This window comes from Leptodactylus fuscus, chromosome 2 (assembly GCF_031893055.1).
Source record: "Leptodactylus fuscus isolate aLepFus1 chromosome 2, aLepFus1.hap2, whole genome shotgun sequence".
NCBI lineage: Eukaryota > Metazoa > Chordata > Amphibia > Anura > Leptodactylidae > Leptodactylus > Leptodactylus fuscus.
The window spans coordinates 112,441,651-112,513,739 of record NC_134266.1 but is presented as its reverse complement, the minus strand read 5'-3'; the positions used below and the strand labels follow the sequence as shown (position 1 = coordinate 112,513,739).

At 42.6% G+C, this 72,089-nt stretch overlaps 1 protein-coding gene across 1 annotated transcript; it reads right to left on the bottom strand.

The window, feature by feature from the left end:
* Positions 1-40,913: 40,913 nt before the first annotated feature.
* On the bottom strand, positions 40,914-62,574 carry LOC142196180 (uncharacterized). The gene is made up of 6 exons (XM_075266401.1): positions 62,496-62,574; positions 62,357-62,368; positions 50,509-51,213; positions 42,228-42,431; positions 41,801-41,816; positions 40,914-41,623 (listed from the first exon to the last, which is right to left on the bottom strand). The coding sequence occupies exons 1-6, from the start codon at positions 62,572-62,574 to the stop codon at positions 40,915-40,917; spliced, it is 1,725 nt and encodes a 574-aa protein (XP_075122502.1). The 3' UTR covers position 40,914.
* Positions 62,575-72,089: the final 9,515 nt, after the last annotated feature.

The following is a 72,089-nucleotide window of genomic DNA, read 5'->3' as shown; positions in this document are numbered from 1 at the left end:
ATTCTTTGAATTCCCAGTCAGACAATGGCACTGTATACCAGTAGTAAAAATTGTGGGTGCACGTAACCCCAATATATTCTTTGAATTACCAGTCAGAAACTGGCACTATATGGCAGTAGCAAGAAATGAGGGTATTTGTAACCCCAATATATTCTTTGAATTCCCAGTCAGAAACTGGCACTGTATACCAGTAGTAAAAATTGTGGGTGCACGTAACCCCAATATATTCTTTGAATTCCCAGTCAGACAATGGCACTATATACCAGTAGCAAGAAATGAGGGTATTTATAACCCCAATATATTCTTTGAATTCCCAGTCAGACAATGGCACTGTATACCAGTAGTAAAAATTGTGGGTGCACGTAACCCCAATATATTCTTTGAATTCCCAGTCAGACAATGGCACTATATACCAGTAGCAAGAAATGAGGGTATTTATAACCCCAATATATTCTTTGAATTCCCAGTCAGACAATGGCACTGTATACCAGTAGTAAAAATTGTGGGTGCACGTAACCCCAATATATTCTTTGAATTACCAGTCAGAAACTGGCACTATATGGCAGTAGCAAGAAATGAGGGTATTTATAACCCCAATATATTCTTTGAATTCCCAGTCAGACAATGGCACTGTATACCAGTAGTAAAAATTGTGGGTGCACGTAACCCCAATATATTCTTTGAATTACCAGTCAGAAACTGGCACTATATGGCAGTAGCAAGAAATGAGGGTATTTGTAACCCCAATATATTCTTTGAATTCCCAGTCAGAAACTGGCACTGTATACCAGTAGCAAAAATTGTGGGTGCACGTAACCCCAATATATTCTTTGAATTCCCAGTCAGAAACTGGCACTATATGGCAGTAGCAAGAAATGAGGGTATTTATAACCCCAATATATTCTTTGAATTCCCAGTCAGACAATGGCACTGTATACCAGTAGTAAAAATTGTGGGTGCACGTAACCCCAATATATTCTTTGAATTACCAGTCAGAAACTGGCACTATATGGCAGTAGCAAGAAATGAGGGTATTTGTAACCCCAATATATTCTTTGAATTCCCAGTCAGAAACTGGCACTGTATACCAGTAGTAAAAATTGTGGGTGCACGTAACCCCAATATATTCTTTGAATTACCAGTCAGAAACTGGCACTATATGGCAGTAGGAAGAAATGAGGGTATTTGTAACCCCAATATATTCTTTGAATTCCCAGTCAGAAACTGGCACTGTATACCAGTAGTAAAAATTGTGGGTGCACGTAACCCCAATATATTCTTTGAATTCCCAGTCAGACAATGGCACTATATACCAGTAGCAAGAAATGAGGGTATTTATAACCCCAATATATTCTTTGAATTCCCAGTCAGACAATGGCACTGTATACCAGTAGTAAAAATTGTGGGTGCACGTAACCCCAATATATTCTTTGAATTACCAGTCAGAAACTGGCACTATATGGCAGTAGCAAGAAATGAGGGTATTTATAACCCCAATATATTCTTTGAATTCCCAGTCAGAAACTGGCACTGTATACCAGTAGTAAAAATTGTGGGTGCACGTAACCCCAATATATTCTTTGAATTCCCAGTCAGACAATGGCACTATATGGCAGTAGCAAAAATAGTGGGTGTATATAGCCCCAATTCTATTGCTAGGGGACTTGCAGGGTATTTCTGGGGTAAAGGTGGGGGGGCACACCGTTGGAACCGGTATCGGGGGTATATATCGGGTATACGGGAATACAGTGACAGTGTATTCCATTCAGGATCCTGGGAAAGCTGGGTTGCGCGATTGAGCCCGTCAGTGCCACGTTACACTGACAAGCTTCTCCCTGGAATTTAGTTCTTACAAGAGCTGTTGTGGTTGTCTTCTCCTTCCTATCTAGCCTGTCCCTGCCTACCCAGAATCTAAGCCCTAGCTAGCTGGACGGAAACCTCCGTCCTCGGTGAATTGCAAGCTCAGAATGACGCGAACCTGGGCGGCGCTGTTCTTTTAAATTAGAGGTCACATGTTTTCGGCAGCCAATGGGTTTTGCCTACTTTTCTCAACGTCACCGGTGTCGTAGTTCCTGTCCCACCTACCCTGCGCTGTTATTGGAGCAAAAAAGGCGCCAGGGAAGGTGGGAGGGGAATCGAGTAATGGCGCACTTTACCACACGGTGTTCGATTCGAACATGCCGAACAGCCTAATATCCGATCGAACATGAGTTCGATAGAACACTGTTCGCTCATCTCTAGTTATGTTATATATCTTTCTTATCCCATATATCTTTACCATGCATTATGTACTGTATATTAACTTGAGAAGGGTTACCCACTTGTGTGCTGACCCCTTGTGGGAACATTCCTGTACTACACTTGTCTATCTTTTTACTTATTTATATATGTACATTTTATCTTAATAAAAATTGATTATATATTTTTTCAAATGGTTATGTTGTGTTTTTGTTTTACCTCATTTTGTGTCTTTCTTTGTGAGTATTTCTAGAGGTAATGGCACGTTTTTTGAGGGGTATTACATACATTAGGGAGATCCCCCACAAGGATTCATGTAAGTTTTTTTTTATCTCTCTCATTTTGCTATGCTTTTGATTTTCATGTCAGAAGGCGCAAGGGATGTTATGGTGGACTTAAAGTAGCAGGGAGTTGACAACCTCAAAGAAACATGGACCTCAGGAGGAGGCATATGTCAAATTAGGTGGCGTTAAACAATTGGAGATGAATTAGTATGCAATTCCTAATATGTCCACCAGGTGGCAGAACATGATTGAGTTTTGAATACTCTGAGAATTTCAGATAGAAAGCTATGGAAGTTAAAGTACTTGTCCAGGATAAACTGAGAACTAACCCATAAACTAAACTCCCTCCCACCGCCTAACTTCTAATTTACTTCAATTAAAAAAAAAAAAATCTATAATTACTCATCTCTGGAGTGGTCATGTGACCACCCCAGGGACACTTTCTGATAATCTGGTCATGTTCCGTTTCACTGCTTCCAAAATGGAACATTACCATTACTCTTCTCCCTCCCCTACCCCCATCAATACTTACCAAGCCTTCCTTTGTCTGGGGAATGGCTCCTTCCCTCTTCCTGTCTTGTAGTAGTGCATACCTCCCAACTGTCCCGATTTCAGCGGGACATTCACGATTTGGGTGACATGTCCCGCGGTCCCGGTTGGAGGGAGGTATGTCCCGATTTCAACTCAGATCTGCGTCCAGAGGATGCAGATCTGAGTTGAACACATATGCGGCTGAAGCAAGGAGCTGACACAGGTCAGCTCCTCGCTTCGCCGCTGCGCGTCTCTCTCGCTGACACATATGTGGCTGAAGCGAGGAGCTGACCTGTGTCAACTCCTCACTTCGCCGCTGCCGCCGGCTACTGGCTTGTAGACGCGATGTGATTAGGCGGCGGCAGCGGCGAAGCGAGGAGCTGACACAGGTCAGCTCCTCGCTTCAGCCGCATATGTGTCAGCGAGAGAGGCGCGCAGCGGCGAAGCGAGGAGCTGACCTGTGTCAGCTCCTTGCTTCAGCCGCATATGTGTCAGCGAGAGAGCGGCGAGGGAGCGGAGGAGAAGGTAAGTGTAATGTGGAGGTGGAACGTGAAACTGGGGGCAGATGAAGGAGAGGACGGCATGACACTGGGGGCAGAGATGGAGAGGACGGCATGACACTGGGGGCAGAGATGGAGAGGACGGCATGACACTGGGGGCAGAGATGTGGGGACATGAATCTGGGGGCAGAGATGTGGGGACATGAATCTGGGGGCAGAGATGGAGGGGACATGAATCTGGGGGCAGAGATGGAAGGGGGACATGAAACTGGGGGCAGATGAAGGGTGTATATGAAACTGGGGTAGAGATAGAGGGGGGACATATAATTTACGGGTGACTGTAGGAGGATTATACTGTGTGCGGGCACATAAAAAAATTAACGAGTGGGCGGAGTCAACACAAAACAGGGCGGGGCTAAATTTGCCGCACATTTTGCCCCTCTTTCAGTTCTTCAAAAGTTGGGAGGTATGGTAGTGGGCGGAATAAGGAGATGAAGGATAGGGTGGGAGGGGCTACTAATAGGCGGTATAGCTAGGCTTACTGAGACATGGAGGTTTTTTTTTTTAACAGAGTGAGTGGGGGGCTGAGTGAAAGGGAACTAGTATAGCAGCTACACAGGAAGCTGCACAGCAGGAAGCTAACACAAGTAAACAAAGACAGAGGATGCAGCAGCAACTAGAGACACCCAGAAATTACTCCAAACCCTGCTAAAGGTATATGGGTATACTTATTAACCCATTAGTAGCAGTAACAGACCTTTCTTAAAAAAACTCCTTTAATGAAAACTGGTAATGTATGGAAAAGCAACTGTTCCTCATGGTTTGCATGGCAAAGTTACCAGAATTTGGTGTTCATAGTAACAGACAATGGCAAAAAGAGTGAAGTGTGTGTGCACGGTAGCAGTGTTTAGGCATATGACAGGCAGTGTGACCCTTCCCTTCATACTAACTTGGCAGAACAGCATCCTGGCACCTCTCTACTGCATCTGATGACCACAGGGAAGAGAGACAGTGCATGAGTCTCCAAAATGGCGGGCATCATGTGCCAATAGCCTACCATCTTGCCTTCTGCAAATTCTTCTCCACTCTGCTGGTAGAGTCCTCAGTCCAGGAGCCCTCAGGGTGTTTTGGGAATAGAAATAAGCCCTTAGGTACAGGAGTTCGATGTAGCTATAGAGACATCTTGATTTTGGATATTGACATCGGGAATGGATCTGCCACTGTCAGGGCAAAAGTGTAAAAGATACAGGCCCTCGCATAGTAATGTTGAGAGTCAGTTACCTCTTTTTGGTAGTCCAAGTGGTATTTAGGATGCAATTAAAGGTCTGTTTGTGAAGACCTATCTATAATTTGGCTATTCTTAATGCTCCACCTTGGGAAGTCCATCATTTTGCTTTTTTCAGTACAGTCCCTTGGCTGAGCTAAGCTGGCATTGCCTGGTAAAGCAGCCTGGATCTCCTGTCTTTCCTTGGTTAAGGGAAGAGCTACCATGACAGCCTTGATGACTTCCCTGGTTGATGGGAATGAGTGTTCACAATGCAGAGAGCATGACTTTTGGATATGGGATGTCCCTCACTCCTTCCTAAAACCACCCAAACTACAGTAAGTATTGACTTTGGAATAAATGCACAAAACACTTTATTTTGGGTGTCAAAATGGCCACAGCTTTATTAAACTCACAGAAGTAAAATAATGACAGAAGGAGTCAGGTGAAGTGCTAGACCATTGGGATTCACGAATACTGTGAGATTCCCAGCTGTCTGACATACAGCACCCGGCCAGACAGCAATAAATAAATAAAGGGGGCGGCACGCTCCGGCTTGCAATTCTAGCAGAGCCAGTACACTTTAAGGGCACCAACGACCCTGTGCTTAACCACTGTGCCCGCCCCTGGATGACGTTCCTATTCCGACATCCTTCAGGCTGGCCATTTCCAAAGCTCAGCCTGTTCACCACCATGAGGTTTAACCTCCTCTATTAGTTAAAATAAGTCCACAATAACTTGCCTGCAACTTCCACCTGACTCCTCAACCGCCACAGAAGAGGCCATTTGACACCTTAAATGGACTCGACCGCCACCAAACTGATTAGGAATGCTCTAGCCTCTAGAAACCTTATATACCACAAGTCTCCATACCATCTTCCCTATAGTACAATACAAGCTATGAATGTGGCTAAAAAAATGCAGTTAGAAACTACTAAAAAGAAATAGGACTACAATACTGAAATTTCCATAAACCAGTATACACGGGGAATACCGCCATACCACAAAAATGTAATTGCCAACCATTTCTGCACTTAAGTATATACTTCCCCCTTATGAGGTGTGAGGTCCCACTTATGGTGGCAACTATATACATATGATATAGATGTATATACCACGTACGAAATAACACCTCTGCAAGGAACTGCCACTAAAACTAGAACTGTCGATTTAGCTCCATTGGCAACCCTATACACTGCCGGGAAAGACATGGAGAGTTCAAAGAAGGGTAGAGAAAATTACTTGCTGTGCGTCAGCTTCACCAGATACTACAGCAACTCCAGGGGACTTACTGTATTGAAATAACTCACCATCGTTGTTTGATGGGTGCCAAGCACATCAACAATAAGACAAGCCATTAAATGATGCTTAGCATGATGAGAATAAGCCCATGATCAGCTCGAGATACAGAAGTCTGTGAAGGCAGCGTGAGACCCTTTCCCGTCATCTCTCATTCATTGTCAGAGTACTTGATGACCTTTACCCTTAGCCGCATGCACCGACCCAAGGGCACCCAAACCGAAATGCGAGGCTGAAATTCTCTTCTTTGCTGGACATGAGCCAGCACCATCCTGATGCTGCCCGTTCCGCAAGGGGGGGGGGGGGGGGGGTTGCAGGCCTATATAGCTCCTGCTCGCAGAGCATGTGGTCATCATAGTAAGCAGTGCTGGGTTCCATTCGCTAACTGGCTGCGATAGACACTCTACTGCAACAATGGCGGTATCAAACTGTTGGCAACCTTAAGAGAATATAAGTTGGTCAATATAAGCGGTCAAATATCTTCACTAAGATAAGTACAAATCAACAGAAAGGGTCCTTGAAGCTATAGATTGTTATCAAAAACATGCCCCCCCCTTTTTTTTTTTTTAAATAAATATTTTTCTCTCACTCTCCAGCCGCAACCAGCACCAGCTCGGAGGGCTCAATTTAGTGCACAGGCATGTGAAAACTGATAGCCATGACCCTAGGGACGTACCCTAACAGGGTCTTCTTAAAATTAATTGGTTTGCCATAACCAGGGGTCCATACCTTTGATGGTTACCCCTCCACACCAGGGGGCCATACTTCCGATGGCTACCCCTCCACACCCAGGGGGCCATACCTCCGATGGTTACCCCTCCTCACCCAGGGGGCCATACCTCCGATGGTTACCCCTCCACACCCAGGGGGCCATACCTCCGATGGTTACCCCTCCACACCCAGGGGGCCATACCACCGATGGTTACCCCTCCACACCAGGGGGCCATATCTCCGATGGTCACCTCTCCACACCAGGGGGCCATACCTCTAATGGTCATCCCTGCACTGGGCTACACCCGAGGTGGTTGCCCATTATTGGCCAAATTATAAGTAACTTCAAGGACCCAGTAAAAAAAAAAACATATTAATGTCAATGGTGCAAATTATATTGCACAACAATAGCTATAGTTTAGGATTATATTTAAGAAAATAAATTAATAAATAACTATATTACATTCTGTTAAACACGCATGATCAAGCTTGTTAGTGTATCGCAAACAACCTGTTACACAGTGGCTTGGAAGCACTTGTGTGTGTCTCAGTCCTAAGCCACCAGGCCCTTTAGGGTTACATAATAAGGCAAGGCCAGTGATAATAACAAAGTAAAACACCGGTCTAAAAATTGGAGATCCAGACACACATGGTCATCTCTTCTACCTGTACTAGATCACTCAGCTAGTTAGACATGTATGTACAGTATTGTACTTATGTTGGGACTATGCATGCAAATCCCTTTACATATATATTCATACAGCACCATGAAATTAAAGGCTCTAAAAGAAATATAACTATAAGAACTTAACTTAAAAGAAAGAATAACTTAAGGCTCACCCCACTGTTTAAGCAATAATATTAAGTAATACCAGCTCCAGAATAATTCTGACCCATGTAGGTAATACGGAAAAACTTAGCAGCTGTCAGTGGGTACATTATACTGTTATAGGACACCACTGAGAAATAACCCATTACATAGTATACAACATGGGACCGGCTGCATTATATGATGTAACATATAATAATGGTAATCTATATACTTATTTGGATACAGACTGTAAATGCTCCTAAATGAAGGGCTACACGGGAAGACTAAGAAATACAATAATCCGATGCATTATTTGTCTGATATCCATTGTCTAAATGTGTTGGGCCCTAATACGGAGGTCATAAATAGAGCATTAGATGCCATATAAGGAGGAGGAAATAATAACACAAGCACTTAACTATTCCGGATACAAACCCCTTCCTGTTGAGGGGGAGGTCCTTGGAGCTACAAAAGTCTGGCTGCCAATCTGTTCCACCACACCAAATTACCCCCAGCCGCAAGCACTGGCCCAGGAGCACCATAACACCCAGAATAGCAAATACCACATATAATAACCCACTCCCCTGGACTCCACCCAGCAGGAGCCCATAGACCAGCTAGACCAAGGTAAATTAATATTAGGGGAAACTAACCATGTTTCCCCACCTCCGAAAATTTCAACCAACTCCAAGGACCCCCTCACCCCCCCAATTAAAATTAACCTTTATACAGTACCTTCTATAGGAAGGGTTAATAGTAACACAAGCACTAAACTTCTCTGAATACAAACCCCTTCTCATGAGGGGGAGGTTCTTGGAGCTACAAAGTCCTGGCCGCCAATTTGTTCCACCACCAATTTACCCCCAGCCGCAAGCACTGGCTCAGGGGCACCATAACACACAGAATGGCAGTTTTCCATATATAATAACCCACTCCCCGGGACACCACCCAGCAGGAGCCCAAAGACCAGTCAGACCAAGAGAAATAATCCCAGGGGAAACCAACCACCATGTTTCCCCACCGCTTACAATTTCAAACAACTCCAAGAACCCCTCACCAACGGTATAGCCAGTATACACAGTATGACCTGTATACAGCCCTGAGAAATTACATAAAAATGATTAACTTTAACTTATCCCCAGCATGATAAGTATTAGCACAGAAATGGAGGATATACAGTACAGGGATTACAGTGCAGCCTCCATTACCCTCACCACACTGTACCAGGCTGTCCCTCTCTCACCACAGTGACCTCTCAGCTCCACCATAGAGAGCCCCTCAGTCCCCTGGACTTATGTACAATCTGCATTAATTGACTGTATATATCTTGAGGTAATACTGAAGTATACATTATATATCAGCAGTGTGTGACATGAGGGGACACTGTGACTATATATAACCTGAGGTAATACTGCAGTATATATGATATATCTGCCATGTCTACAGTGTGAGGTAAATACATGAGGGGACACTGTGACTGTACATATCTTGAGGTAATACTGCAGTATATATGATACATCAGCCATGTCTGCAGTGTCTGTGGTAAATACATGAGGAGACTCAGCCATGTCTGCAGTATGTAGGGTAAATCCATGAGAGGACATAACTGCATACATCTTGTGGTAATACTGCCTCATATACAGTATAGTTGGTGATACTACACTAGTAGTTCTGTGTAATGTGAATGTGGTGACACCAGTCCTGTGTGAGGTGATAAACCCCAGTCTTATACCCCCTGATACAGCAGACATGCTTCATCCAGGTCTTGTGATGAGAAAGAGGATGAAGGCGGATGAGACAGGAAGTTACATCTATTCCTAAACTCCTCCCTCCCTACAGTGACACACTAAGCACTACATACTCCTAAAGCTGAATATACACAGATATACCGTTAAAGCTGAACCATTCTGTATAAATCTACACAACTACTGCACAAAGAAGAAACTGCAGGAGTTATTGGTTCCCCCATCCCAAAGTCATGTCCCCCTTTGCCGATGGCTCCGGGGGTGTCTTTATGGATAGTCTGGCTGTGGGTGACAGCTGATATGTAAATTGGCACCTTGCCCTTTAGGTTTGGTGGGTCACACTGGACATATTTCCATCTGCATTATCAGAACATATTACTTTAACATCACCAGGAAATTTTATATTAAGATAGGCTGAGTATAATCAGTTGGAGGATACAACAACTTATTACCAAGTTCCACCGAGGGAGAAGATTCTTCAGTCACATATTGGTGCACTAAATATTCAAGATCAACCCCCTTAGAGGACACTAGTAGGAATATTCTCTGTCATTGGCACTTCTTTTAACCTCTTCAACGTGCCCCAATTAAGAAATACCCAGGCCATGGGCAACGCAGGATTGACTATCCCAAACTCGGTGACGGTCAGGGATTTTCCTGGGATTATGCCGTTCAGAATACACAAGTTCAGGATGGAACTAGGTAATTTTATTTCTTTTGCTTACTTATATAGCGCCATCATATTCCACAGGACTTTGCAGACGTTGTCAATCTCAGCAACAGTATCTCCAGGCCCCAAAATGACAGTATTGCCCACCATAACAGACTGTACAGTAAATTGCCATTGAGTTTCTCTTTTAGCTCACCGACATACAAAACTGGTATAAAAACAGAGCACTTGGGCATGAGGGGAGGTTGATTCTTTTCGCCAGAGAAAATGGAGCTGAGCTGTCCTGATTTGTTACAACTTGGAGACAAAACACCTATGGGAATCCTGGGTAGGCCTGGAGGCTAGAAAAAAGGCAGATACCTCAATGGGGACATTTTCAGGGGAACCTGTGTTGATAGTTTCCTTACTCCATTTCCAGCTGGCCACAGCAGTCTTTCTCACTGCTGGTTTGCTTAATAGGCATCTACAATTTGTGTTGCTTGGGTCATATCCTTTATTTCCCAGTCCATTACAAAACTGATCCTTGACCATCAGGTCCTCCAGATCATCAAAGGTAGAAATAGATCAACTACTGTAGGTAGATCCTCAGGCCATCTACCCATCTACCACATCTGAGTAGCTTTCAATAGGTCTATGTTGTAGAGTTTGGAATCATTTGTATACCTCTGGGATGGTTATATTTCCAAATGAATGCTTGTGTAATGGCATCAGAATTTCCACCCTGTTCCAAAGGAAGAGCCACAAACTCTTGCAGGCCCTTGCCTCTTAACCCTAGTGTCAAATACTGAAACTATTACTCCATAGGAAGCTAGTATTGCTGCAAATCTTTCAAATTTCCTTTAGAGAGTGACCAGGTCACCATCCTTTTCCATAACAGGAAAGTGTTCTGGATGTTGTTTAAACGTTGTTTAGCTGGACTCCTGCTTCTGGCATGGCTCTTAACTCCTGCTTTGCTTTCAGTCACATTTAGGGGTCACAGTGCAGAATCCCAGAGTACTCCTGCTTTTATTGTTTGTCTTTTGTGCCTCTCAATTACTTACTGCTTTCCACACAGCTCCAAGGAGGAAGACTCAGCCCAAGGCTACAAATTGGACTTTGTGCCAGGAGGAGCAGTGGAATCCGTTGACAGGAGGAGTTGGCTTGGTACCTCATACAAAGTAATGAGATTCCTGACAGTACTACCCTGCATTACAGTCCCCAGTATGTGTTGCTGGAAGAGGCAGAGTTTGGGTGGAGTTTAACACTAGAACCTTAACATCCCTGGGCACCCTCCTAAGGCTAGGGAGTTCAACACTGGAAGCTGCTTGTTGTATTACTGTTCAATTGCTGAGTAAAATAACACCCTGTTTTAACTGTACAACTGCCTGCCTGAGTTGTTCCTGCCTTACCATCAGGGCCCTTTCTGATTTCCATCACACTGGCTCAGAGAGGTCCCCTATCCAACTGGAAGCACCCTGGGAAAAAATACTACCCCCGTCATTGGTGTCTTCCTTGCCAGCACAGATTCATCAGAGTGGTTTTGTCATGCTTCTTGTAAGAAGCCACCATCTTAGCAGTTACTTTCTAAACACAAGCTAGGAAAGCAAAAAGAGACATAGAGACATATAAACATAGAGACATATAGCATGCCTTAGTAAAAATAAGAACAGAAATTGTCCTTGTAGATTGGAGAACTCCTAGCTAATCAAGTATTCAATCACCAATTAACCAATTGAAAGGGTTAATTCAATATTTCAGGCACTTAATGCTCTAATAATAAATATCCAATTCACTGCCATCCAATTCTGTCAGGGATCCAAACACCTTTTCACATATGATTCTGGAAGTGACCTTTTAAAGAAGGGACTGCTTCCACACTCACTTGCGTCCATGACACTAAGCTACAAATGAGTGAAGTGACCCCAAAATCCACACATCCTCACAAATAGCTGCCATCACCCTCTACTTATGGTAGACTAGACAGAAATACACCCAGACCACTGACACTTGTGCCCTCTGTCACCACATGACTCATCATGGCCCTGGGAGTCTTACGCTAGGTTCACACCAGCGTTCGGCACTCCGTTCTCAGGTTTCCGTCTTCTGCATGCAGAGGACGGAAACCTGTCATGCCGAGTCCGGCTGTGAGTGCCGGTGAGCGTTTTATGCTCTCCGCGGTGAAACCGTTTTGTTTTTTTTAAACTGGACACAGAGTACTGCATGTCCGACTCTGTGTCCGGTTTAAAAAAAACGGTTTCACCGCAGAGAGCATAAAACGCTCACCGGCGCACACGGCACACAACACTTTTCAAACCCATTCAAATTAATGGGCTTGAAAAGATGCCGGGAAGTTTCTGTCTCCTGCCCTGTTTTGTGCAGGAAACGGAAACCTGCAGAACGGAGTACAGGCGCAGATGTGAAAGAGCCCTTACACACCTTCATAATTTGAGATTTCTTCTATTGTCTCAGCAACGCAATTATCAGTACCACACTCCCGCCACTAACAGCTCTACCTCCAATAGTCATGTCTTCTTCTTCTACTTGCAAAAAATACTGACTGTTTTCATCCAACCCCTTCAAAAAAAAAAAAAAAGACTCTGACTAAGAGATATCTTTCTTAGCAGGTGCCACTTCAGTAACTATTAAACTAGAACATACTGTGCAACAGTCAATAGGATGGTAGTTAGCATTAGAAGAAGTCAATTATAGCATCTTGCAGGCCATCTTCATCTCTGTAGAATAGCTAGTGGCAGATGGGGCTAACAGGCAGTCTCATCTCAGCAGACCCAATCCTTGCAGTGCAGCATCCCAGAGGGCTACTGCTTCATGTGTTTGTCTTTTGTGCCTCTGGGTTTTGTTAATAAGTCCCGTCCTTCATGTTACAGTATACAGTCCTATGAAAAAGTTTGGGCACCCCTATTAATCTTAATCATTTTTAGCTCTAAATATTTTGGTGTTTGCAGCAGCCATTTCAGTTTGATATATCTAATAACTGATGGACACAGTAATATTTCAGGATTGAAATGAGGTTTATTGTACTAACAGAAAATGTGCAATATACATTAAACCAAAATTTGACCGGTGCAAAAGTATGGGCACCTCAACAGAAAAGTGACATTAATATTTAGTAGATCCTCCTTTTGCAAAGATAACAGCCTCTAGTCGCTTCCTGTAGCTTTTAATCAGTTCCTGGATCCTGGATAAAGGTATTTTGGACAAACATTTCAAGTTCAGTTAAGTTAGATGGTCGCCGAGCATGGACAGCCCGCTTCAAATCATCCCACAGATGTTCAATGATATTCAGGTCTGGGGACTGGGATGGCCATTCCAGAACATTGTAATTGTTCCTCTGCATGAATGCCTGAGTTGATTTGGAGCAGTGTTTTGGATCATTGTCTTGCTGAAATATCCATCCCCGGCGTAACTTCAACTTCGTCACTGATTCTTGAACATTATTCTCAAGAATCTGCTGATACTGAGTGGAATCCATGTGACCCTCAACTTTAACAAGATTCCCGGTGCCGGCATTGGCCACACAGCCCCAAAGCATGATGGAACCTCCACCAAATTTTACAGTGGGTAGCAAGTGTTTTTCTTGGAATGCTGTTTCTTTTTGGACGCCATGCATAACGCCTTTGTTTATAACCAAACAACTCAATCTTTGTTTCCAAAATGAAGTTGGCTTCTCCAAATGTGCTTTTGCATACCTCAGGCAACTCTATTTGTGGCGTACGTGCAGAAACGGCTTCTTTCTCATCACTCTCCCATACAGCTTCTCCTTGTGCAAAGTGCACTGTATTGCTGACTGATGCACAGTGACACCATCTGCAGCAAGATGATGCTGCAGCTCTTTGGAGGTGGTCTGTGGATTGTCCTTGACTGTTCTCACCATTCTTCTTCTCTGCCTTTCTGATATTTTTCTTGGCCTGCCACTTCTGGGCTTAACAAGAACTGTCCCTGTGGTCTTCCATTTCCTTACTATGTTCCTCACAGTGGAAACTGACAGGTTAAATCTCTGAGACGTTTTGTATCCTTCCCCTGAACAACTATGTTGAACAATCTTTGTTTTCAGATCATTTGAGAGCAGGCTGTCCATGTTCGGCGACCATCAAACTTAACTGAACTTGAATTGTTTTGTAGAAAGAAATGGTCCAAAATACCTTCATCCAGGATCCAGGAACTGATTAAAAGCTACAGGAAGCGACTAGAGGCTGTTATCTTTGCAAAAGGAGGATGTACTAAATATTAATGTCACTTTTCTGTTGAGGTGCCCATATTTTTGCACCGGTCAAATTTTGGTTTAATGCATATTGCGCATTTTCTGTTAGTACAATAAACCTCATTTCAATCCTGAAATATTACTGTGTCCATCAGTTATTAGATATATCAAACTGAAATGGCTGTTGCAAACACCAAAATATTTAGAACTAAAAATGATTAAGATTAATAGGGGTGCCCAAACTTTTTCATAGGACTGTAAATAAATTGGCTGTTGTGGCCGTTCTAATCTATCGAATCTTGGTGTCTTTCTGAGTTATTTCATTATAAGTACCTATCTTATTTTGCCAGGGAAAAGGTGTGGGGTTAACAATTTGTTTATATAATAGAACGTAGGAATATCCCGGTCAAGACATAATAAGTGCTGTTTGTATTTTGCCACAAGCCATATAGGGGACACAAGCAAACATGTGGAAGAAGGGGCTCTGGTCATATGAGACCAAAGATGTAACACAGCTCATCACACCAAACACACCATCCCCACTGTGAAACATGGCGGTGGCAGCATCATTCTGTGGCGATGCTTTTCTTCAGCAGGGACAAGGAAGCTGGTCAGAGCAGATGGGAAGCTGGATGGAGCTAAATACAGGGCAATCCTGTAATAAAACCTGTTGGAGGCTGCAATAAACTTGAGACTGGAAAGGAGATTCAGAATTAAAAGAGCTTTAATTGACTTTTGAAGGGCAGATTTTCCTAGAATAGTTTTTGGGAGAAATGTTATATTTGCAGAGAATCTAAAGTGGTAGTACAATGGAAATCCCCAAAAAGTTACCCTATTTTAGAAAATACACCCCTCACAGAATTTATCAAGGGATATAACGAGTATATTGACCAAAGAGATTTCCAAAAATGTGCTGTAAATGATGAAAAATGAAATGTTTCCAGATATCTGTTATTTCAGTACCCGATATGTCATGCCCAGCTTACGGCACTGTAAAAGGTCAGCTCTCTAGTTATTATGCTCTGTTTTCTGAATTTGGAAACCTCTTTCATGCGACCCTAATCTTCTTGGAAATACAACAGGACTGAGAAGTGAAAGAGCACTATGAGCATTTGAGGCTTAATTTGAACAGTTATACTGCATTGGTGGACACTCGCAGAGACCCTGAGATAAAATAAATAATTCACCCCAAAAATATACCCCATTTTATTTATTTAAATTTTATTTCTAGCTGGGATGTGAGGAACACCCCTCCTGACAGTACTTGTCCATAGACTTGTACTGGTGGGGGCATTCCTCATAGCTCAGCATCATTGCTTGGCAGTAAGGAACGCCCCCTCTGACAGTCAGGGCCGGTTTTAGATAAAGTGTGGCCCTGGACAAAATTAAAAATGGGGCCCCAAATGCTGTACCTAGAAAGTGCCTCTAGTGTACTTACATCTTATACTTTGGATCGCCTAGTAGTAAACCTTGGAAATTAGAACAGAGAAAAACAGATGTGGCTCTGTGTTTAGCGACTGATCACAGGATATAATGTAATAATAGATATTATTCCAATATTCCTATTCCAAGCTGTGGTTTTGCTGTTGTGGCATCGCCAGGAATTAAATATGTCTGAAATTAGTCAGCGCTTCACTTACAAAAAGTAAAAGTACCAGTGGATGGGGATGCAGTATCCAGGTGCCTAGTGTGTGCCCATCCTACAGGTGTTACATCGCTCAGCTCCCAGTCACATACATTTACCACTAATTGCGGATTGCATACTGTATGTACTTACATTGCTTCTAATGGAAAAGTACAAGTGTATCAAGGCAAATATTGATAAACACACGTGGCTGGGAGCGCAGTATGGCAGCACCCCTATGCTGTGGTTTGTGCTATATGACTATAGTGTAGGAGTTGTCAGCCTTACAATTATTGTGCGCCACTCCGAGGACCTCATCTCTGATTTTTTTAATTCAAATCAGCACTGAACTAAAAAGGTTGCCTACCCCTGTGATAGAGTGTAATTGCTGCCAGCATAAGTAGCAGCGGAAACATTTCTGACACTACCACCACAAGTGCTACAGTGCTCTGCCCCAATTTAGGATAAATACTGTGAACAAATGGTATTCTTAAAATATTGTATAATTTCTACATATGGAGTGTAAACACTTTTCCATGCATGGTACTTCCCTTCTACTACTGTTTTGTTTCATTTGGTCATCTCCTTGTATTTGGTTATCCTGTAGTGTTTGATATATTATGTTATTGAAATCCAAAGAGGAGGAAAGAGTTGGCAGTGATGATGATGATGACAACAGCCAAGAGTGGATGTGGCCTGCCTACAGGGAAGATCACAGAGAGGAGTGGTAGTGCCACTGCCAAGTCTACTGTAAGGATTGGAGTCAGGGTCAGGCAGTGCAAGGTGACACAGATGGGAAAGCAACACTGTGCAACTAATGACAAAAGGGGTCGCAGGCCCTGCAGCTATAACTATGCTGTAATATCTGAGATGAGGCAGACCCATGCACTTCCTAATTGAAGTGCGCCTACCAAGGCTCCTGACACTTCTATCCGGCGGCTAGGATAAGGGGAGAGGAGGCCCTGAAAGTCCTAGGGACTGGAGTCACGGGGTCACACCTAAACAGAAAGCACAGTATAACTGCAATGCAAAACAAAAGACTAAAACAGCATGGAACCAGGGAGGACCACAAGTCCCAGCAAGACACAGAAGAGAAGGCGAGGTCAGATGAGCAAGAGGTCGAGCCAGGAGATATGTTAATACATACAGATGTCACTGCTACATTTGATCCTGCTTGCAGATTTGCACATTTCCTTGGATTTATCATTTGACAATGCTGGGGAAAAAATTCCAATATGGGAGATGACCACATGTAGTTGTTTCTGCCAACACCAGCAGTAGCGGAAATGTGTCTGCCACTACTATTACCAGTGCTACCACCTCCAACTCACAAGCTTCTGCTTGGTTTGCCCTGGTCATGCTTTTTGTATATATGGGGCTGCTCATTGGCTGGAATCATTACTATTACCACCATTGCTGCCACCACTATCCCTGCACTAGCTATGGGACCAGGGTTATTCCAGATCACATTGAAAATAAGCCATTGAAGTTATCTACTGTCAATTTGATCCTGATTAACCCAATCACTTTGAAGTGTTAGTGGTGGAGGGAATGGAAGCAGGAACCGCCCAGCTATTCATATGAATTGCCAGATGGGCTTCATTAAAGGGGATTTCCAGGAAGTTTAAATTCACTCACTTGATCTGTTAGATGATGATTATGGACCCATGGGGCCGGCTTCATCTCAACCCCCGGGTCACTTGATTGAAAGCAGTGCTCCACCCCCCTGCCACCGTCCCTGATCTCACAGATTATTAATTATATCATACACCAGATCAGGTAAGTAAATTTAAACTACCCGAACAAACACTTTTAGACATTTTTCAATACTTTTCACACACCCCTAAAGCACTTTCCCCTCATTTACATTTGACAAACAGTGATTTACATGAAAATAGGTCTTCAAAGCTGAGCAAGAAAGGCATATCTGGAAACTGTAGAGTCACCTCTACAAGCTACCGTGACTTGATGTGTAACAAATTTACTGCTGACATTAAAATTAGATATTTAGAAAACAGGAAAATCACTTGTTTCTCAATGTCACAAATAGCTGAACTTTAGCTAGGTGGTGGCCCAATGGCCCAAAGAGTTTTAATTTTTTTTTAACCCGTCACTAGCGAGTCCTTAGGCTAAATACAAAAATAAATTATAAAACTGCAAATGAGTAAATTGTGGGAGGATGAAACTTAAAGTTGCAACCAGTAACCTGAAATATTTAAGGTAGGACAGGAAAATGGTGTTACACCTTTTATCCTTAGGGGTATTTTAGCATTGTAATAATGTAAAAATGTTGCCACCTTACCCATAAAAATTCTCTGCATACCTAAACATAATAGTATTCTTTTAACTTACAGTAAATGTGAATTCATGCTAAGAGATAAGTTTTTTGCTTATTTTGAGTTATCATTATATAGGATACAGTACAGTATATCTATAATGAGACTGCCTGTCCACAATGGGTCGCATTTCAGTTGACGCTGGCACCTATGACCTCCCTGAAAGCCCTACTTCAGGTCATGATGTCAGCATCTCATTCAATTCCAGTGGGTGCTAAGACAACTGATTATATATGGCAACTGTGGCAGAGGTTTCATTTTAGCTATCATCTGAAAAGCCTAATTTCGCCATTAATACCCTTGTTTCTTAATACCGTCTTCCCCCCTGGCCTATCTCCTGAGGTGTTCATTTGGTGGAGACACACTAGGTCATCAATTTCCTCTGAGACCAGTGGGTCTTGACCAAAAAATATTTAAATTTTACATATTCCCTGCCTCCTTCAGATGCTTTCAGTAATAACCAAGTCTCTCACTTCCTACATTCCCTCACTCCACTTTGAGAGACTATGTTTATATAGAACAACAGATAGGAGTTTCTTCTCTTTTATATACAGTATACTGAACACTCCTCCCCTGAAACAAACTGGACTTTATGGTGGCCAGGGAACAGGACATTGATTCCACCTTGACTCCATCTGAATGGACTAACTGCTGCCCATCCATTAGCAAAGGCAATCGGCAAGTCACCCTTATAGATACTTCTTTGAAAATCCTTCACAGGATCTATTTGGTCCCCCATAGACTATAGGCTTCTATCCTATGGTCTCACCCCTCTGTTTAAGAGGTTGTAAAACCTTAGGCACTACTCTCCATAGTTGGCAGACTTGTCCTCTTTACAGCAGCTTTTTAGTGGCTTTTCACAGAATGGCACAACGACCCTTTGTACAGTCATTCCCATTATCTGCTCCAATTCTCCTGGAATGCCTTAAGCCTGTTAACTTCAAATATGCCCAATATAAATGACTCCAGTATATTTTGAAGGTGGCACAAATTCATGCTGCCTTCAACTGGAAATGTTCATGTGTTTAACTGACTGATACTATAATGCTCCGCAAAAAAATTATACCACTTTCTCTGACACTTGTCTACTCTTTAACAGAGTTTGGACACCCAATAGGAGGTGTTCTGTGTGTGGGATACACATAATGTGTGGTTGGTCAGGTATGAAGAGATCCAGGCAAGGGCCAGGTCTGTGATGCCAAGGGAAGAGAGAGTTTGAAACAAGAGAGAGTGGTCAACTGTGTTGAATGCAGAGGAATGGTCTAGAAAACGAATAGAGTAGTATCTTGACTTTCGTTAGTGCAATTTCTGTGGAGTAATGTGGTGAGAAGCCTGACTGTTGTCTCTCAAAGAGTAAATTAGATGAGAGATAGCAGGATAGTTCAAAGTAGGCGTGTTGTTCAAACAATTTTGATGCATATGGAAACAGCGAGGAAGGTTCAAAGAAAGGTTTCTTAGAGTTGGATGTGATAGTGGTGTGGGTAAAGGCAGAAGGGAAAGTACCACTGGTTAGAAATAGGCTGAAAAGTTGGGTTAGAGCAGAAGTAAAGACTTTAGTTTGGGGCTGAGGTAGGACATGAGGTCCAATTATATTGTTTTGAGCGCACATGCGGTGAGGTGAGATTTTGAAATAAAGGTGGAGAGGTTTTAATTAAAGGTGTGAGGAAACAGCTTATGGAGGAAGAGCAACGAACAGTTGACAAGAGTTGTTATTGAGGGTGTAGGTTGAGGCGTTCTCTGGTGGTGTCAGTTTTGTTTTTGAAATAAGAGGCAAAGTCTTCAGTGGAGAAGGGAGTTAAAAGTATTATACAGCAGAGACCAGGCGGCATTGCCAGCAATCACTGCTTGCACTGATTGCGGGCATTAACCTACCTAAATCCTCGATCAAAGCTGCCAGAGGCACCATTTTGAAGTGAGATCCAAGCTCAGAAATCTATTACTATGACAGTCAGGAGCCTATTGAAGGCTCAATAGGTGCAAGACTGTGTTAGGAGTAGTTCCAGAATCTCCGCAGTGGTGGGACTAGGGTTGCTGGCCTTCCGGTGAAGAGTTAATATTGGTGCCTGTCGGAAACTATTTATTTCTCACTTCCACTTCCATTGACTGCTGGCTGTTTGTTCTGACCTGGATGTTGGCTTTCCTTTCCTGTGTTCAGTTATTCAGTTTAGAAAAAAAGACATCTATGGAGAGACCTAATCACAATTTACATGCACATAAAGGGGCAGCAAAAAAGACCTTTCCAATGATCTTTTTACTTCTAGGCCGGTGACTGTGACAAGGGGACATTCTATACATCTGGAGGAGAGAAAGTTTCAACATGCAACATAGATGGGGATTCTTTACTGTAAAATTAGTTAGGCTATGGGACTCATTGCCTCAGGATGTGGTCATAGTGGATTCACTGAGCAAGTTCAAAGAGGGCCTAGATGGCTTTTGAGAACAGAAAAATACCCCGGTTATGGGTTTTAGATTTTGTTCATCCAGGGATTTATACTGATTGTCAGATTGGCATACGTCTCTTGGGGCTTTTTGCCTTCTTCTGGATCAACATTCTAGAGTGATGGGTTGGACTTGATGGACCTGTTTCTTCATCCAACCGCAACTATTTTTTAATAAAACCTTTCCCAGTGTCAGCTTACACGTACTGTCAGCGGCGTAACTAGGAACGGCGGGGCCCCGTAGCAAACTTTTGATATGCCCCCCCCCCCCCCCGACCGACGTCCGCTGAAGACCCCGACTGACCCACCCCGCATTCCTGCGCTCTCTATTGAGCCCCATAGTGGCCCCTGCACACAGCATTATGCCCCATAGTGGCCCCTGCACACAGTATTATGCCCAATAGTGGCCCTTGCACACTGAGCATCCAGAAGTAGGCCCGAACCTGCCTGGAGCGTGGAAAGGTAACTAACATGGTTTTTTATGTTCTCTTACCTTTCCTGGACCTCCGATCTTTATACTCCGATCTGAAAAGACCCCCGAGTATAATAATGATGTTTGTAGGACCCGTGGTGTCACTTACCGATCCCAGCCCCTGCCAGAATTGGTAAGTAAATAGGACCCATTATTGGCTGGAGTAACTCCAGCCGGTAACGAGGGGAAAAAACGCAGCCGTAGCAGCTGTCACCGGGCCCCTAATGTCCCCGGCCCTGTGGCAGCCGCTACCCCGGTAGTTACGCCACTGTGTACTGTATATGCTGCTGTTTGGCCTAGTTTTAATCAAATAGACAAGTGTCCTTTAACCCCAAGAAAGACAATCCTGAGTAAAATCTCATAATGCATATTGACATACATATATTATCCTGAGGGCTGGTAAGGGTGTAACATGTTATAACAGTAAGTACTGCCAAGATACTGCAAATACAAAAATATTAAAAGGCTTTGAGAAATGAAAAAATGTATTATTTTATTTGTTTTTTTCAGAATGCTTATATATCATGACGCATAAAAAAAAGAATGTAACACCTTGATATATTTACTATATATCAATATTTACTAATGTTGTTAAAGGGGTTGTCCCAAGGTACACAGTTTTGGTGGTTTATGTAGATAAACTGTTTTCCCTTAATCATAACAGCAGCACAATGTGGGGTATTTCTTTTTTTTTTTTTTTCAAATGTAGATTGTGAGCCCTACATAGAGCTCACAATGTACATTTTTTCCCTATCAGTATGTCTTTTTGGAATATGGGATGGAAATCCATGCAAACACGGGGAGAACATACAAACTCCTTGCAGATGGTTTTCTGCCCTTGGCGGGATTTGAACACCAGGACTCCAGTGCTGCAAGGCTGCAGTGCTAACCACTAAGCCACCGTGTGGCCCCTAATGTGGGGTATTTCTGCCCCTGTGTGCTGGTAGGACAGATGGAATATTTTAATCAGCAATTAATTTAAATATGCATGACTAGGCCCTATAAGAGGGCACTGGAACCTTCCCCCCGTGTGTTAATACAAGAGTATAAGATGAATAATAGGGAGGGAAGCCTTGTGCTGCTGTTATGACTAAGGGAAAACAGTTTATCTACATAAACCACCATTCCCTGTTGTCATACAGCAGCACAATGTGGGGAGATGTCAAGTAATCCCCTTAGGGAGGGTTTCCTCAACTTAACTTACAGAGCTTAAGACAGAACGGTCAAAGGCCGTCGCGTCCGAAGCACGTGAGCTCAGCCTATAGTGCTTCACGAAGGTGTTATGAGATGACCATGAAGCTGCCGAGCAAATCTGTTCCAGAGGTACTGCCTTCTTCTCCGCCCATGTAGTTTCGACAGCCCTCATGGAGTGAGCTCTTAGATAACCTGAAGGAGAAAGACCTTGGGAGGAGAAAGCCAACCTGATGGTCATTATGACCCATCAAGAAATCAAAGGTTTGGAGGCCTCCAGGACCCTCGATTTTCCTGCTAAATTAATCAGGAGATTTCCAGATCTCCTGAAAGCTTGCGTACGTTGTAGGTAGATGCGCAAGCACCTACCCAAATCAAGTGAATAAAGCCTTACCTCCTCAGGCGAGGAGGGAGCAGGAAAAAAGACTGGCAAAAATATATGCTGATTTAGATTTGCCCGTGAAGGGACTTTGGGTCTGAATTTCGCCAAAAACCGTAATTGTACCCTGTCCTCAAAGAAAAAGGTATAGGGTTCCTCGGAAGAGAGCACCTGAAGCTTTCCCACTCCCTTGGCTGAGGTAATCGCAAGCTAGAAGGTTGTCTTGTAGGCCAGGAATTTCAGATCTACCTGATCTAGCGGCTCAAATGGAGAGTCGCAAAGACCCGACAGGACCGTCCCTAGGTCCCACTGCTGAACCGGAGCTGAGACAGCAGGTCTGATCCTCGTTGCAGAGAAAATTACCAACTAAAGGGTGTTGAGTTAAACGCCTCCTTAGATAGGCGGACAGGCCTGCCACGTGTACCTTCAAGGTAGAGGGAGCTAGACCTCTGTCTAGGCCGTCCTGGAGAAAGTCCAAAACCGACCCCACCGAGGAGTTACTAGAGACAATCCTGCATTCAGAGCACCAAGCTTCGAAGATCCTAAAGATCCTGCGATAATTCCTATTGGTGGAATCTGCTCTTGCATGGGCAAGCATTCTCAGGACGGCCTCTGATAGTCCACTATTCAGTAATAGGGACTGGTCAACCTCCAGGCTGTCAGGTTGAATCTCACCAGATCCTGGCATCTCTGTCCACTTTGAGTGACCAGGTCTGGGAGAGGGGGGAAGCCTCCAGTAAATGCTTTGACTCATCTGTATGAGCTGGGCAAACCAAGTGCTTTTCGGCCAGAACGGGATGATGGCAATCGCCTGGACTTGGTCCTGTCTTATTTTCATCAATACTCTGGGAATGATGGGAACTGGAGGGAATATGTAAACCAGCCTGAACCTCCATGGGATGAACAGGGCATCCACTGCCAAGGGATTGTCCTCCTGATATAGAGAGCAGAACTTCTCCACTTTGGCGTTGAGTCGGGTGCCATGAGGTCGACTTCTGGAAGCCCCCACATCTGGACAATACGTTGGAACACCTCTGGATTGAGGGACCATTCTCCTGATATGGTAATACCTCAACTCAACTGATCCACTACTATGTTCAGAGAGCCCTTGATGTGAACAGCGGTCAACTGGGACAGGTTCGTCTCAGCCCAGGCAAATATCAGATTCGTCACTTTCAGGAGAAGTCTGGACCTGGTATCTCCCTGCCTGTTTAGGTACAACACTGACGTCATGTTGTCTGTTCGCACTTTGCCAGCCTTCCCCTTGAGGTATGGGGCGAAGTGCATCAGTGCTAGGTAAATAGCCTTGAGTTCCTTCTGATTGGAGGATCCCTCTTACGAGCTGCTCCATTCCTCTTGAACAGTCCTCTCGTCTAAGTGGGCTCCCCATCCCGTTTGGGATGCATATGTGTCAACAGGTTCCACTCTGGTTGGACCAAGGACCTTCCTTCTTTCAGGTGTATCCACCATCTGAGGGAAAGACGGGTACTGGGAGAAAGGCAAACCTTCTTGTGCAACCCCTGTGGAGACCTGTTCCAGGCGCTCAACACTTCAGTCTGAAGGGGATGCAAATGCCATAAAGCCCAAGGGACCGCCTTGGCCGAGGAGGACATCAGGCCAAGGCATCTCATGGCGGTCCTGATAGATATCCGCTGAGTCTTGTAGAGAAACTGGGCAGCCGTCTGTATTCTCAACTTCCTTGGACTGGTAAGAGAGATCTGCAGAGTCTCTGAGTCCAGGAGGAATCCTAGAAACTTCCTCCGGGTGGATGGAATCACCTCTGACTTCTCCCAATTGATTAGCCAACCTAACCTCTACAGGAAGGTGGTGGCTATCAGAAGATGACGTTGGAGGACTGGGAGTGACCGAGCTTTTATAAGCAAGTCATCCAGATTGGGAACTATGAACAGGCCCTAAAGCCTGAGAGCGGCGGAGACTGGAGCCCCCACCTTCGTGAAGGTGTGAGGAGCGGATGAAATGCCGAGGGGTAGAGCGGCAAACTGGTAATGCTCCCTGTGACCGGGGATCTGGATGGCAATCCTGAGGAACTTCCTATGTGGTTGAACAATGGGTCCATACAAGTAGAGATCCTTTGATCTAGCGTGATCCTCACCTCACCTTGCCCAAAGGAGGGACCTTTCTCAAGGCACCCTTCTGCATATACTCCCGAATGGAGTTCTCCAAGATGGACTGTAGAGCGACAGGGAGAGAGCGGGTTGACGCGAAGCGGTCTAGAGGTGGCTGAGATAATTTGATGGCGTAACCTCTCTCGATGACTTGAAGTACCCAGGGGTCTTGAATGGAAGTTTGCCACGCAGGATAAAGTGGGAGAGTCAGCCTCCCACAGAGATGTCGGCCACAGGGAGCGAGCACCCGTCAAAAGTTAGGCTTCTTCTTGGGGTCATCTCTAGCATGACCATGTCCAGAGTCTCTTGGCGGAATCTTGAGCGCCTACCTGGCTGGGGTTTGGGACGGGAAGAGCCACGACCTCTTCCAGAGGGCCCTCATCTTCCTCTTGCAGCCTGGGGTAAAGATTTGCCTTTGGTGTCCGCCAAACCTTCCATCAAATCGTCCAGGGCATGCCCAAAGCCTGCAGGCTCGAATGGAAGGACACACAAGGCGAACTTCGAGGCTGTGTCCGCTCTCCAGGGCTTAAGCCAGAGGGGTCTCCGGGGCAGTGGATAGTGCCATGCCTTAGAATCTACCTTTAACTTTTGATGGGAAGCCATGCCCAGATAATCAGCAGCAGTGCACAGGGAGGACATTGATGAGAGAGAATCTCATCCTTAGGGACCCCGGAATCAATATCTCGTTCCAGTTGTTGAAGTCGGGAACGAAGACTGTCAGCCATAATGGTGGAGGATATGGCCAACTAAGATTGCTCAGAGCAGGCCGAATAACATTTCCTGAGGGTCCCCGTCCACGCGTCGGTCCAGCAGGTCTTGTAAATTAGAGCCGTCCTCCAGAGGTACCACTGTACGGTGGGAGAACTTCGCCACGGCCATATCCACCTTAGATGGAAGGCCCCATCGATCCAGCTGGGATGAGGAGATCGGATACACGGTTCTAAATACTCTGGAGGCTAGATGAGCTCTTTACGGATGTTTCCATTCTGTTTCCATCAGCCTGGCTTGGGCTGCATCCACATGGAAGGCCTCCGCCCCCCAGAGGTGGATGAGGAGGCTTCCCCATCAACATCCTGGTCGCCTGACCGGATGGACGTCAGCAGTTTCCCCATCTTATCCATGGGGAGTATGGGTCTGCTGGAATTGACATCCTCGTCCAAAGAAACAGTTTGGTCGTCCATGGTTAATCGCACCAGCGATGGCAAGAACAAAGAGCGCCTATCAGTGCGCTGTTTCTTGGCGATGTGGGAAATGGAATCCCTGATGTGCTTTGTTCTTGTAATGGAAACAGAAAGAAAAAAGGGCGTCCAACAGCTGGACGGTCAGGAAAAAAGAAAAAACTCACCACCAAGTCTTTTACCCAGACAGTAACGTCTCGAGTAGAAATGTTCTCGGGAGGAGGGGCTCTGCTAGAATGGCAGCGGACCCATACATAGCCTGGGCCAAAGAGGAAGGAAAAATATTTATTTTCCCTCTGGAATTTTTTTTTTCAATTTTTTTTTTTTTTCGGTGAGAAAAAATCTACCATCAGGTAGGGGAATTTCGAATTCAGCGCAGGCCTGATGCCTCCTCTTAGAAGAGATTCCGTCTTCTATGGTTTTCTGGAGGAGGGGTAGTAGAAGACATACTGGGTTACAAGCCACTCACTCTACAGAAAGAAACACGTTAGTGTATGACCATAGGAAAATAATAGCAAGACCTGCATACTCATGGAAAGGCCACCCAGCACTTGAATAATTGGGCTGAATAGCACAAGAAGCTCCAAACCAATGAAGCAACAGCTACACAAATACAGGCTAGTGCCAGCAAGCCCCACTAGTAACTAGTAAGGCCCAGAGCCACCAGAGGAGGGATCTCCTATAGGGAAGGGGACGGAAGGGGCGTGGCCACCCACTGCCAACAGAGCCCTGCACTCCAAAACATAATGAGAACAAAAAAGGGGCTCAGAACCTTGAAACCCTGCAAGAAAGCAGGGATAAAACATAAAGATCTTGCCCCACAAGCAAGGAGCTGGCCGCAAGGGCGGGGAGCTAACCAACACCGCCCAGACAGACGGCCTAGAAGTAGGCTAAAAGTGGAGCAAGTGACTGGAAGTAGGCCACAAGAGCCTGCCACTAAGGTAAGCAGCAAGTAAGCCAGGCTAGGCTGTAGCCATGGCCCAAAACAAGGCCCCAAAAATGCAGTCTAACCGCAAGTGGGTGGAAGCCTGACTGGACCAGGCCGCACTGTGGCTAACTGACCAGATAGGCAGCCTGCAAAGCTGAACTTTCTTCTCATGTTTCTGCCCTAGGCAGAGAATCAAAGAAGATTAACAAAAGAAAATGGACCGGGACCTTGTACACAGGCCGAGGAGAGGTAACAAAACCCCCAAAACCCAGTCAAGCAGGACACAAAGTCCTTCCCACCTGTCCTACCATCCGAAGGATAGAAAAAAACACACGGGGGGGGGGGAGGTCCAAGAGCCCTCTTATAGGGTCTAGTCATGTATATTTAAATTAATTGCTGATTAAAATATTCCATCTGTCCTACCAGCACGCAGGGGCAGAAATACCCCACATTGTGCTGCTGTATGACGACAGGGAAGTGCATTTATTCATTTATGCACAAGATAAGTGATAAAAGTGGGGGAAACATGGTGGCTCAGTGATTAGCACTATAGCCTTGCAGCACTGGAGTTCTGGGCTCGAATCTCGCCAGGAATAACATCTGCAAGGAGTTTGTATGTTCTTCCCGTGTTTGTGTGGATTTCCTCAAAGACATACAAAGATTCTACAAAGACATACTGATAGGGGGGAAAAATGTCCCTATATGGAGCTCACAATCTACATTTAAAAAAAAGTGATAAAAGGTGGGGGGCTGCACTACTGCACATATACTGCAGTGGGGGTATCCATGGTCATGTATGCCCTTCAGTTAATCAGGTTGACAGAAACAACCAAACATGATTTTCTCCGCACTTAAAGGGGTATCTCATTAACATAACCAGATTATAACCAATTAGATTTGTAAACAGTTAAATTATGGAAGGACTAGTGAACAAGAAAAGAAAGTCCCTTCCGCAGTCCTTTCGTGCAAGGGGTAGACAGCATCGCAGAGAAGAGTCTCCTTAATGACCGCCGCCTACATGAGGTCAGACACGTGGATGTTCCAGGTTCCAGAGAGGAAACTCCTACTGTAATTTCTCCTGTGTTGACCCTCAGAAAGCCAGATTCTAAATATTACCTTCCCCCTCCTCTAAGACACAAAGTTCCTGTAGGGGAAAGTCTCGCCATTCTTCGAGATTGCATTCTTCTAGAAAAATAAAAACCATATATATATATATATATATATATATATATATATATATATTAACACATTTGTGGGTCTTGGGATTGATTCAGTCTGGTTACAGCATAGAATTATTCTGTGTCTTCCCAGGACTGATTTACATGTACCACTTGCCTCCATGTTGTACTCTAGAATACTTAGTACTGGACTATATAGCTCAGCGAACTGAGTTCAAGCTATTAATGTTAACATTCAAAGCCATCCACAACCTGGCCCCTCCATATATCTCTGAACTAACCCCCCACTACCTGCCCACACGTAACCTCAGATTCTCCAACGACCTCCTACTCCGCTCTGCTCTCATCCGCTCCTCACACAACCACCTCCAAGATTTCTCTCGTGCATCTCCCTTACTCTGGAACTCCTTACCAAGACACATAAGACTGACCCCCACAATCACAGGCTTCAAGAAGGCCCTGAAGACTCACCTATTCAGGAAGGCCTACAACCTCCAATAACACTATCACCGCACTGCCATCTGTACAGTCTCCCCCCTCTCATTCTGTCTCTACCCCCCCTTCCCTCATAGATTGTAAGCCCTCGCGGGCAGGGCCCTCTACCCCACTGTGCCAGTCGGTCATTGTTAGTATTATATCTACCTGTATATTCTGTGTATTGTATGTAACTCCCAAATGTAAAGCACCATGGAATTAATGGTGCTATATAAATAAATAAACAACAACAATAATAATAATAATATACAGTGTTGGCCAAAAGTAATGGCACCCCTGCAATTCTGTCAGATAATCCTCAGTTTCTTCCAGAAAATGATTGCAAGCACAAACTCTTTGGTATTAATATCTTCATTTATTTTGCTTGCAATGAAAAAACACAAACGAGAATGAAAAAAAAAGTCAAATCATTGATCATTTTACACAAAACTCCAAAAATGGGTCGGACAAAAGTATTGGCACCCTCGGCCTAATACTTGGTAGCACAACCTTTAGACAAAATAACTGCAAACAACCGCTTCCGGTAACCATCAATGAGTTTCTTACAATGCTCTGCTGGAATTTTAGACCATTCTTCTTTGGCAAACTGCTCCAGGTCCCTGAGATTTGATGGGTGCCTTCTCCAAACTGCCATTTTGAGATCTCTCCACAGGTGTTCTATGGGATTCAGGGCTGGACTCATTGCTGGCCACTTTAGAAGTCTCCAGTGCTTTCTCTCAAACCATTTTCTAGTGCTTTTTGAAGTGTGTTTTGGGTCATTGTCCTGCTGGAAGACCCATGACCTCTGAGGGAGACCCAGCTTTCTCACACTGGGCCCTACATTATGCTGCAAAATTTGTTGGTAGTCTTCAGACTTCATAATGCCATGCACATGGTCAAGCAGTCCAGTGCCAGAGGCAGCAAAGCAACCCCAAAACATCAGGGAACCTCCGCCATGGATTAAATCGTAGTATGGAGATGAAAGATGGCACTGCTGTTCCTTCTTAATGCAACACAAAACTCAATTAAGAGTAGACAGTGCAATGAATCACTATGGATGTTTCATTATCGTAGGTGGTGCTCAACAACCCAAAAAAACTTTTAGGAACAGCTGGTCGCTTACAGCTGTGTAAATACGCATGCGCCAAAAATACCCTTACTCAGCGAATAGCTAAGAGGGTATAAGTGACGTATGTCAATTCAGTTTTCATTCAGGTCCGCTCCTTGCTATGAGAGGAAAAGAGGCGGTACTTTTGACTTGAGGACAGAGCTCTGACCGCGATTGGTCGCTCTGCTTTCAATAAGTGCGGATGCGTCAAAATAAAATGGAAGGCAATGCTTTTCAATGGTATACGTAGCTCGTGCTACGATTGGTCGCCTTTGATAGAGACAGTGCGCATGCACTAAGAAATATCTCTACTCAGCGAGTAGCTAAAGGGATACGAGTAATGAGAGTGACGTATGTCTATTCAGTTCTCATTCAGGTCCGCTCCTGTTTTAAGAGGTGAGAAGGGCGAAATGTGATTGGTGAGACACACCATATGCCAATTTTGATTAATTGTGTTTAAGTATATTTAAACTTGGAGTTTGATACTATTTGATGTTGCATTTAAGGCTTGAGAAAGCGCTTCTCAAGCCTGTTTATGTATATTCTCCCTTCCTGAAGAATGTTTTTATGAAAATACTGCAATAAAGAATGATGTTTTAAGAAAAGATTCATCGAAGTGGTGAGTGCCCCCCTTTATTTTCTTACCTACTGAAGAACCGCCGCCATGTTTGACTATAGGGAACATGTTCTTTTCTTTGAAGGCCTCTTTTTTTTCCTGTAAACTCTATGTTGATGCCTTTTCCCAAAAAACTCTACTTTTGTCTAATTTGACCAGAGAACATTCTTCCAAAATGGTTTTCTCTTTCTCAGGTAAGTTTTGGCAAACTCCAGCCTGGCTTTTTTATGTCTCTGGGTAAGAAGTGGGGTCTTCCTCGGTATCCTACCATACAGTCTCTTTTCATTCAGACGCCGACGGATAGTACGGGTTGACACTGTTGTACCCTCGGACTGCAGGGCAGCTTGAACTTGTTTTGGATGTTAGTCGAGGTTCTTTATCCACCATCCGCACAATCTTGCGTTGAAATCTCTCGTCAATTTTTCTTTTCCATCCACATCTAGGGAGGTTAGCCACAGTGCCATGGGCTTTAAACTTCTTGATGACACTGCACACGGTAGACACAGGAACATTCAGGTCTTTGGAAATGGACTTGTAGCCTTGAGATTGCTCATGCTTCCTCACAATTTTGCTTCTCAAGTCCTCAGACAGTTCTTTGGTCTTCTTTCTCTTCACCATGCTCAATGTGGTACACACAAGGACACAGGACAGAAGTTGAGTCAACTTTAATCCATTTCAACTGGCTGCAAGTATGATTTAGTTATTGCCACCACCTGTTAGGAGCCTCAGGTAAGTAACAGGTGCTGTTAATTACACAAATTAGAGAAGCATCACATGATTTTTCAATCAGTGCCAATACTTTTGTCCACCCCCTTTTTTATGTTTGGTGTGGAATTATATCCAATTTGGCATTTTAACAATTCTTTTTGTGTTTTTCCACAAATTAAAGACAAATTAAATAAAGATAATAATACCAAAGAATTTGTGATTGCAATCATTTTCTGGAAGAAAATGAGTATTATCTGACAGAATTGCAGGGGTGCCAATACTTTTGGCCAACACTGTATAAGAAATCACATCTTGAAAGAGGCTCCACTGCAACATCAAGGTTCTGGAATTTATTCTTTAGTGTTCCTAGAGAAAAAAAAAAAGAAAAGGAGGATGATAATAGACCTATGATACTTCACAGAACCATCATAAAGAGAAAATGCCGCATGGAAATAGAGTCTGTGATATCCATTCTCCATTAAGGAGATTTCTTGGCCAAATATATGTACCTACATGTCCCTATTCTTCCTGCTCACAGGAAATACTGTATCTAAAAATTGCAGTGATCATTGAGGGTTGGCTGAGACTCCTCGAATTTACTGCACTTCTATTTTGATAACATCAGCATCCTACATATTCACAAAGGTGGAATCTGTGGTAATTGCATCTCTGAGAATCCAGGAGATACCGATTGTTCTTTATCTGGACAAATTGCTGTTAAAAGCCTCTTCAAAAGATGACCTACTACAGTATTCATCCACCCCAGTAAAATTTCTACAACAGTTGGGTTGGGTTATAAATTGGGAAAAGTCCCAAATATCTCAAGCAACTCAGAAGTCATTTCTAGGTTTTATTATCAATTCAGACCTAATGAGAGTAAGTCTTTCTCCCTTCAGAAGGGAAGGAATAATCAGGGCTGCAAAAGTCCTACTGGTTTCTCGGTCGATCACCATCAGGACAGGCATAAAGACATTGAGACTGATGTCATTGGCTGCAGAGGCAGTTCATTGGCATCTTCACCACCTGCAGAGAGAAATCCTAACATCCCATAATTACAAAACCGTTGGTCTGGACAGAAGTTTTTTTTACTGTGTCAGGAAGCCGGCTCATCAAAACCCCTGCTAAGTGAAGTGGGGAAGATCTTGAGTTAGGCAAAGAAGAACTTAACCCATCTTTCAGCTGTACATATCTGAGGGTCACTGAATATAGTGGTGGATCAATTAAGATGTGGCATCACTGTTCCAAGGGAATGGTTTCTCCATCCCTCATCCGAACGTGGACCTGATGTCAACCAGACTCAATGCCAAGGTAAAGAAGTTCTGCTCTCTACACAAGGATGGCTGTGGATGCCCTGTTCATCCCTTGAAAGTTCAGGCTGGCATACATATTCCCTCCAAATCTCCATGATACGAAAGGTATTGATGAGATCATTCTATTCTGGCCAAAGAGAGCTTGTTTTTCACAGCTCAGACATATGAGTCACAGGTCATATTGGAGGCTTCCCCTGATTCAGATCCTGGTGTCTCAGAGGTCCAGGCTCTGATAAGATATGAAATCCTTCAATCTGACAGCCTGGAGATTGACCAGTCCCTATTTCGATCTAAGGGACTCTCAGAGCCGTCCTCTCTCTGGTTAGAGCAGAGTCTATGAATAAGAACTATGCCCAGATTCATAACATCTCCTGTGCATCAAGCAAAGGAATTGAGAGCTCTGATCCTTCCATTTCTGAGATCCTGGAATTCTTTCAGGATGGCTTGTACAAAGGCCTTAGTCCTTCCAATCTGAAGATTCGGGTTGCTGCCTTGTCAGCCTGCTCTGGTAAGCAGCTTTCCTTAGGCCCACTGGTTAAAAGGTTCTTTAAGAATCCATTCCAGGCTCAGATTGCCACCCAATTCGCCAATGGGATTTGTCGATAATTTCTAAGGGGTTATGAGATCCCCCTTTCAAGACTCTGGAAGAGGTTGATGTTAAATTTCTTAAACTAAAAACAGTGTTTCTATTGGCAGTAAACTCAGCTAAGAGAGTTGAGGAACTTCAGGCTTTATCTTCGATAGAACCTCACATATTCTCTATGAGGGATTAAATAAAGGGGTCACATACTGTGTGGGGACCATAAAAATGGATCAGATACTGTGTGGGGGCCAGAAAAAGGAGTCAGATACTGTGTGGGAGGGCATAAAAAGGGGTGCCGCAGTACTCTACTTAAGCTAGGATTTTTTTAAACCAGTTTTGACACACCAAGTCTCAGATGCTTCGGGATGACTTATTATTGAGTTCCCTGCAACATCTCTCTATATTATAAAAATGAATTCTTGTCTGTCTGTCTGTCTGTTCTCTAATGCGAACCAAACGACTGGACCGATCTTCACCAAATTTGGTACAGAGATACTTCAGATATCAGGGAAGGTTTAAGATGAGACTCCAACTCGCTCGGACATACCGTTGCTGAGATACAGCATTCCAAACACAGTGCCCCCCCCTTAGCCAATACAAACCTGCAAGTCCTTCACTCATATTCCAACTGCAATACACACGGTCACTCCTCATGCACAATCCAACACTGATATCCAAACTGAGATACACGCATCAGAGGATTAGATACACAGGTCAGCACACAGTATCACACGCCAGAGGATTAGATACACGGGTCTGCACACAGTCCCACACACCAGAGGATTAATACGCACGTAGGATTAGATACGTGCGTCTGCTTACAGATCCACATGCCAAAGGAATAAATACACACAGTTCCACACACTGAAGGATTTGATACGTGCATCTGCACACGGTTCCACATGCCGAAGAATTAGATACAGGCGTCTACACACAGTTCCACACTCCAGAGGATTAGATACGCGCATCTGCACACATTTGTACATGCCATAGGATTAGATACACGCGTCTGCACAGAGTACCACATGCAGTAGGATTAGATATGCGCGTCTGCACACAGTTGTACACGTCGTAGGATTAGATACACGCGTCTGCACACAGTACCACATGCAGTAGGATTAGATACGCGCCTCTTCACACAATTCCACACAGGGGAGGATTAGATACGTGTGTGTGCACACAATGCCACACTTTGGAGGATTAGATACATGCCTCTGCACACAGTACCACAAGCCAGAGAATTAGATACGCATCTCAGCACACAGTACCACACGGGGGAGAATTAGTTACGCGCATCTGCACACAGTACCACACGCCAGAGGATTAGATACGCGTGTCTGCACACAGTAACACATGCCATAGGATTAGATACACGCGTCTACACACAGTTCCACAGGCCGTAGGATTAGATACGCGCCTCTTCACACAATACCACACAGGGGAGGATTAGATACACATGTCTTCACACAGTTGTACACGCCATAGGATTAGATACACGTGTCTGCACACAGTACCACATGCCATAGGATTAGATACGCGCATCTACACACAGTACCACATGCCGTAGGATTAGATACGTGCGTCTACACACAGTTCCACACTCCAGAGGATTAGATATGCGCGTCTGCACACATTTGTACACGCCATAGGATTAGATACACACGTCTTCACAGAGTACCACATGCCATAGGATTAGATACATGCGTCTACACACAGTTCCACACTCCAGAGGATTAGATACGCGCGTCTGCACACAGTTGTACACGCCATAGGATTAGATATGCACGTCTGCACACAGTACCACATGCAGTAGGATTAGATACGCGCGTCTACACATAGTTCCACACGCCGAAGGATTAGATACACGCCTCTTCACACAATACCACACAGGGGAGGATTAGATACGTGTGTGTGCACACAGTATCACACTTTGGAGGATTAGATACATGCCTCTGCACACAGTACCACAAGCCAGAGAATTAGATACGCGTCTCAGCACACATAATCACACAGGGGAGGATTAGATACGCGCGTCTGCACACAGTACCACATGCCGGGGGATTGGATACGTGCATCTACACACAGTTTCACTTACTGGAGGATTAGATACGTGCCTCTTCACACAATACCACACAGGGCAGGATTAGATACACGTGTCTTCACACAGTTGTACACGCCATAGGATTAGATACATGCGTCTGCACACAGTACCACATGCTATAGGATTAGATACGCGCATCTACACACAGTACCACATGCCATAGGATTAGATACACGTGTCTGCACACAGTACCACATGCTGTAGGATTAGATACGTGCGTCTACACACAGTTCCACATGCAGTAGGATTAGATACACGCCTCTTCACACAATACCACACAGGGGAGGATTAGATACGTGCATCTGCACACAGTACCACACGACCGGGGGTTAGATGTGCGTGTCTGCACACAGTTACACACGCTGAAGGATTAGATACGTGTGTCTGCTCTAAGTACCACACGGGGGAGGATTAGATACGCACATCTGCACACAGTTCAACACGCTGGAGGATTAGATACACATGTCTTCACATAGTACCACCGCCAGAGGATTAGATACGCGTTTCTACACACAGTATCACATGGGGACGGATTAGATATGTGCATCTGCACACAGTACCACACGCCAGAGGATTGGATATGCACATCTGCACACAGTTCCATACGCCGGAGGATTAGAAACGCACATCTGCACACTGTACCACATGCCGTAGTATTAGATACGTGCATCTGCACACAGTTTCACACGCCGGAGGATTAGATACACGCATCTGCACACAGTACCATACGCTGGGGGATTGGATACATGCGTCTGCACACAATACCACATGCCAGAGGATTGGATACGTGCATCTGCACTCAGTTCCACACACCAGAGGATTAGATAAGCAGGTCTGCACACAGTACCACATGCCGTAGGATTAGATACGTGCGTCTGCTTACAGATCCACATGCCAAAGGAATAAATACACGCAGTTTTACACACTATAGGATTAGATACACACGTCTGCATACAGTACCATACGCTGTAGGATTAGATACGCGCGTCTACACACAGTTCCACACGCCATAGGATTAGATATGCGCCTCTTCACACAATACCACACAGGGGAGGATTAGATACGTGCATCTAAACACTACCACACTTTGGAGGATTAGATACAGGCCTCTGCACACAGTACCACATGCCAGAGAATTATATACACGTCTCAGCACACAGTTCCACATGGGGGAGGATTAGATACGCGCATCTGCACACAGTACCACATGGGGGAGTCATTAGATACACGCGTCTGCACACAGTTTCAGTTACTGGAGGATTAGATACGTGCCTCTTCACACAATACCACACGGGGAGGATTAGATATGTGCATCTGCACAAAGTACCACACCAACAAGGATTGGGTACTTGCATCTAAACACAGTACTACACGGGGAAGGATTAGATACAGCTTTACTCCAGGTATCCATAACAACTGATCACAGGTTTTTCACTGACATTCAAAATGAGATACACATAATCACATGACGCTTATGGACATACACAGAAACAACATACAAAATACATCAGTGCAAAACTGCACAATTCTTATGGGGCCACTACACAAACATAAAATGTAATATACCCGTGCGAAGCCGGGTCCTCCCTCTAGTGCTTAATAAAATGTGACTTGGGAAGGAAGGAAACTGGTTGGCCTAATTCTGAACCAAGATGTTATCTCAGCCGCCAACTCTGTCTACAGTATATAAAATAAACTGGGTGTTTTTTTCTTTTAAATAATCCACCCGGATATTATACCAAACCACAGCCATATTGAGATGCTGTATGCTAAGTATCTGTATGAAGTAATAAGTGTATGGTGGTCTGGGTGAGCGGTGGGTCGCCCTGGCTCAGAAGCCCATCAAGGAGGTTCACCAGTTCACCTGTGGGCCAGTGTGAGCCTGGTAACACAACCTGCACCCACTGTGTATGGCACAAACTCGCTCCATATTTTATTTTATTTTTAACTGTAGTTTTTATTGAATGCAACCAGATAACAAATAAAGGGTAGCCAAAGGGAAAGACAACAAGGTAAGGAGGGGTGTGAGGTGTCCAGATATAAACCCTGCATTGTTCTATATGAGTCCCAGGGATCCCACACCACCTGGAAACCTTCAACTATGTTCTTTAGGGATTCACTTAGGTATTTCAGGCTGCGGACATCTTTCATACAAGCTAATAATTCTGTGCCTGTGTGGGGGGTTAACACCTTTCCAATGCTTGTTCCTGAGGGTTTTAGCAGCAATGCATAAGTAGATGAATAGTTTAGAGGTTTTTTTTCCACAGGTGTCTAGGTAGATTCAAGAGGTAGGTCCAAGGATTCAAGGGATGCTTTGATCTCCGGCCAAATTCTCCATAGCAGTTGACATTCCTAAAATCTCTTTTACATATATATATATATATATATATATATATATATATATATAAATGAGTTTCTGTCTGTCTGTTCTTTATGCGCGACTAAACAACTGGACTGATCTTTCCCAAATTTTGTTCGGGAAGGTTTTAGACCAGGCCTCAACTCACTAGGACGTACTGTTGGTGTTTTTTAAATGTATTTCTCACTTTTTCTACTTTTTCACTACTTGGTTTGCTGTATTAATTAACTTTATGGATTAAAAGTTAATTTTTATGAAAGATCCTTGGAGAGATGCCGTCCTCCTTTACTGTTTGATCCATTGTTGATATTTCCTTGTGTCCGGGAACTGGATCGTGCACCCCGAAGGATAATCCAAAGAAAATCACGGTGAGCTCCCATTCCATTTTTGTCTAACATTGTTCCTGAGATACAGTATTCCCAAAACAATTAACTAAATTTTCAATACAAACCTGCAAATCTGTCACTCATATTCCAACTGCCATACACACAGTCACTCCACATGCACAATCCAACACTGATATCCAAACTGAGATACACGCATCAGAGGTCTAGATATACAGCTAAGCACACAGTATCACACGTCAGAGGATTAGATAAGCAGCTCAGCACACAGTATCACACGTCAGAGGATTAGATACACTGCTCAGTTCACAGTATCACATGTCGGAGGATTAGATAAGCAGCTCAGCACATGTCGTAGAATCAGATACGCAGCTCAGCACACAGTATCACACATCAGAGGATTAGATACACTGCTCAGCTCACAGTATCACACGTCGGAGGATTAGATATATGGCTCAGCACACAGTATCACATGTTGGCAGATTAGATACACAGCTCAGCACAGTGTCACACATCAGAGCTTTACTCCAGGTTTCCATAGCAACCATAGCATAGCCATTTTTCTTCACTACTGTATGTCAGCTTTAAAGGGGCAGGGTGCTGTGGATGACACTGTTACACAAGGTCACATTCACACAGCTTTACTCCAGGTATTCATAGCAACTCATCGCAGGTTTTTAACTGATATTGTAACTGAGATACAGAAGATCACATGATGCTTATGGACACACACAGAAACTGCATACAAAATACGTCCGTGCAAAACTGGGCAATTCTTATGGGGCCATTACACAAACAAAAAATGGTTCCAGGTCCTCCTGCTAGTATATGATATAGGGTAACCACTGGAGAAAAGCATCGCCAGCAGGTAGAAGGGAGGGCCTGGTCCAAAAAGTGAATAAGGGCCGGCATGTGATACCAATGCATCAATAGTCATATTATGTTTCCTGGAAGGTCACACAGGTAGAGGATTTTTAGGCTGAGGAATTTGCCAGTACAAAGAAAATAATGATTTGTCCATGGTGACTTCCCAGCAGGATGTATATCGATGGGTTAGTGGAGGGATAGGAAACCTTGGCTCTCCAGCTGCTACAAAACTACAACTCCCAGCATGCATACTTGCTCTATTGTTCTTGGAACTCCCATGGAAGTGAATGGAGCATGTTGGGAGTTGTAGTTTCACAGCAGCTGGAGAGCCAAGGTTCCCTACCCCTGGGTTAGTGGATCTCTATCATCTAGGAGGGAAAGAATTTGGTGTATGGCAGAAATCAGGCCTTTGTAGAAGCTTCTAAAATTTAGAAGGAGGTACGACTGTTAGGCTACCATAAAGGGAGCATATAAAGTGAATGACCTGTTGGTAATGGAGCCACTCTGAGATAGGGAGGCCCAGTGTAGAGATGAGGTAGTTGAGAGGTCTAGGCTTCAAGTAAGCGGGGTCGATTATAATGGCAAGTCTAAACAAGCCTGCAGTGGGCCAAGTGCAGACCATATTTGAAGAATGAGTTGAACAGGAGACCATAGAAAAGCATTGACAGACTAAAGGGAACAGTTTTCTACAATTAATACAAATGGATCTGTGAACCTCAAAAGACCCAAGAGAAAGGAGGGGGTGAAGGCATTGGATGCATGGGCGCAAGCTATAGTTTTTCATTTTCAACCCATTTGGTATATGCAGGTAGTGCTGCCCAAAATAGGATGCAGCAGATGGGTCACCCAATAGTAGTGAAGAATATGTGGGACTACCTAGCCCCCATTGCCCCTCCCTGCCAGCATCACCGATCTAGGGATATGCTGACTTTTAGCATTCCTTATGAAATGGAAAATGACCCTCTGAAGGTTTAAAAATTTGGAGGGTGGTACTGCCACTTGTAGCCACTGGAATTCTACTTTACTGGCATTTCAGGAGCTCTGCAACAGTCTAATGGCGTCCACAAACCAAACTGTCTAAATCTGTGCTGCAAAAAACCAATGTTTTAAATGTAATGTTTCCAGTTTATAGATTGGCACTATGTGTTTCCACAACATCTAGCTTTAGCCTTAAGTGCCAACTAACACTCAGCTGAAACAGAACGAATGGAACCAAATAAAAAATATACAAAGAGAACCTTTGCAAGAAATAAACCTTTATTTACACCCAATAGAATTTTTAACATAAATGGGAAAGCCATATAGATAGAATGTTGACACTACGGTGAAAAGATAACTTGTTACAACAGATATAGGAAATATAGGTATTGATTTATTATACTGTCTAAAAGAAAACCTGCCTTTGCAATTAATCACAGCATAGCTTGTATTTTCCAAGAACATGCTAAGATATTAAAGCTGTGTTATGATTGATTTCTATTGGCAAAAAAGACAAATTATTAGTCAGATGGATAAGGCTTCCACATTACCCTTCTAATCATCTCATCTCCAAAAATCCTTACCAAAAAATCTCAAAACAAAATGTTACGCAGTGTGGCTTGATAATTTAGTAGCCATATGGAAGTCATATCAACTACAGTGACAATATAACTAGCCTATATTTATTTATTGAGTAAAATACTAAACATTGTGTGTGTATATGGTGAGATGTGTATTTTTTAAGACTTCATGGACATCTATTTGGCTGTTGTGTAGAGCCTACTGTATTATTCATGAGAACAACATTCTCATAAATGCAGAACTCAATACAAGGGGGTTGGCCATACTTAGACTAATATTGAGAGACAAATCTTACTCATAAAAAGTACAATTTTCCAAAGGGGCAACATGGTGGCTCAGTGGTTAGCACTTCAGCCTTGCAGCGCTGGAGTCCTGGGTTCGAATCCCCCACCAGGAACAACATCTGCAAGGAGCTTGTATGTTCTCCCTGTGTTTGCATGGATTTCCTCCCATTCTACAAAGACATACTGATAGGAAGAAAAAAAAAAGTACATTGTGATCCCTATATGGGGCTCACAATCTACATTTTAAAAAAAAATCCAATATACTTTCTGTATCAATTCCTAACAGTTTTCTAGATCTCTGGCTGCTGTAATTCATTCTACTTACTCCAGTGGATAAAAATCTAAGTGTACCTCATCTTGCTTCTTCTGTATACACATTAGAGTCACATTATGTCTATTATCGGTTTTTAAAAGAGATTAAAGATGGAAGATTGTATTGCTTCAGTTGTGAACAAGAAAGAAAGGAAAAGAAAACTGTGGCAATAAGATTTTAAAAATGTTAATGGAAAGTACAGCTTTTGGCAAATCCGGTAGGGCCTAGCACAATGACTTCTTCAGTGGTAGTAACTGTAGTTGTGGTAGAGGCTGATGTGACCTTGGAGCAAGTGTTTCCAGCTACTGAAGATGACTCTGTGACAGTGTTGCTATGTGCTGGTGTACTACAGTAAGAATTTGGATGGACTGGTTCAGTATTTGGGACTGTGCTTTCAGTTGTAGTGCTTGTAGTATCAGTAACATTGCTAAAGGTTTGGGGACCATCACTACCAACAACAATCAATATTGAGGTAGGGGAAACAGTTTTTGTGAACTTATTGTAGATTTTAGTCTGGCTAATTGTCTTCATCACAATGTCAACAACAGTAGTTTGATTTATTTCCAGGCTTTTCACTTCTTGGTTGTTTATTAACTGGGTTAAAATGCGAACGCTTAATGCACTTCTACTTTTCACATCTGCGACAGTTATGTTCCCTACAAAAGGATTCGTGGTTGGTATCACAGGTGTCAGCGTGCTTGTATTTGTACATGGTGTTTTTGTTGTACTTTGGGGGGTTGTTAATGTTGTAGATTGAGGTGTAGAACTGATAGTAGTGGTTGGTGTGGTTGTTGTTGGTGTGGTTGTAGTTGAAGGTGTAGTTGTTGGGGTAGTAGTGGTTGTTGGTGTGGTTGTAGTTGAAGGTGTAGTTGTTGGGGTAGTAGTGGTTGTTGTTTCAGTGGTAGTAGTTGAAGGTGTAGTTGTTGGGGTAGTAGTGATTGTTGTTGGTGTGGTTGTAGTTGGTGTAGTTGTTGGGGTAGTAGTGGTTGTTGGTGTGGTTGTAGTTGGTGTAGTTGTTGGGGTAGTAGTGGTTGTTGTTGGTGTAGTTGTTGGGGTAGTAGTGGTTGTTGTTGGTGTGGTTGTAGTTGGTGTAGTTGTTGGGGTAGTAGTGGTTGTTGGTGTGGTTGTAGTTGGTGTAGTTGTTGGGGTAGTAGTGGTTGTTGTTGGTGTGGTTGTAGTTGGTGTAGTTGTTGGGGTAGTAGTGGTTGTTGTTGGTGTGGTTGTAGTTGGTGTAGTTGTTGGGGTAGTAGTGGTTGTTGTTGGTGTGGTTGTAGTTGGTGTAGTTGTTGGGGTAGTAGTGGTTGTTGTTGGTGTGGTTGTAGTTGGTGTAGTTGTTGGGGTAGTAGTGGTTGTTGGTGTGGTTGTAGTTGGTGTAGTTGTTGGGGTAGTAGTGGTTGTTGTTGGTGTGGTTGTAGTTGGTGTAGTTGTTGGGGTAGTAGTGGTTGTTGTTGGTGTGGTTGTAGTTGGTGTAGTAGTGGTTGTTGTTGGTGTGGTTGTAGTTGGTGTAGTAGTGGTTGTTGTTGGTGTGGTTGTAGTTGGGGTAGTAGTGGTTGTTGTTGGTGTGGTTGTAGTTGAAGGTGTAGTTGCTGGGGTAGTAGTGGTTGTTGTTGTTGTTGTTGTAGTGGGTGTAGTGGATGTTGTCGTTGTTGCCGTTGTAGTAGTGGTTGTTGTCGATGTTGTCGTCGGTGTAATTGAAGAGGAATCTGCAAAAGAATAAAATATGCTTATTACTTTCAAGCAATATATGTATATATATGTATATATTAATATTAAATATTATATACAGAAGGAGCATTAATTATGTCCTGGCAGCTTTCCTGAAATGATTAATACAAATTTGCACAATTATTGATACTAAGTCAAACATACATAATTTATCATTTGCTATTTTCAAAACCACAGTGCAGCCATTCTCTAAACTATTTATGCAGATACTGTTTAAAAATGATGACTGTCAGGTTCCACAAATAATTTCATCAAAAACTTCTATCATGACCACTGCTGAAGAATAGATAAACTCTTGCTACACCGTTACAGCCAAAGAACCACAGTTTAACCTCATTGGCTGTATTTTTATGGTCTCTCTGCTTATTTAGAAGAATATGGAGGGATGAAGGATACACTTCTCATCAGGCAGAGATGGAACCACTCAATGAATACCACAAATATTAAGAAGTTCAGTATACTATTGTAAGGATCTCCCTTCCTTCAAAGATACAGCAGTAAAAATATCATTCATTCATTTATAGAGCACCATTAATTCCATGGTGCTGTTCGTTTTAGGGTTTACATGCAGTACATATAGTATACAAAACAAGTACAATACTGACAGTGACCAAGTGGCACAGTGGGATTGAGGGCTCTGCCCAAAGTGCTTAAAATCTATGAAGGAAGAGGGATGGAAACAGTAGGGGAGGGGAGAGGCTGTTCAGATGGTGTTGTGACAGGAGTGTTATTGGAGGTTGTAGGCTTTCCTAAACAGGTCAGTCTTCAAGATCTTTTTGAAGCCTGTCATTGTGGTGGACTCTTTTATGTAATATCATAATGAGTCCCAGAGTATGGGAAAGATTAGAGGTTACGTGTGGGCAGGTAGCGGGAGATTAGGTCATAGATTTATGGAGGGGACAGGTTACAGAATTAACATCTTGAACTCTATTTGTTGGGTGATGTGTAGCCAATGAAGGGAGGGGGAGAGGAGGAGTAAGTGAGCTGCATTGTTTAAGGTGGACTGGAGCAAGGAGAGAGCTTTCACTGGCAGGTCATAGAGAAGGGTGTTACAGTAGTCCAAGTGGGAAATTATGAGGTTGTGGGCTAGAATTTTTGTAGTTTCAGGGGTGTGGAATGAGCAGATTTGATGGATGTTCTTGAGTTGGAGGCAGCAGGAGATATTGAGGGTTTGAATGTGTGGCCCGAAGTATAGATTGGAGTCAAAGGTTATTCCAAGGCAGTGGGCCCTTGGGACTAAGGTAAGTGTGGTCCCGTTAACTTTGATAGATGGGTCAGGTAGGGATGCTGTGTGAGATAGAAAAAAGATGAACTCATTTTTGTCCATGTTGAGTATGAGAGATTGGGAGGAGGGGAAGGAGGCTATGGCTGCTAATCAATCAGCAAATCTGGATAACAGAGAGGTAATGTCTGATCCAGAGAGTTGTCATTGCAGCAATAGTATTGAAAACTGTGAGATTCTATGAGTTGGCCAAGGTCGAGGGTGTAAATGGAGAACACAAGAGTTCCTAGGTTGGGAGCCTTGGGGGAAACCTACGAAAAGGTGGTGTGGAGAGGAGGTGGTGTGCGAGTGGGAGACACTGGATGCGCTTCTGAGGTATGAGGAGATCCTGGAGTGGGCCAAGTCTGTGATGCCAAGAGATGAGAGCGTTTGTAACAAGAGGGAAGAGTCAACTTTGGCAAAGGCAGAGGAAATGTCAAGGAGGAGGAGAACAGACTCTTTGGAAGTTAGAAGGTTGTTGGAGACTTTGGTTATTGCAGTTTCTGTGGTGTGAAGGGGTCTGAAGCCTGACTGTACTTTGAGATTGAGTGAGCGTAACCACACAGCAATGACATTTTGGGGTAATAACCACTTTCTTTAAAATAAGAAGGGCTATAAGATTATTTTCAGAAATGCAAAACCCCAGCAATGCTGGTTGTATTCATTGTTTGCACTATTTCTTAACATGGAGTGAATAAAGATTACATTTTAGCAGGGTTTACTCTCAGTGCTAGGTTTTTTTTTTTAATGTTTTACTATATAACCTAATTCTCCTGTTGAGCTGGTCACCATTTGTTCTTGGATATGTTTAAACTATGTAACTCTATAATATATTTGCAAAGAGATAAGAGATGGTACTAGCTCCATGTAATGCTCCATTATACCAGTGGTGAACCCTGAATGACCTTTAAAAGAGACCACTTCTACCAACTCCAGCTCTCTGCATCCTAGATTAGGTAATGATTAGGATTGAGCGATTGGGATGGGAAATGTTTGGATTCTGATTGGCGATCGAGTAAATTTCACGATCGCGTTTGGAATTCCGATCCTGATCTTTTCCGGCGGGAACGAGGTCGGAGGTTATTTCCCACAATGCTTGGCTACTGGCCAATTATTATGGGAGAAGCTATAGTATCAGATAAGCGAGTACTATTCAAAACTCCGTTTCGAATAGCATGCACCCATAGGAATGAATGGAAGCGGCCGCCACGCAGACTTTGCCGGCGTCCAGCCGCTTAACCCCCTGCGTTCCGGCTGCGTCCATTCATTCCTATGAGAGTGTACTACTCTTCTGTTTCCTCCCTGCTGTGCCGTATACTCAGCTCTGCTACATCTGAGATGTAGGTAAAACAGGGACGAAGCAGAAGAGTGTCAGGCTGCTGTAAATCACTCTGTGCTGCGCTGCTGTGAAGACGACGAGGCACTCGCCATATAATAAGCCATGGCTGAAGTTCACGAGTAGATAAATATTACTCTACATTGACTTGTCTGTCTACTCTTCTGCTTTGTCCCTGCTTTACCGTATACTCAGCTCTGCTACATCTGTGATGTTACAGAGCTGAGTATACAGTAAAGCAGGGATGAAGCAGACGAGTAGATAGATAAGTCAATGTACAGTTATGGAGATGTAGCAGAGTCCAGTATATGGCACAGCAAGGAGGAAACAGAAGAGTAGATAGTATCTATCTACTCACGAACTTCACTCAACTTACCTACACAGATCCACTGCCGCTGCCTCTCCACGTACTCTTTTCTCTCATTGACATGCTTTCAGAGTTCCCTACGCACCCGCGCCTCAACTAGACTAATGTTAGAGATGCTGGGAGAAGGCGGGGCTTGTGGCGTAGGTACTGCGAGGGGGTACTGGGAGGGGAGACGTGAGTGATGCACTCACGTCTCCCCTGCCAGCGCTCTCCTAAGCCACAACAAGCCCTGCCTACTCCCATCATCTCTAACACTAGCCTAGGGAGGTGGGGGCACACACGGCGCTTTGAAGGCATGTCAATGAGAGAGGACCGCACCGAGAAGAATGGGGAGCGGCAGCGGCAGAGGATCTGTGCAGGCAAGCAGACAGCAGGGGGGCTAAGTAGCTGAGGGATTTTTTTATATCACTACACAGCGTGGACACTCCATGCGGTGTAGTGAATAGGATCGTTTTTAAAATCCGATCTTCGATTATTAAAATAAATCCCATTGACTTGCATTAGGATCGGAATTGGGATCGGGATCGAATGGAAAATGATTGGAAATTGGATTTTAAAAACGATCCTGACATTTCAAGATCGGCTCAACCCTAGTGCTGATCCACTGATTCTAGCAGAGTTGGAATATTTTCTCTAGTTCTCATTGTTACTGCGCAATCTGTATATTTATTTTTGGGACCGCTATGCTAATGATCCTCTATCAATTAACAAATTGAGTGCTGAAATTAACAGCATAGATTGCTGTAGAATGTTATGGTTAGAAAAAAAAAATTCCAACTGTGCTAGAATCAGTGGAGCAGTTCCATATTAAAGGGGCTCTAAGGGGCCGTTTTAAAATAATAACTTAAAAAAGAATGTTCTCTACTTACTGAAGGTGCACGCTGGGCGGGCATTCAGGGTGCACCGTCTTCTTCTTCCCCGCCTCTTCTTCCTCTGACGTCTTCGGGTCCCGTCCTCCTCCGGCGCTTGCTCGCGGACACTGATAAAAAAAAAAATAGCCCGGGCGCATGCGCAGTAGCCATAGTAGAAGCTGCGTGCTACTGCGCATGCGCCCGGGCTATTTTTTTTTTTGTCAGTGTCCGCGAGCAAGCGCCGGAGGAGGACGGGACCCGAAGACGTCAGAGGAAGAAGAGGCGGTAAGAAGAAGACGGCGCACCCTGAATGCCCGCCCAGCGTGCACCTTCAGTAAGTAGAGAACATTCTTTTTTAAGTTATTATTTTAAAACGGCGGGGTAGTTTAATTTAACTTTTACAGTGCCTGAATAGCCTTTTTAAAGGCTATGCATGCATATGTAGGGCTCTATCAGCATGATTTTGCTGATAGAGCCCCTTTAAACAATACAAAGAGTTGGAGTTTGTGAATGTGATATAAAGCCCTTTTTTTAAGCTTACCTTTGGGAGAAGCCGACTTCTCTATAGAGATTAAGTAATGTTTAGGTGCCCTCGGGCACAAAATCTGTAAAACTTCATCTGTTTATTCATACTCTTGAAACAGTTAAATTTGCCAGATATTAGTCCTCTTTCAGCCCTTTTTAAATGGCTCAGAGCAAACAATACCTGTATTTCACAAGAAGGTGTTTTGTTTTTTTTTTTATATTGCACTTGTTCAACTCAAGGTTTCAGAGCCCCAACACACACCCTCCTCATCCTTTACTTGAGTGGCAGTAAGAACTAAGGCAACAAAAAGAAAACCTTTAGGCTAAGGTCCCACGTTGCAAGCCACTGCCAAAAAACACTGCAGGAAAAACCACGACGGATTCGCATTCAGTTTTATCCTACAGCGCTTATCTCAGAAAGTCTGTAGGAGCAACACGGTGGCTCGGTGGTTAGCACTACAGTCTTGCAGTGCTGGAGTCCTGAGTTTGAATCTTGCCAGGAACAACATCTGCAAGGAGTTTGTGTATCCTCCCCGTGTTGTGTGGATTTCCTCCCTTTCTACAAAGACGTACTAATAGGAAAAAAAAAGTACATTGTGATCCCTATATGGGGCTCACAATCTACAAAAAAAAAAGTCTGCAGAGTTTTCCTTTGTGGACTTTTTGATTTAGATATAATTGACATTCTGCCATTTATAAAAATGCTACAGTTTTTAAAATCGCAGCATGTCTACCGCATATATTTTTATGCAATGTGTGTATGGGATTAGCCAAAATCCCATCCACTTTGCAGGCACTGTAAAACACTGCAGTAAATCATAGCGTTTACACTACGTGGGGACCCAGCCTTATATGGAATTTAGATATCTATCACAATAAAGTTTCAAAGGACTCAAGGGATAAAATATACTAAATAGGTAAATTGGCTTCTTGTGATAAAAACAAAAAAACAAAAAAAACAAACAAACCTGACCCTTGGGAGTATTGGGGATGAGTGCCTGTGTGGCACCCACTAATTCCACAACTCTTTCTGTATTTTGAGTCCCTTATGTGAGAAAAGGCACATTACAAATGCTTGTAAAAATCTGTGGTTTCGAAGTAGGAGGAATTCATAATTCTCTCTACACCAGTTTTCTGTCAAGACTCACACTGACCAATGGTGGCCACAGAAAGCAGTCTAAACAAAGGACACTGCCTTGCTCATGTCACTCCCTCCGGAATTAGAACAGTACAGAACAGTAATTCAGCTGCCCTGTAAGCTGCCAATAGTTACCTGGGGTGCCCTGGTACCTTGTATATCTGGGGTGTCCTGGTGCCATTCTATTCTCTCAGAATCATAAAATAAACAATTCGGAATATTTGGGTCAAACCTGGCCCGGTACAAGTCAGTTTATCCATAACTAGCCATCTAGACCAGGGCATATTTCAAAATTATCCTGAAGTTTCTGTATTATAACCCTGCCCGGTACAAGTCAGTTCATCTAGACCGGGGTCCATTTAGAAATTATCCTAAAGTTTCTTTATTATAATAATAACGAACTACTAATGAAGACCATTCAAAATCTGAGGCATACATCCCTGATCAGAACATATCTATAGAGTTGTCCCTGATCAATTTCAAAGGAAGGCCAAAATTCCGCAAATATCTGCCTAGTAAGAGGGCACGGTATGGCAATTACATGTACAAACTGTGTGAAAGCAGCTCAGGGTACACCTACAAGTTTAGGGTTTATGAAGGAAAGGACACCAGAATTGAGCCCCCAGAATGCCCTCCAATGCTAGGAGTTAGTGAAAATATAGTGTGGGATTTACACTGTGCAATGAAAATATGTTATTGGTCAAGTATAAGGACAAGAGCAATGCCCTTGTATTGACCGTGATCATGGTGATGGTGGCACTCTTGTTTCTATACACGCTACCAGTACCACTACCCCCAAGTGTAAATGAAAAGTTGGGGTTAAAGAAACCTTTTATTGGAAAATATGTCATATTCCAAATTTACTGCCCAATTCTATGAATCTCCTGTGGATCAAAATTCCCACTATATCCCTTGATTAATTTCTTGGGGGGTCTAGTTCCAAATTTGCGTGGTATATAGAGCGTTCCCACTGTTCTGAAAATCAGGGGCTCTGCAAATGAGACATGGTTCCTGAAAGCTATCACAGCAAAATCTGTCCCACCATGTGCCCATATAGCGGTTTACAGCAAAAGCATTTTCGTAGTTAAGAGAAATTGCTTAACAAATTGTGAGTGCATTATCTCCTATAACCCCTTGTGAAGATGAAAAATTTGGGAGAAAGAGAAAGAAAAAGTAAATTTTCATTTTCATTTCTTGTGTAGTTTTACTGTTCTGTAATGTCAGGGGCTTTGCAAATGCAACATGGCACCCGAAAAGAAAACACCCCAGAGTATAATAATTGTTAATGGGTGTCCACAAGGGAGCATAATACTGGGTGATGGGGCCACTATGGGGCATAGTGCTGAGTGAAGGGGCCACTATGGGGTATAATGCTGTGTGCAGGGGCAACTATGGGGCATAATAGTGCGTGCAGGAATGCAGGGGGGGGGTTGGTTGGGGTCTTCGGTGTCGGTCGGGAGGGGACCCATGTCAAAGGTTTGCCACGGGGCCTCGACATTCCTAGTTAGGTCACTGATGCAAATATATGGTAAATTATATTTATGATGTGATTTGGGTAGTATGACTTTCTATATGAAAGATTTGAAATTTGGAAACTGCATCTTTTTCAAAATTTCCTATTTTTTCATAATTAAGTACAAAACAAATTGACCAAAATTTACCATTGGGGGCATTCACACGGAGTAACGCGGGGTGTGTATCACAGCCGTACACGCCGGCATTACGGCAGACTGCCAAACACTTCCCATTCACTTCACTGAAGTGAATGGGAAGTGTTCGGCAGTCTGCCGTAACGCCGGCATGTACGGCTGTGATACACGCCCGGCGTTACTCCGTGTGAATGCCCCCTTAACACGAAGTACAATGTGTCATGAAAAAGAAAAAAAAAGCTCAGAATCACTTAAGGCTAAGGCCGCACGTGGCAGAAATGCTGCTTTTTTGTTGCAGATTTTGCTGCGTTTTGTGAAGAAAAACCTAGTACTGGCTACAGAAAAAATGGGAATTATCCTGGTAGCACTTATACTTCTTCTTCTGCTCAATTTATTCCTAGTTTTGGCTAAAAAAAAATAAAATCCGCAACAACAACAAAAAAAAAAAATCAGTTTTTCTGCAACGTGGGGCCTCAGCCTAGGTAGTTTTATGCTGTGTTCTTAAGGGGTTAAACACTATTAGTATATAGGTGAAATGCTGAACATGTGCTTCTCATAACTGTGTGTAGTTGGTAAAAAAAAGCAGTGTAAAAACCTAAACTAAAACTGAGGCCCCACCATGTGGAAATGCACTTTATTTTGTTGCAGATTTCGCTAGTTTTTTTTAGCCAAATCCAGGACATGATTGAGCAAAAGGGAGAGCTTCCTATATATTTCCTATTCCTTTTGCAGACACTACTGGGTTTGGCTGAAAAAACGTAAAACGCTACAAAATCAACAGCAAAAAACGTAGCATTTACTCAAAGTAGGGCCTCAGCCTAAGGTGGATATCATTGTTAATTTGCATACATTACTTTTTTTACAAATAATTAGAAAGTTTTTTGTTTTTTTTTATGAAGGGCCAGTTATTGCAAACCTAATAACTCACCTGTGCAATAGACTTCATACTTCATCAGGCCAGGAAACTTGTACACATAGTATCCTCCAGCACAAGCCTTCACTAGAATACTTGGTCCAGTTGCGTTCGTTGTCACTCCATTCGATAAAAGATTAATTGATTTTATACCTTCACTAGGAGCAGGATGGCTAGTCAGTGTATAGGGTTCAACAGACCCACATTTCAGAGCACCAACAAATCCTTCTTTTAATCTTAGACCATTCATGTAGCGATACCAGCCATTTAAGTATCTGTCGGTTGGAAACCTTCCAACAGAATTCAGAGTGTAAAGCCTTTGGGAACCATCAATGGATATATAATGGGTACATGGATCTAGACATTCTATGCTGTTTCCATTTGCAGTTTTCACACAATCTTGATTACTATCACAGATATTAGTAGGACATGCTTGGTTCACTGATGAACTGCAAAAGTAGATTCCATTCTTGTTTGTACACTGAGATGGACTGAGGCATGTGTTCAATGTGTTATCTGAGCATTCATTAATATCCACACATGCTTTTGTTGTAAGGTCCCATTTATATCCTGGAGGACAGCATGTATTATCACAAAATACCAATCTTGTGCAGTTTAGGCCATTTCCAGCAAAACCACTTTTACAAGAGCATACTACGTAGCCTTGTTTCACACTGCAATCTGCATTAGTGGAGTTACAATCGTTGCATGTTTTTGCATCTGTAAAAAAAAATAAATAAGAAAAGATTATATAATATAGCTCTGTTCTATAAGAATGCATGCTCATGGAGGGGTAGGTTAAAAACAGCCTGCCTTCATACAACCGCCAATGAATGCACGATTATATTGTATAATTGTGCATATAAAGGCAACCACATGTAGGCAGGTTGCAAATATAATGCATTTCTAATATTGAATTAACTTCTACTATTAGGGCTCACTCACACGAGTTTTCTACCGTGTGGTTTTTTGGTTTGGTTAGCCGCGATGAGATGCCGATGCAGGGCAACAGCATTCCGTTGCGATATCCTGCTCTTGATTAGGCCCGAATGAATGCGCCTAAAACAGGATCGTGTCTCGAGCCGCGGACACCCCCGTGGGATCCACGGCAAAATAGGTCATGTTGCTTCTTTTTCTGCTACTAACTAGCGGGGAAAAAAAGCAAGTGGCTCCCATTGAAGCTATTTTTGCAGGCCGATTTTGAGGCGTATTCCGCCTCAAAATCCGCCTGCAAAAATCTCCATGTGAACATACCCTTAGATTTTTCCATCTAAATTTTAGGTTTAATGTCCACATGAGTAAAACTGAATGGGTAAAGCTGCAAGACTGTGCAGACCTTAACTCTTTAAGGACGCAGGGTAGTTTGAACATTTATGCTGAGTAACTTTATTTCATATTTCTCCTTACAAAAAATTTCCTTCATATTTCCCTGCCTTTCAAAATTTTAAATTTTTTATTTTTCTGTCAAAATAGCTAAGTGAGGGCTTATTCTGTAAAATACAAATTGTACTTTAACTTTTCACCATTTTGGGGTACATATATATTTTTTGATTAGTTTTCATTAATGTTTTGTGGGGGTCCATGTGAAATAACATACAATTCTATCATGGAATTTTGCATTTTTTTTATTTTTTTTTTTGGGGGGGGGGGTATGCAATAAAAATGAAATGACAACTTTGCCCGGCAGGTCATTAGGATTGCAGTGATACCACATTTATATTGACTTTATTATTTTTGCAGCTTTTACAAATAGAAGGTCAGTTTTTGAGAATAAAGGATTTTCCTGGGGTCACTGCATTCTAACAATTATACCTTTTTTACTGTTTTGTTGATGGAAATATATAAGGGCTTTATTTGCAGAGCAAATTGTACTTTTTACCTGTCCCACAAGGAGACTTGAACCTGGGATCTCATAACCCCTACGGTAGTACAATGTACTGCAATATATAGTATTGTGGTACAACGCTCATAGGCTCACAATGTGTTATGTGCATATTCAGTCAGGAGGCCATTATTCGGCCTCCTGGCTGCCATGGCCACCCCTCAAACCCCGCAAGCTTATCGTGAGAGAACCAAGGGATGGCGATCTTGCCCTGGATGCTGTGATCACTATTGAATGTGGCTTCCAAGGGGTTAATCCACCATACTACAAATATTTCCCAACTGTGGGGGCTAGTCCCGAGCCTTGAATGGGTGACATAGCCAGGTGACAGAAATAATGCTGCAGGCACAGCTTCGGAGATCCTCAGAAACCTCCTTTGTTGGTGCCTTGTTACACAGCACACGTTGCCCCAATTATTTCATCAACAAAAAGAAAGGCTACCATTTTAATCATGGTACCTCCTGTCTTTAACCAGTATGTGGGATCTGAAACTAGGCACAAAGTCTTCTTGAACAAAGTTGTATTTGTAGGTGTAACAGCAGTTACAGGTAGTACAATGACAGGTAGTAATGATATAATATATATTCTGTGATATGGATGCATAATATTATTACAAAAGCTACATCACAGAAAATAGAGGGTGAGCTCAGATGCAATTTTTTTTTGTACTTTTTTGTTATTAATTTAATTTATTTTATTTTAACTTTTACTAGATTTTCTTTACCCTTTTTTCCACCGTGTCTGAAGAAGGCTGGGATAACATGATCTATTTCCTCATAGCATTCCTCTATATGCAGATCATAGATAATAGTGCCTATTAGATCATCACTAGCAGTGATCAGTATACAAGGAATGGCTGAGAGGACTCAGATCATGTCCGCCAACCCCTTATCAGATGGCTGGAAGCCCATGACATCATTGAGCCCCCAAAGGTTTCCATGGCAATGACCCAACTGCAGGAAGTAGTATCCTTCATTTGAGTCCCATTGAAAAACATCCTATTTTCAGACTGGTTTTCTTCGTTTCAGCTCTCTGTCAAGTTCAAAGAATTCAGCTGATATAATGTTATAGCAGTTTCTTTAAATTCAGAGCATTCTGCCACTAAATGGGTTGTCCAGGGTCAGGATTGGTCATCAGCATCAGTATCAGATGGGTTAGGGTCCAACACGTGAATCTCAAACAAATAAGCTGAAGCACACTTTAGCAGTGGTGTCTGGAACTGCCACCTCTCACATTCACTTGAATAGGAGCAGGGTTGCTTCCAGCAGCCATATCTTAGTATATAGCCATATATTCATATATATCCAGTGCCTGCATCTCCTGATTAGTTCAGGGTTCAAGTGTTGGACCTTATCTGATCTGATATTGATGAACTTCTTCAGTCTTGGAAGATATTATAATTGAACGTGTGCCATGATAAAAGTCCACACTTTCACCTTTATCTATAGGAATTCCCAACTGTTCAATAGCTAGAAGGCTGAGCAAACAAAGGTGTGTGCAAGAAATGGGGAACCACATCATAACAATCCAACTTTGTTCCGAATATTCCAAATTGTTCAGTTTTTAATGAAACTGAACAAATGTCAATTTGTGTCGGATGAAAAGAAAATGTTTGGCCAGGAAATACAGAGGAGATGTGTATATGACACAGACACTCTCTGTGACGTTGTAGCAACACCTGACAATAGACAGAGGTAGGTGGATACCTTACAGTGATAATGTCATATGGACTATATAAGGTTGTGCACTCAGGATCAGGCTCTAGTTGTTGTAATGGTGGACATACAAATACATCTATGATACATCTCGCTGCACCATACAGAGAACAGTTCTAAAAAAGCAACAAGAATGCCAGCAATAGTTAGAGGACTAGAACTTAGAGAATCAAACAACTACATAGACAGATCAATGTTAGAATTCAATAGAGAGATGATAAGAGTGAGACGCTGAGGGTATAGCAGTGCTGCTACATTCCTGCTTTAAATATAGAATTACAAAGGCAGGACAGTTAACTCTCTCATTGCCAACAATCTAATTTGTCTGTATGTTGTGCAATAGAGCAGTTTCGTCTATATACACCATCTTTAAATATAATTTGTACTGACAAGACAATCCTGTTAGTGAAAATTATTTTATTAACCTCTTCTGGCCTTCCCATAGACTATTTATGCATGAATAATCAAATTTTTATTTGATTAAAATTTTGAAAATAATGTATCATTTTCATTCCACTTCACAATTATCTGCTACTTTGTGTTGGTCAATTAAAATCTCAATAAAATACATTTAAGTTTGTGGTTGTAAGGTGACAAGGGGTATGAATACTTTTGCAAGCCACTGTTGATGACATTATTCATGTTATGATCAATATATTTAGTTTTTTATGTTAGTTCTATGGTTGTCTGTTTATCTAGATTTATATGGCAAAGTGTTAATTGTACCTATATCATATCTTGATATACAGTCCTATGAAAAAGTTTGGGCACCCCTATTAATCTTAATCATTTTTTGTTCTAAATATTTTGGTGTTTGCAACAGCCATTTCAGTTTGATATATCTAATAACTGATGGACACAGTAATATTTCAGGATTGAAATGAGGTTTATTGTACTAACAGAAAATGTGCAATATGCATTAAACCAAAATTTGACCGGTGCGAAAGTATGGGCACCCTTATCATTTTATTGATTTGAATTCCCCTAACTACTTTTTACTGACTTACTGAAGCACAAAATTGGTTTTGTAACCTCAGTGAGCTTTGACCTTCATAACCAGATGTATCCAATCATAAGAAAAGGTATTTAAGGTGGCCAATTGCAAGTTGTTCTCCTATTTGAATCTCCTCTGAAGAGTGGCATCATGGGCTACTCAAAACAACTCTCAAATGATCTGAAAACAAAGATTGTTCAACATAGTTGTTCAGGGGAAGCATACAAAAAGTTGTCTCAGAGATTTAACCTGTCAGTTTCCACTGTGAGGAACATAGTAAGGAAATGGAAGAGCACAGGGACAGTTCTTGTTAAGCCCAGAAGTGGCAGGCCAAGAAAAATATCAGAAAGGCAGAGAAGAAGAATGGTGAGAACAGTCAAGGACAATCCACAGACCACCTCCAAAGAGCTGCAGCATCATCTTGCTGCAGATGGTGTCACTGTGCATCGGTCAACAATACAGCGCACTTTGCACAAGGAGAAGCTGTATGGGAGAGTGATGAGAAAGAAGCCGTTTCTGCAAGCACGCCACAAACAGAGTCGCCTGAGGTATGCAAAAGCACATTTGGACAAGCCAGCTTCATTTTGGATGAAGGTCCTGTGGACTGATGAAACAAAGATTGAGTTGTTTGGTCATACAAAAAGGCGTTATGCATGGCGTCCAAAAAAACAGCATTCCAAGAAAAACACTTGCTACCCACTGTAAAATTTGGTGGAGGTTCCATCATGCTTTGGGGCTGTGTGGCCAATGACGGCATCGGGAATCTTGTTAAAGTTGAGGGTCGCATGGATTCCACTCAGTATCAGCAGATTCTTGAGAATAATGTTCAAGAATCAGTGACGAAGTTGAAGTTACGCCAGAGATGGATAGTTCAGCAAGACAATGATCCAAAACACCGCTCCAAATCGACTCAGGCATTCATGCAGAGGAACAATTACAATGTTCTGGAATGGCCATCCCAATCCCCAGACCTGAATATCATTGAACATCTGTGGGATGATTTGAAGCGGGCTGTCCATGCTCGGCGACCATCAAACTTAACTGAACTTGAATTGTTTTGTAAAGAGGAATGGTCCAAAATCCCTTCATCCAGGATCCAGGAACTGATTAAAAGCTACAGGAAGCGACTAGAGGCTGTTATCTTTGTAAAAGGAGGATCTACTAAATATTAATGTCACTTTTCTGTTGAGGTGCCCATACTTTCGCACCGGTCAAATTTTGGTTTAATGCATATTGCACATTTTCTGTTAGTACAATAAACCTCATTTCAATCCTGAAATATTACTGTGTCCATCAGTTATTAGATATATCAAACTGAAATGGCTGCTGCAAACACCAAAATATTTAGAACTAAAAATGATTAAGATTAATAGGGGTGCCCAAACTTTTTCATAGGACTGTATTTTACATTTAATATTTTCTTTTTTGTGATAGTCCACTAACATGTATTTATTTACAGAGCTGAGGTAGCAAAGTTAAATTGCATTCCTTTTTTTCTTGGATCTTGCTATGGTGGTCAGAAGTAGGACATGTGACTGTATGGAAGCCTCAAGGAGGCCATTCTACTGTGTGGGAGACACAAAGGGGCCCATTCTGCTTTGTTGAGGCCATAAGGATTCATTATACTTTGTGCGGGCCACAACAGGAATATTATAATTGGTGAGGTCCACAAGAGGAGGATTGTAATGTGTGGGGATTATGAGGGCTACAAGGGGGCATGATACTGTATAGGGAAACTAAGGGACATTATATATATATATATATATATATATATATATATATATATATATATATATATATGGGAGAACAAAGGGACTGGGAGTGATCAAAGGGGGCATCATTTAAGTATCATTTGGAAATGTTCTACAGTGCACTGTGCATGCTGCACATTTTCTCTCTCTTTAAATTCAAAGTGTGAATATACATAACTAAATCCCCCCCCCCTTCCTTGTTATGTAATTGTTCCTTACTTGACACATATGCCCTTCTGGGTAGTAGCTAAATTGAGCAACATACTAGTAATGGAGACTACAACTGAGTTAAAATCTACCTTTATAAACAGCTCCTGTATTTTCAAGAACAGAAGAGCAAGTATATGCTGGGAGTTGTAGTTTTACAACAGCTGGAGTGCTGAAGGTTGCCTAACTAATGCCCTAGTATAACCTATGCCATAGGGCCAGTGGCGTAACTACCACCATAGCAGCAGAGGCAGCTGCCACAGGGCCCAGGACATTAGGGGCCCGGTGACAGCCGCTACCGCTGCTATCATTATACTCGGAGGTCTTTTCGGATCCCCGAGCACGGTAGTTACTACCGTGGTAGCGGCTGCCACAGGCCCAGGATATTAGGGGCCCGGCGACAGCCGCTACCCCCGTTCTTATAACAGATAAACTGTTGTAACTGCGATAAGAGCGGGGAAAGCTTGTGCTGAAGGACCTTGCGTGACGTCAGCCGTCACATGACTAGGCGGGCGTGTCTTTATAGCCCATGCAGTCCTGGAAGAGATGAAGAGAAGGAGAGATGTGGTGCTAGGTACTGAAGGGCAGGGGGGGGATGTGAGATTCAGGACAGAGAGTGTGTGTCTCTGTGTGAGTGTGTATGTATGTGTGGTGTGGAGGAGGGGAGAGGACAGTGTCCTGATATCTGTGTATTAGGAGGAGGGGGAAGTGAGTGTCAGTAGATGGATCAGTACTCTACACATTGTTCGTATTCATACTTGCCTGCAATTGCTGTTACTAATGACTGTCTAATAGTAGTCAGGGGGCGCTCTGTGTATTGTATTATATTGTATTGTACTGAAGGGGAGGGGGGATGTGAGATGCAGGATGGAGAGTGTGTGTCTGTGTGTGAGTGTGTATGTATGTGTGGTGTGGAGCAATTGAGGAGCAACAGTAACCTAGGGGCAGAGATGGAGGGGAGGACATGAAACTGGGGGCAGATGGAGGGATGGCATGAAATGTCATGTGACATCCATGTGTTATTAAAATGGCCAAAACCACCAAAGACTGCAGTGTAGCCGGAGACAGGTAAGTAACCTTTTTTTTTTATGTCTGTATCTCCCCTCGGTCTCCCATTTTTATACTCTGGAGTCTGAAAATACCCCAGAGTATAATAATTGATCATGGGTGTTCATTATGGGGCATAATCCCGTGTGCAGGGGCCACAATGGGGTATAATACTGTGTGCAGGGGCCACTATGGGGTATAATACTGTGTGCAGGGGCCACTATGGGGTATAATACTGTGTGCAGGGGCCACTGAGGGACATAACACAGCGTGCAGGAATGCGGCGGAGGGGGGTCGGTCGGTCAAGGTGTTGGTCAGGAAGGGGGGGCCCATGTCAAAAGTTCGCCACAGGACCCCGCTATTCCTAGTTGCGGAACTGCATAGGGCTGCACTGTTTCCTTTTTAGTCAGTGAGACTCCATTATAGTTTAGCCCCACCCCCTCCCAATTTTCGTATGAGATCATGCATCTGCACCTGTTCTTTCAGTAGCCAAAGATAATAGCATAGAGAAATGCCTGCCTACTGTATGTCTAAAAGATTTCTGCTCAAAACGATGCAGTTCTTATTTTTAAAACACGTGTGAACACAACCCGATCAGGATAGATTAAAGTAGTATGATGAGAAGATTGCTACACTCACGCCCAGGGCCGCTTTAACCAGTGGGCCAATGGTGCACTTGCAAGAGGTCCTATGTTAGCGGGGACCCTTTTTTTGGACAGCAGGACAGTCCAAGGCAGTGGGTCCTTGCTGCACTAATTCTTCAGCATCCAGAGGATGCTGATGAGTTGAAGCCAGTGATGCTTCACCACGCTACCACTGTCTTTGTTCCAGGTGTCCTGGGAGCAGGAGTCACGATTTAGTGAACAGCGAGGCTATGGAACTCTCTGCCCCAGGAAGTGGTGATGGTGGATTCATTAAACAAGTTTAAAGAGGGCTTGGATGCCTTTCTTGAAAATAAAAATATTATATGTTATGGACTATGGTTATGGTTATGGTTAGATTTTAAGGGCACGTTGATCCAGGGTTATTATACTGACTGTCAGATTGGAGTTGGGAAGGAATTTTTTCCCCTGAAATGGGGCAATTGCCATGAGCCTCATGGGTTTTTTGTCTTCCCCTTGATCAACATTGTAGGGGATTGTAGGGTTATAGGTTGGACTGGTGTCTTCATCCAACCTCATCTACTATGTAACTATGATCTCACTTACATCGTATCTGTTACTGCTTAAAGACTCTGAGACCAGAGAGGAGTGACAGTGAGTATTAAGTTTGTTTTTCTCTTTGACATATACAGCTGGGGATATGAAACTGTGGGGACAACCTTTGGCGTGGGGGGACATCACTTTTGACAGAAAGTTCACAGAGTTTTCCTCTGCAGACTTTCTGCTGCAATTATACCTATAAGGAAACCGTCGGCATTTCCGTAGGTATAATCGACATGCTGCGATTTACAAAACCATCGTGTCCACAGCACGTATTTTAACGCAAAGTGGGGAATGGATTTGCTAGAATCCCATCCACTTTGCTGTGACTGTAAAACGCTGCAGTGTTTCCGCCACGGGGGCCCTGGACTTAAAGTGTCTAATGTTTTTTAATGAACCGGGCACATGTTTAGACCATCTATTCTAAGGGCTCGTTCACATGGGGCAAGAGGGGGCGGACTTTGGCGCTGAATCCATGTCAGAATCCCCTCACAATAGAGGTCTGTGTAGACCGCTAGCTCACTGAAGCAAGCTGCCCTTTCTTCAGGCAGATTCCGCAGCTGATTCAGCCCCGGCGTCCGCTTCGGCGCACCCTCCGGATTAGGCCCATTCATTTGGGCTTACTCCGAGAGTGGGAAGCCGTGACTGTCGGAAGCCGCAATAGTCGTGGCAGGCGCATTTTGACCCTATTCTGATGCGGCTTCCCGCGTCAAAATCAGGACCAAAATACGCCATCCCGTGCCCCATGTGAACTAGCCCTAACCTTAAACCACTTAAGACTTGGCTTAGAATATGAGAAAAAATTATTCAAAATTTTGATGCATGGCTTGCATTTAAACTATGCCCTTTTTTTTGATGAGAGATGTCCATTTTCTGATAAACCACACTCATCTGTCAGGTAAGGAGCAGGAATTTTCAGAAAATGTCTACAACTCTTAATAAATAAGCTGTGAATCATACAAACCATTTCTGCAAAGCAAATTGAGTGGCTGTTGCTGTATTAACCTGTTTCAGTCTCTTTTCACAGAACTGCGCATTCTACAAAGGCTGTGCTTGGTATCACAGCTCATCCGCATGGACATAAATGGGGCTGAGCTGCAAACCGGCCATGAAATTAATGACAGCACTTGGTATATGGAGTGGAAGCAGCACTCATGAAGCCCCACTGCTTCTTCACACAGATGGTCTACATCCTAAAGGATAGCTTATTCTTGGTTGGCTCGAAAAATGGTTTTTGCTAAGAACCCTTATTGCGGAATTGAGCATATATGGCTATAGCAGAAATACACATTGCAGAAAAAAGAGCTACAGAAAAAAAGGTTTCAAAAATGTATGTTTTTTTAAAAAAAATCACAGTATATTACTTTTACAATCTGTGGAATCATGAGGGGTTTCCTTGTTAAGACCACCCACTGGATAGTTATTACTCCTAAGCACGGGAAAACAGAGAAATAACTCAATCGTATCTCACAAAATCATATATCAATCTGCTGAGGTCCTCCTGCTCTATAACATACTGTCTGCAAGTTGCACTGTATTCTTATGGGGAGAGGTTCTCTTTAAAGGCAGTCTATCATCTCTCCCAAGCGGATTGTACTTCCACCACTGTGTTACAGAGCACGTTACTGTATGTGTACCTGTATCTGTACCTTTGTGTTTGTCACTTTTGCGAAATTTGGTGAAAAACAACTTTGAAGTCTTCTGTAATTAAGACAGATGGTGGCCTGGGGGTTGGTATTCAGCTCTGTGAGCGCTGCTCTTGCTGCTTAAATATGATGGGTGACACTATTGCAGTGGAAGGATCAATTCGCTTACTGAAATGGGTGGCACAGATAGATGTTAAAGGTCTGAGTGGCAAAAGCAGTGCTCCGAGGAAGCTGAAGGCCCACCCCCAGTGCACCAACTGCCTCATATGCATAACATTTACAAAAGTGACATAAATAACAAATAAAGGAATGTTGTTTATCACTGTAATGTGCTCTGTAACACAGTGCTGACAGCTCAATATACTTGGGGGCCTAATAGACCACCTCTAATGTCTGAATTGCCTTTTCTCTGCACACAAAGAAGATCCTTGTTGCTTTGGACAGTTATTTAAATTAATAATTCATGTATAAATATTTCTACGTGTAACTATTGCACAGGCGTGGGAGGCCGGTGGACGACAAGAACAGGAGGAGGAGCCAGCCCCACACGCTTGGGCATGCAGACATCAAGAGGACGAAAGGCCACCCCACAGAAGGAAGTGATCACCCATGCCCAGAGACCACTGGTTAGTATTGGTCGTGTTACATTTCCAGAAACGGGGAGATAGAACTTCACTGAAAAATCTGAAAATTCTGCTAAATATATAATTTTTGTAAAGTAAGTAAGTTAGAAGGTAGGTGGGGGGAGGGTGTTTAGTAGCTTAGTGTAGATCATTTTATCCTGGTTAATCCATTTAATGCTAACTATATTTATAGTTTTAATGCTATAAGCTATCTAATAGATAGATAGATAGATATTGTGAGAAGGTGACAGGCAGAAGACGGCAGGCTGGAGTCAGGTATATCTGCCCCAGGGTTCTGACATATATGTGGTCCAGGGCGGATCTGGAGTAGGCCTCAGCCCAGGTGCAGATCCTGGGCTCATTACTGGACCAGAAAAGGCTGCAGATCCTGCATTCCAGTGCAGTTATATGAGGTGAAAGGAGGTGTATGGTTTTGTTCTGTAACCCTGAGTCTGGTGAGACAATATTGCGCTTGTTTTGTTCGTATGGCTGGAAGTAAGCCACGTGTATAGTTAGGTTATCACTTCTGTTTATTTAGTTGCACAGACCAGAAGGTTTTTATTTTTTTTTGCCTGAAGTTAAGGCCGTATTTTGTTTTATTTACTTTGTGTCTGAAGTTAAGGTTTATTTATTTTCCTGTTTTTTTCCTAAATAAACCAGTTTGCGGCATATTTTGCTAACTTCCCCAATATATATATATATATATATATATATATATATATATATATATATATAGGCACACACATTTTTAATCCATTTTTAACTATTAGCAGGTAGCAGCATGATGAATACTCACTTGATGGAAAGCCTGAAAAGCAAAGGAAAAGGAAAAATATTAATAAAATGTTCACCATTGCAGAGTATAAAAAACAAATGACAAAATGAAAATCAAAATCACCCCCAGTGCTAAAAGTTTTGGTCTTGAACTGACATACTTTGAGAAATACTGAACATTAGTTTCTCTGTTGTGACTACTTGTGGATAAGTGGGGGCAACATAACTGTAAGGGGGCATTAACACAGAGTAAGTTTGGGCTGATTCTGGCACGATAACTCATGGCAGACTCAGTGCTGAAAAAAAAGACTCCCATTGACTTCAATGGGTTCCGCGCGGAAAACGGAACCCATTGAAGTCAATGGGAGTCTCAACAGAGTACTGTTAAAAGGGTGGGCAGAGCAGCAACCACAAGAGGGGAATGAAGGGGCATGTTGTAACTACAGGTCAAAAGGGAGACCACTGTTGTAATCCCTGCTGTAATAGGAAAATGGAGAGTGTTTCCTCAGGGGAAGGCCATGAGTAGCAAAAGCCAATGCTATGCAAAATCCCCCCAAAAAACTGAAAATGTTTTGTGTTTTTTTTCAGCTGTTTTTCACTTCTGCGTTTTTCTCTATTTTGTTCCTAATAAATATATAGGGAAAATGCTCACAATCTACTTTTCTGTCCGCATGTTCCATGTGGACACCACGCGGAGAGCACACGGACCCCATTATAGTCTACGCGGTCCGTGTGCTTTCACTGCACACTGCTTCCCAGTACGTTTGGTATTCCATTCAGGAGGGTCTCTAAGCGGACTCCCCCGAACAGATTACCAAATCAGATGTTAACAAAGCCTTAGCTGCAGAAAAAAAACACATGCAAAACATGTTGAATTTTTTTCTGCCTTCTTGCTTCCCCTATTAATTCTATAGGAAAAACTCTTGCATTTCTGCAACTAAAATAAACATGCAGCATTTTTCCACAGCTCTCTTCTACCCGCAGTGTGCAAATGAGATTAACCAGAATCTCACTCACTTTTCTGGTACTATGAGACGCAATATTTTTGGCTGTTCTGGCATTTTTTTGTTCACACAGCATTTTTACAGATTTTTTTTCCCCCATGGTTTTTTTTTTTTTTTCCTTTAGTGAAATTTATAGAAAAATGTCTAAACAAAAATGCCAGACCTAGATCTAGCAACATTTGTTTGGGAAAAAAAGAAGCTGAAAATGTAAAAAACAAAAAAAAAAAGCCATGTAATTGAAAAGAAGAAAAAAAAAAAAACCGCCATGGAAGATGCAACCCATGCTGTGGAAACAGCTTAGAAAGTTTCTGTTGATTCCAGTTTTAGCCTGAGACCCAAATGGATCCTTAGGCTAAGGCCCTACATTGCAGAAACGCAGATTTTCTCTTGCAGATTTTGCTGCGTTTTTTTTTTTGCCAAACTTAGAAGTGGATTGAGTAGAAGGTAGAAGTAGAAGTACTTCCTATATAAGTTTCCTGTTCTTTTTGCAGCCATTCCTGGGTTTGGCTCAACAAAATACAACAAAATCTGCAACAAGAAAAAAACTGCGTTTCCACAATGTGGGGCCTCAGCTTAAGGGTCCATTCACACGGAGTAAACCCGCGCTCATTTTGGCACAATACACTTGTAAAGAATACACGTGTAAAAATAAGACTCCCATTGACTTCAATGACATTTTTTTACACGTGTAAAAAAATGCACCAAAAAACGTGACATTTTTTTTAATGCGTTTTTTACATGTGTAAAAAATGTCATTGAAGTCAATGGGAGTCTTATTTTTACACGTGTATTCTTTACAAGTGTATTGTGCCAAAATGAGCGCGTGTTTACTCCGTGTGAATGGACCCTAAGGTGTCTTGCAGACGACTGTGGTCGAGATTAGTGTGCTATCCGTGTTTTTTCCAGATAGCACACTGACCCATTCATTTCTATGAGCCCATACACAAAATATAGAACAGTTTCTATTCCTGTCCTATTTTGCAGCCCTGCTTCCATGGCTCCTATTCATTTAATAAAAGGGGCCACAGAAACATGGGCTGTATGGGTTATGGTGTGGGGAGGAAAGAAGTGGGATGCAGGGTGTAATGTGCAGGGGAGAGATTTGGGGTGCAGGGTGTATTGTGTGAGGAGGAGAGATGTGGAGTGCAGGGTGTACTGTGTGGGGGGAGAGATGTGGAGTGCAGGGTGTACTGTGTGGGGAGGAGAGATGTGGAGTGCAGGGTGTACTGTGTGGGGAGGAGAGATGTGGAGTGCAGGGTGTACTGTGTGGGGAGGAGAGATGTGGAGTGCAGGGTGTACTGTGTGGGGGGAGAGATGTGGGGCGCAGGGTGTACTTGTGTGGGGGGAGAGATGTGGGGTTCAGGGTCTACTGTGTGGGAAGAGATGTGGCGTGCAGGGTGTACTTGTGAGAGGAGAGAGATGTGGGCTGCAGGGTGTACTGTGTGAGAGAAGAGAGATGTGGAGTGCAGGTTGTACTCTGTGGGGAGGAGAGATGTGGAGTGCAGGGTGTACTGTGTGGGGGGGAGATGTGGAGTGCAGACTGTACTGTGTGTGGGGGGAGAGATGTAGGGTGCAGTGTGTACTTGTGTTGGGGGAGAGATGTGGGGTTCAGGGTCTACTGTGTGGGGGGAGATGTGGGATTCAGGGTCTACTGTGTGGGAGAGATGTGGGAGAGATGTGGGATGCAGTGTGTACTTGTGTGGGGGGAGATATGTGGGGTGCAGGGTATACCCACAGAGAAATGAATGGGAATGAGTGGAGTCAATTTAGAAGTGGGTGAAGCTAAATATGTTGCAGTGCGCATAGCACACCCACATTTTTTCCCTCTTTCTGTCCTTTAAAAGTTGGGAGGTATGATTATACTGTGGGGGGGGCACTGTGGAACATATAACATTATATGGGAGCCACCGTGGAGCTTATAATGCTGTGTGGAGGCCACTGTCGAGCATATAATACTATCTAGGGGGCCACTGTCGAGCATATTATACAGTGTAGGGCCCCGTAGCCATCACTATCAAGAATTTGCTGTGGGGAAGGGGTAGGGGGCCCTGGACAAAAGTTTGCAAAGGGGCCCACAAATCTTTAGTTACACCACTGTATATATGCATATTATGTCCCAGGGTGATATTAAAATAAAACTATAAAAAATGTTTAAAATACCCCAATAAAACATGTAGATAAATAAAGCACTTACTTGTAGATTGTGAAAGGCATGCATTAAAACAGATTGCCAGAGCAAAGGCTCCCAGCAAAAAGTGAATTGTGCCCATGTTGTTTGATGAACCCCTGCTATAAAAGAAAAAATACAGATGTCTGTTTTGTTCTGTAAGGCAATCCTTAAAAAAACATCAGAAACAGGACGCATCTTGTTGAAGCAGACTGTCAAAAAAACCTGAACTTCTAAGCAGCCATGTTGAAATGAATATCACAGCCTTACTAATAGTTTGTATAAATCTGGACAGGCAGTGTGAAAATATGTAAGGATTTATGCCAGGCAGTAGTTGGATGATAATTCTGCCATATCATTAGACCGTCCATTCTAAGTTTATACTTTGAGCATCAATTTTATGTCAATCTTCATACATTTAAGTCACATCCTTTTCCTGAGAATCCACACTCATATGTCTGGCAAGTGAAAAATTTTAGCCCAAACCAGATGAGCTAAGATGCACATGTTTACTCCAGAATCTAGTCATAACCACAATAGTAAATCTGTTCAATAAATGGACATGATGACTGTTGCAAAAATGGTGGTCACAAAGCTACTTTGTGATATTTGTGTAAGTAGAGCCTAACTTTATTATTATAGAAGCTAATTTTGCTACTATAAATTTGTTAATATATTCAAATTATCTTTAACCCCTTAAGGACCCAGGGTAATTTATATAGTAATGATCAGTAACTTTTTTCATATTTTCCTTCCCCACCTTCCAAACTTTATAACTTTTTTTATTTTTCTGTCGACATAGCTATGCGAGGGCTTGTACTTTCCTTTGGTACCATATTGGGGTACATATAATGTTTTGATTAGCTTTCACAATTGTAGTTTAATTTTTTCCATTTTGATTTTATGATGTTCATTCTGCATTAAAAATGACATGGCTTTGTCTGGCAGGTCATTACGATCACGGCAATAACATATTTATATATTGTTTTACCACATTTACAAATAAAATTTCACTTTTTGATTGTGAATGAGGGGGTCATTGTATTCTGACGCCTATAACTTGTTACTGTTTGGCTGACAGAGATAAGCAAGGGTCCAATCACACGGAGTAAAGTGGCGCTGATTCTGGCACGATAACTCGTGACAGAATCAGCGCTGATAAAAAGACTCCCATTGAGTTCAATGGGTTCTGTCTTCCATGCGGAACACATTGAAATTTCTTTTATTCTTTTATTTATTTATTCTTTTATCTTTTATTTCGAGTTATCATGCCAGAATCAGCGCCACTTTACTGCGGGTGAATCGACCCTTAGGGCTCTTTATTTGTGGGGCAAGTTCTACTTTTTGATCCCTTTTTATTGCTATTTTTTGGGAAAGCAAGGTCACCAAATTATGATAGTGTACGTAGCGATATATATATATATATATATATATATATATATATATATATATATATATATATATATATAGTATATATATATAAATTTTTCTTTAACAGCATTCGCGGTACAGGATAAATAACACTACTTTTGGATAGTGGAGGCCCATACACACATAGGAATACCTAAGATGTTTGTTTGTTTTTATTTACATTATATGTCTTTTTAAATGTAGAGATGTTTTGTTTTGTTTTTTAACTTGTTGTTGTTTATTTTTTATTTTTAACTTTTTTTTACTGTCCCACAAGGGAACTTGAAACTGGGATCTCTGATTCCCAGCGCAATGTATTACAACCTGCTCACATGGACAAATTTTGGTTGTTTTTTGCAGACCAAACACATTAAAACATGTGTACATAAGTATCCACAAAAAATACATGATATGCTGACATCTGAATAAGATCATACAATGACTCTGAAAGACCATATTTTCCCATAAAAAATATCATACTTTAAATATTTAAAGACATTTCTTTTGCACGGACACAAACTTGGACATGCAGGACTTTGTCAATCCCAAAAAAATGGTTTCCAGGTGGAGGTGCCGCATACGAATACTGGCGGTTTGCTTTAAAAACCCTTTCAAATGAATGGGTTTTAAAACTGACCGCCGTCAAGCTGTCCCCTATCCAGTGTCTCCAGGGATTAGGACGGAAGCACAACAGACTGACACGGGTGCAAGTGTGAACACCCCCTAAGCTAAGGCCCCAGCAAAAAAACGCTGTGGGAAAAAAACACAGCAGCAACACATTGAAGTTTTTTCCCACAGCGTTTTTCTTCTGCGGGCTGTCTTGTTTTTCAGCAGTGTGTGAATGAGATTTTGCAGTCCAAATGCAGGGACTGTAGAAAGCCGCAGTTTTTTCTGCAGCGTTTTTGCCGCAGCCAAACTGTGGCATTTACACCACATGGGGCCCTGGCCTAAAAGACAGTCTAAGACATTTGATTTGCAAACTTTAAAAGAAATTTCAACCAAATATCAAATGTATTTCAATGACAAAAATTAAAATAGCAAAATGCCTTTAAAATGATAGATTTTTTTATATTAAATATCTAATTCAGCTGTTAGCAATACTATGGTTACATACACGCTGGTCTATAGAAGTTATGCACTGCTTTGAGAAACAATCTGCATTAGGCTAAAGCGCAACACACTTTTTTTCCCACAGCGTTTTTTCTCACAAAGTCCATAGAGTTTTCCTCTGCAGATGTTCTGCTTCTGTTACACCTATACGGAAATCACCAGCTTTTCCATAGATAGAATTGACATGCTGTGGTTTACAAAAACTGTAGCATTTTCGATGCAGATTTTTTTTCTGCAATGTGTGGATGGGATTAGCCAGAATCCCATCCCCCTCGCAGGTATTCGTAAAATTCAGCGTTTTAACATGGCACCGCTGTGTGGGGCTCGCAACGTGGGGACCCAACCTTACAAAGTTTTTGCACTTTACATGCTAGAGTAAAGTAAGGCTGTGTTTACATTGTGCTTCCTTAAGAACTGCACGCAGTATTTAACTTTATGTCTCAAAACAAATATAAAGCAAGGTCTCACTTCTCTGTTCTGCTAAATTCACTCCTGGCATTAGCTCAAAAAACTCCAGAAAAATCTGCAACAGACGAAAGCTGGGTTCACATGTTGCTTTTATAAATCAATAACTACATGTTTTTGTTTTCTTTTTTATCCTTTTTTTGTCATTTGCAGTGATGAACAGCAAGTTGCGATGCAATTCATTCGAGTAGCACATTTCTACTATGCCAGTAATCCAGAGATATTTTATTTCATTGCTATGAACTCACAAGTGAAATTGGTATTACTGCAATTCAAAAAAAAAACTGCATGTAAAAAAAAAAAAGCAAAATGTGAACCCTGCTTTAGTAAAACAAACAATCAAAAAAAAACCATGTAAAGCCAGTGTTCCAGCCAAGCATTTGTTACATGCTTAGATCCCTTACCTTGCTTCAGTTGTGTCCCCTGTCACAGTCACCGGTTCATCTGGTCAAGGACTTAAAGTCTTTGCAAGATGAAAATGTGGAGTGGAGACATTTCACCAATCAGTATTTGTGACCACACCTGGGATAACAGAAATAGCACAAATAGTGGCATACATACTCCTCTAGCCTAAGGCCATTGGCTACACAGTCTCACCATCTTGCTACGTTAGTATCAATCTCACATGTCTCAGAGAGCCCTAGAGGCAAAATATTCAAACAACTAAGGAAGGAAGATATGATTTATCTATGATAGCTGTACAGGTGTATTTGACATCACACACAATATAGTTACTGTATATGAGTGCACGAGGGTATATCTGTATGTATATACGTTGGTATTGTTTTTCATATACATTTCATGCACTTTATTTTCACAATTCTTGCCATTTTATAGGATTGGGTTTCATCTTTGGCATCTTATTAATTTCACTAATATTTTTTCTTTTATTCACTTCACTTATATGTGTGTGTGTGTGTGTGTGTGTGTGTGTGTGTGTGTGTGTGTGTGTGTGTGTATACATATGGGTATATCCATATATGTGTTTGTGTTCATATTAATTTATGTAAAAGTAAAAAGTCACCATTTTACACATTTTACCCTTTTTCATAACCTAACCTAAAACAGTATTTACCTCCCTTTCTGCATATTAGCAGACTTTTGGAAGCCATCATATATTGGGAGCCAATAGTGAATTTTCTTAGTTTTTATCTATTTAGATTTCATCACTATATCGAAGGACACATACATTAATGGATCTCTGCATACTGTTACATGATATGCCACATGCATTAAATGCAATGGGTGCTCGCATTACAATGGCCACAGGATACAATATTGTCAACATACAATGGTCTTTTCTGGACAATTGTAACTTGAAGTCGTACTCAACATACAAGGCTTGGGGTCCACTCACGGAGGAAAATGGTGAGGAATTTGGTGTGGATCTTCAGCGCTGAAAAAAAAAGCCTCCCATTGACTTCTGACTGCTAGCAGAAAAAGGAACCCTCAATGGGAGGCTTTTTTTTCAGTGCTGAAATTCTACACCAAATTCCTCACCATTTTCCTCCATGTGAATGGACCCCAGTACTGAAATGTATGTATATACGTATAGGCTCTATTAGCCAACCTACAGTATAATGGGGTGCATCATCTATTCTTATCAGGGCTATGACAAAGCTCCTGTCAGCATTATAATAAAGCAATTTACAGCTTCCAGCAGCTCTTTCTGAGTTTTATTTGTGTTTATTATCTATATCTCTATTAATTATTTAATGATTTTTCTTTAATCTCTGTTTTTTCATATTTTTGATCTTTGAACAACAGGCAAAAATGCCATTGCAGAAACGCTGCAGCTAAAAAAAAAAAAAAAATTTAAATAAAAATAATTTTTCAGTATCTGCAAAGTGGATGGGATTCTGGTTAATCGCCTCCACACACCGCAGGAAAAAAACCACAGCGGCAAATCACAGCAATGTGAATTATACATGCGGAGATGTGATGCTTTTCTGCCACAGTGTTATTTTGCTGTGTTTCACTATCAGACCTGAGCCTAGGGCCTGTTCACACGGAGTAAACGCGCGTGTATTTTGGCAAAATACACGTGTAAGAATAAGACTCCCATTGACTTCAATGCCATTTTTTTACATGTATAAAAAAACACATAAAAATACATGTCAAAATACACGTGTAAAATGTCATTGAAGTCAATGGGAGTCTTATTTTTACACGTGTATTTTGCCAAAATACACGCGTGTTTACTCCGTGAGAACGGGCCCTAAGTCTTTTACCTTCAAGACCCATAAGGACCTATTCCAAAATCAGAGTCCATTTATGTGTGATTTTTTTTTTTTTGACTAATAGATATGGCATGCTTTGTAAAAAAAAATAGATGGTAAATACAATAGATCACACCCTGTATCACACCTTAGGGCGTCAGTGTGAGTCCAATACCACATCACTCATACTCTCAAAATAAAAAAGAAATACACCCTCATAGAAATGTCAGGCGGGTTTATAACCGCATGCAGTTATGTCTCAGCTATGTAGATAATTACAGATGTGAACTAAGTAGAAACTGGCCACAAGAGGGCGAAAGGCTGAGGTCCCACATTCCGGAAAAGCTACACAGTCAGGAGTGCGTTGAGCCGCAGTGATACGTACAATTGCTTTTGTATTGCTTTTGCATACCAGGGATGCAGATAGAAAGCTGAGCCCATGACATCGCACTGGGGAGAAGTATAAAGTCAAGCACCTTATGCATGGCAAGTTGGACAGGCCTGGTGGCAAGGTAGATGGTTTTGAGGGCGAGACTGGCGTTGATCCTGTAGATACCTGTAATGGTCCAATACATTCTATGCCTCTGTAGTCCGGACTTGGCAAGTTATTGACTTTATACCTAAACAAGTTCTCGAAAATTGTTAGTTAGTCCCTGAAACTGTTTGTATCTTGATGGATGGCTGAGGGAAGGTGTTCAACCGCTGTCCATGAATTTACCTTGTGACCCGGGCAAATCTCCCACTCCTACCTGAGTTTGTTTATTATGGTTTCACGGCCATTGAACCTTTGAAAGTGACTTAGAATACAGTTATGACTGAGATGCACATTCGTTCCATATGGGAGAGGCGTGCATTGCAAAGTACCCGAAAAACGATGTCCCAAAAATATCTATAGCTATTAATACAGTTGTTTTACGATTTTGGTGTCGTCTTATATTAAGTCACTATTTGGCAAAGCAATCTGATTACCTCAGTGGATATGTCTGTGGCTTCTGCTCCATGGTTCATCTGTCAGATCTGCCCGATTGATAGCCTGTGCTAGGCAACACAGTGATATACTGTCTTTCGTTGATTGTGGGCCTAGACTGTGTAGACACGATCATGCTACATGAGAAAATCAATTCCACCATTTCTGATACCCATCTGAACTCCCGGAAGGGGATGGCCGACAAGGGGAACGGGGAGGGGGGAGGGGGCGGGGTGGTTCCGGAGGAGGCTTTGAAAGACGGAAACTTTTATACCAGGTGACAGCAAATTCCATCCTTGAAGTCTTGAAGCCAGTGAATCTGCATTTAGTTTTGACAAACGTAAGTCCTGGACCAAGTCATTCAGTTCTGACTGTATTATGAGAAGAGGCTCACCAGACATACATGGCTCAAA

What these genes read in the sequence shown, in the direction of transcription:
- LOC142196180 (XM_075266401.1), bottom strand. Translation starts at nt 62,574, where the DNA reads ATGCCCCCTTACAGTTATGTTGCCCCCACTTATCCACAAGTAGTCACA. An exon ending in GTATGAAGTCTATTGCACAG is followed by an intron (nt 42,432 to 50,508) that starts GTGAGTTATTAG and finishes ATTCTTTTGCAG; the next exon opens with ATTCCTCTTCAATTACACCG.